We start from the raw sequence: 71590 nt of genomic DNA on the forward strand, positions 1-71590 counted from the left end.
AAGCGTGAGATAACTCATGCGGTGGCCCTTGGACCAGTCCAAACTGGACTAGATGTTAAAAATGTGCTCTACACCGCAGCCGGAGATAATGGACTTACCTGGAGCCTCTGGCAGAAAGCACCAGGAGAAACCCGAGGTCAACCCTTAGGTTTTTGGAGTCGAGGATACAAAGGATCTGAGGCCAACTATACTCCAACTGAAAAGGAAATACTAGCAGCATATGAAGGAGTTCGAGCTGCTTCAGAAGTGATCGGCACCGAAAACGCTCCGCAACGACAGCAACGCCAAAACCAGAGATGGCATCAATCGAAACACCCTGCAGGGAGGCAGTGATGAGGCAAGGAGCCTCTTCTGCAACCCCAGGAAAAAGGACCCCAACGTCACGGCCCCTTATGAGATGGCGGCACTGGCGCGCACACACCCACAGAGCAGACGGCGGCACTGGCGCGCACACACCCACAGAGCAGACGGCGGCACTGGCGCGCACACACCCACAGAGCAGACGGCGGCACAACCTAAGAACTTCTTCCCAGCATCTTGAAGTGTCAGTCCCTAGGACTGGAGGGGTAGAGAGCAGAGCTGCTGATGCAGCCCAGAATGACACCATAAATCACAACTGACCAGGAACATCCAAAATGCAAGAACCGTCCACGCTTTTGGCTGATGATACAATAATCCAGCACCCGATTGGCATTACGCCAATTAACACCGGCATTCTGGATCCCGGGATGGCACCTGAGAGGCCCATTGGGCCCCCGGAGGACAGCGAGACCCCGGGATCATCTGACAGATGCAAGGCAGGCTTCCCGAGCTACACGACAACGCAGACGCAGGCTGGAGCTGCCCTGCCCGGCACATGCTGGCATCGCACTGTAAAGTTCCCTGGGCCCTTTACCCACCCAAAGGGGACTTGTCCTGGACAGCCCTTTCCCTTATCAGAACTTTACCCCCATCCCTGCGATTCCCGGCCCCTTCCCAGCCCCCGTGCCTCCACTTATCTTTCAGAAGGCCGAGGGACCAAATCCACCTTCGACAGAGAAAACGCCACGTGCACTAACGGAGATGTTCCTGCATTGCCGGGGTCCTCTTCAACATCTACGGTAACACAGGAAAAGACACGCTCACTAAGCCGTGCCAGCATACAGTATAGCGGGGTAAACGCCGACTCCTCCCGCAACACCCACCTCCTCCTAAGTTCCTCGGCGTTCCGTTCGGCGCGTCGTGTCACGGGTGCGGTCACAAACCCTCATCGCTCGTAACACCTAAGACAGCGAGAAACAAAAGAACTGTAGGGCTTGGAGCGAGTCCCCAGCCCCACGCTCCTCCTCGCCCATACCCCGGCTCACCAGAAACGTTCCTCCAAGTCCAAAGGGCCCAAAAGGAGCCTGCAAAACAAGAAGGAAACGCTGAACCGAGTCACCGAGCGACACCGGGCTCCTCGACACCCACCGCCGCCTCACCTTCTCGGCTGCTGACCGGCGTGCGGCTTCGCCCCTCCGAGCTGGTCCACGGCACCTGCAAAAACAAAAGCACCTGCTCGGATGCTGCTCAAAAACAGCCCGCCCGTAGACGGGCCCATCTCCCCCTCCTTTACCTTGGCCGCTCTCCCACCTGCCTGCCCACCCTTGCTTTTGACTGCAACGCCCTTGACCACAGAGGTTCAGCTGCCGCCTGTAAAACACAACCCAATGACGCTCATACCTGCACTGGCAACACGGGACCTGAAACGAGCTGCTGCTTCGGCCCGACGCTCATTGTTCACCTTGCCCGAGGAGATGCGGTGCTAATACCCAGGTTTCCTCTTTGCTTCTATGAAAGAGACAAATGACCAAACTTACATAGAGCCACACGACACATCTTCCCGCTGGCATCACACACCGACCCACCTGCTTATGGCACGGTGCTCGCCTCTTCTGTTGCTCTTTCGTACCAAGTCATCCCTCTACCTCTGAAAATAAGGTATTCAACAAGTCACCCAGACGCTCATCAACAGCTTGACCATTCCACAGGTTTGCTTTCTATTCAGGAATCCCACCCGACACTCTAATTGAGTCCCTAAAACACTGCGGAACGGACTGCCAGCTCCCCTGCCCACAGCTACTGCATCCCAGATGATCGCCCAACCTTTGCCTACACAATTGAATCTGTCAACAGATTAACCCTGGACTCCTAGAGTTTGCTCTACCCGCCCCTGACTCCACACCACCGGGCAGAGCAGCTCCGAGCCGAACGTGCACGTGCGCAGACAAACGCGCCACAGAACGCTATGGACAACACAACCGCAACAGCACCAAAAACGCTCTGCAACGACAGTGACCCAAAACCAGAGACGGCATCAATCCAAATGCCCTGCAGGGAGGCAGTGATGAGGCAAGGAGCCTCTTCTGCAGCCCCAGGAAAAAGAAAAAGGAACCGAACATCACACCCTTACGAGACAGCGGCACTGCCACACACACACGCAGAAGAGATGGCGGCACGACCTAAGAACTTCTTCCCAGCATCTTGAAGTGCCAGTCCCTTAGACTGGAGGAGTAGAGCGCAGAGCTGCTGATGCAGCCCAGATTGACACCGTAAGTCACAGCTGACCAGAAACGTCCAAAATGCAAGCACCGTCCACGCTTTTGGCTGATGATACAAGAATCCAGCACCCGATTGGCTCTACGCCAATTAACACCGACATTTCGGATCCCAGGTGTCCCTGTCACCCGCAGAGTGCCCGCATCCTCACCACGGTAGCGGGCATTGTGACAAAGGTTCTATGTCAGCTGGGTGTGGCAGCCGAGCGCCCCCTAGGGGAGGGGGAGCCTGTCAGCCCCGGGCCTGTCACTGCCTGCTGTCCCCCCTGTCACCAGCGAGGCCTCGGAAAAGTTTCCAAAACATCCCCAGACTTGGGTCCAGCGTGGCCAAAAGTCTCCAAGAGACAAGTCGGAAAGAAGGATATGGAACAAAGGGAGAAAGCGAAGGGAGCAAGCCAAAGGGAGGGAAGAGGAAAATCTAGTGCCGGGCTGCAGGACTGAAATGGAGGAATGGAAAGACAAAAGCCAGGAAGCAGGAGAGTTTGAGAAAAGGAGAGAGGAAAGAAGAGACATGCAGCCAGACGAGGGGTTAGTGAGAGAGGCTGGCACAGAGAACAGGATGAGAAGGAAATAAGGCAAGGCAAGGCTGGGCCAAAGGACGTTTCCTTGCTTTATATTTCCTACCACATTCATCTGGAGACGAGGAGGAAAGCCATCAGACCTGATGGATTAGGCCCAATCAAAAACCCCGGCTACTTGAGACACTTAGACTAAGCCTAAAATGCAAAGATCTCTCCATAAGGATGGGTTTTATACTCTACTTCCACAATCTGCTGGCAGTACAAAAGAATAAGCGGCAGATCTCCTTAGGCTGAGTCACGGTGCTTTGCTCCTAAGACCATGCATACCATGGGAATATTTCAGCATTTCTGCTCTGGTTTTCAGTGTATTACACCAAAACACCTACCTTATGACGTCATTTCAAGAGCAACAGCAGCAATTTGCAGAATTCAGCTTCTTTGGGGAACTCAGAAATTGCTGAGCTGACACCAAGTCCTGCTGTGTCCCTGTCACCCGCAGAGTGCCCGCATCCTCACCACGGTAGCGGGCATTGTGACAAAGGTTCTATGTCAGCTGGGTGTGGCAGCCGAGCGCCCCCTAAGGGAGGGGGAGCCTGTCAGCCCCGGGTCTGTCACTGCCTGCTGTCCCCTCCTGTCACCAGCGAGGCCCCTGAAAAGTATCCAAAACATCCCCAGACTTGGGTCCAGCGTGGCCAAAAGTCTCCAAGAGACAAGTCGGAAAGAAGGATATGGAACAAAGCGAGAAAGCGAAGGGAGCAAGCCAAAGGGAGGGAAGAGGAAAATCTAGTGCCGGGCTGCAGGACTGAAATGGAGGAATGGAAAGACAAAAGCCAGGAAGCAGGAGAGTTTGAGAAAAGGAGAGAAGAAAGAAGAGACATGCAGCCAGACGAGCGCTTAGTGAGAGAGGCCGGCACAGAGAACAGGATGAGAAGGAAATAAGGCAAGGCAAAATACGCCAAAGGACGTTTCCTTGCTTTATATTTTCTACCACGTTCATCTGGAGACGAGGAGGAAAGCCATCAGACCTGATGGATTAGGCCCAATCAAAAACCCCGGCTACTTGAGACACTTAGACTAAGCCTAAAATGCAAAGATCTCTCCATAAGGATGGGTTTTATACTCTACTTCCACAATCTGCTGGCAGTACAAAAGAATAAGCGGCAGATATCCTTAGGCTGAGTCACGGTGCTTTGCTCCTAAGACCATGCATACCATGGGAATATTTCAGCATTTCTGCTCTGGTTTTCAGTGTATTACACCAAAACACCCACCTGATGACGTCATTTCAAGAGCAACAGCAGCAATTTGCAGAATTCAGCTTCTTTGGGGAACTCAGAAATTGCTGAGCTGACACCAGTCCTGCTGTGTCCCTGTCACCCGCAGAGTGCCCGCATCCTCACCACGGTAGCGGGCATTGTGACAAAGGTTCTATGTCAGCTGGGTGTGGCAGATGAGCGCCCCCTAGGGGAGGGGGAGCCTGTCAGCCCCGGGCCTGTCACTGCCTGCTGTCTCCCCCCTTAGCAGCGAGGTCTCTGAAAAGTTTCCAAAACATCCCCAGACTTGGGTCCAGCGTGGCCAAAAGTCTCCAAGAGACAAGTCGGAAAGAAGGATATGGAACAAAGGGAGAAAGCAAAGGGAGCAAGGCAAAGGGAGGGAAGAGGAGTATCTAGTGCCGGGCTGCAGGACTGAAATGGAGGAATGGAAAGACAAAAGCCAGGAAGCAGGAGAGTTTGAGAAAAGGAGAGAGGAAAGAAGAGACATGCAGCCAGACGAGCGCTTAGTGAGAGAGGCTGGCACAGAGAACAGGATGAGAAGGAAATAAGGCAAGGCAAGGCTGGGCCAAAGGACGTTTCCTTGCTTTATATTTTCTACCACGTTCATCTGGAGACGAGGAGGAAAGCCATCAGACCTGATGGATTAGGCCCAATCAAAAACCCCGGCTACTTGAGACACTTAGACTAAGCCTAAAATGCAAAGATCTCTCCATAAGGATGGGTTTTATACTCTACTTCCACAATCTGCTGCCAGTACAAAAGAATGAGTGGCAGATCTACTTAGGCTGAGTCACGGTGCTTTGCTCCTAAGACCATGCATACCATGGGAATATTTCAGCATTTCTGCTCTGGTTTTCAGTGTATTACACCAAAACACCCACCTGATGACATCATTTCAAGAGCAAAAGCAGCAATCTGCAGAATTCAGCTTCTTTGGGGAACTGAGAAATTGCTGAGCTGACACAAAGTCCTGCTGTGTCCCTGTCACCCGCAGAGTGCCCGCATCCTCACCACAGTAGCGGGCATTGTGACAAAGGTTCTATGTCAGCTGGCTGTGGCAGCCGAGCGCCCCCTAGGGGAGGGGGAGCCTGTCAGCCCCGGGCCTGTCACTGCCTGCTGTCTCCCCCCTCAGCAGCGAGGCCTCTGAAAAGTTTCCAAAACATCCCCAGACTTGGGTCCAGCGTGGCCAAAAGTCTCCAAGAGACAAGTCGGAAAGAAGGATATGGAACAAAGGGAGAAAGCGAAGGCAGCAAGGCAAAGGGAGGGAAGAGGAAAATCTAGTGCGGGCTGCAGGACTGAAATGGAGGAATGGAAAGACAAAAGCCAGGAAGCAGGAGAGTTTGAGAAAAGGAGAGAGGAAAGAAGAGACATGCAGCCAGACGAGGGGTTAGTGAAAGAGGCTGGGACAGAGAACATGATGAGAAGGAAATAAGGCAAGACAAAATACGCCAAAGGAGGTTTCCTTGCTTTATATTTTCTACCACATTCATCTGGAGACGAGGAGGAAAGCCATCAGACCTGATGGATTAGGCCCAATCAAAAACCCCGGCTACTTGAGACACTTAGACTAAGCCTAAAATGCAAAGATCTCTCCATAAGGATGGGTTTTATACTCTACTTCCACAATCTGCTGGCAGTACAAAAGAATAAGCGGCAGATCTACCTAGGCTGAGTCACGGTGCTTTGCTCCTAAGACCATGCATACCATGGGAATATTTCAGCATTTCTGCTCTGGTTTTCAGTGTATTACACCAAAACACCCACCTGATGACGTCATTTCAAGAACAACAGCAGCAATTTGCAGAATTCAGCTTCTTTGGGGAACTGAGAAATTGCTGAGCTGACACCAAGTCCTGCTGTGTCCCTGTCACCCGCAGAGTGCCCGCATCCTCACCACGGTAGCGGGCATTGTGACAAAGGTTCTATGTCAGCTGGGTGTGGCAGCCGAGCGCCCCCTAGGGGAGGGGGAGCCTGTCAGCCCCGGGCCTGTCACTGCCTGCTGTCCCCCCTGTCACCAGCGAGGCCTCGGAAAAGTTTCCAAAACATCCCCAGACTTGGGTCCAGCGTGGCCAAAAGTCTCCAAGAGACAAGTCGGAAAGAAGGATATGGAACAAAGGGAGAAAGCGAAGAAAGCAAGCCAAAAAGAGGGAAGAGGAAAATCTAGTGCCGGGCTGCAAGACTGAAATGGAGGAATGGAAAGACAAAAGCCAGGAAGCAGGAGAGTTTGAGAAAAGGAGAGAGGAAAGAAGAGACATGCAGCCAGACGAGGGGTAAGTGAGACAGACTGGGACAGAGAACAGGATGAGAAGGAAATAAGGCAAGGCAAAAATACGCCAAAGGAGGTTTCCTTGCTTTATATTTTCTACCACATTCATCTGGAGACGAGGAGGAAAGCCATCAGACCTGATGGATTAGGCCCAATCAAAAACCCCGGCTACTTGAGACACTTAGACTAAGCCTAAAATGCAAAGATCTCTCCATAAGGATGGGTTTTATACTCTACTTCCACAATCTGCTGGCAGTACAAAAGAATAAGCGGCAGATCTACTTAGGCTGAGTCACGGTGCTTTGCTCCTAAGACCATGCATACTATGGGAATATTTCAGCATTTCTGCTCTGGTTTTCAGTGTATTACACCAAAACACCCACCTAATGACGTCATTTCAAGAGCAACAGCAGCAATTTGCACAATTAAGCTTCTTTGGGGAACTCAGAAATTGCTGAGCTGACACCAGTCCTGCTGTGTCCCTGTCACCCGCAGAGTGCCCGCATCCTCACCACGGTAGCGGGCATTGTGACAAAGGTTCTATGTCAGCTGGGTGTGGCAGCCGAGCGCCCCATAGGGGAGGGGGAGCCTGTCAGCCCCGGGCCTGTCACTGCCTGCTGTCTCCCCCCTCAGCAGCGAGGCCTCTGAAAAGTTTCCAAAACATCCCCAGACTTGGGTCCAGCGTTGCCAAAAGTCTCCAAGAGACAAGTCGGAAAGAAGGATATGGAACAAAGGGAGAAAGCGAAGGGAGCAAGCCAAAGGGAGGGAAGAGGAAAATCTAGTGCTGGGCTGCAGGACTGAAATGGAGAAATGGAAAGACAAAAGCCAGGAAGCAGGAGAGTTTGAGAAAAGGAGAGAGGAAAGAGGAGACATGCAGCCAGACGAGGGGTTAGTGAGAGAGACTGGGACAGAGAACAGGATGAGAAGGAAATAAGGCAAGGCAAGGCTGGGCCAAAGGACGTTTCCTTGCTTTATATTTTCTACCACATTGATCTGGAGACGAGGAGGAAAGCCATCAGACCTGATGGATTAGGCCCAATCAAAAACCCCGGCTACTTGAGACACTTAGACTAAGCCTAAAATGCAAAGATCTCTCCATAAGGATGGGTTTTATACTCTACTTCTACAATCTGCTGGCAGTACAAAAGAATAAGCGGCAGATCTCCTTAGGCTGAGTCACGGTGCTTTGCTCCTAAGACCATGCATACCATGGGAATATTTCAGCATTTCTGCTCTGGTTTTCAGTGTACTACACCAAAACTCCCACCTGATGACGTCATTTCAAGAGCAACAGCACCAATTTGCAGAATTCAGCTTCTTTGGGGAACTGAGAAATTGCTGAGCTGACACCAAGTCCTGCTCTGTCCCTGTCACCCGCAGAGTGCCCGCATCCTCACCACGATAGCGGGCATTGTGACAAAGGTTCTATGTCAGCTGGGTGTGGCAGCCGAGCGCCCCCTAGGGGAGGGGGAGCCTGTCAGCCCCGAGCCTGTCACAGCCTGCTGTCTCCCCACTCAGCAGCGAGGACCCTGAAAAGATTCCAAAACATCCCCAGACTTGGGTCCAGCGTGGCCAAAAGTCTCCAAGAGACAAGTCGGAAAGAAGGATATGGAACAAAGGAGAAAGCGAAGGGAGCAAGCCAAAGGGAGGGAAGAGGAAAATCTAGTGCCGGGCTGCAGGACTGAAATGGAGGAATGGAAAGACAAAAGCCAGGAAGCAGGAGAGTTTGAGAAAAGGAGAGAGGAAAGAAGAGAGATGCAGCCAGACGAGGGATTAGTGAGAGAGGCTGGCACAGAGAACAGGATGAGAAGGAAATAAGGCAAGACAAAATACGCCAAAGGAGGTTTCCTTGCTTTATATTTTCTACCACATTCATCTGGAGACGAGGAGGAAAGCCATCAGACCTGATGGATTAGGCCCAATCAAAAACCCTGGCTACTTTAGACACTTAGACTAAGCCTAAAATGCAAAGATCTCTCCATAAGGATGGGTTTTATACTCTACTTCCACAATCTGCTGGCAGTACAAAAGAATAAGCGGCAGATCTACTTACGCTGAGTCACGGTGCTTTGCTCCTAAGACCATGCATACCATGGGAATATTTCAGCATTTCTGCTCTGGTTTTCAGTGTATTACACCAAAACACCCACCTGATGACGTCATTTCAAGAGCAACAGCAGCAATTTGCAGAATTCAGCTTCTTTGGGGAACTGAGAAATTGCTGAGCTGACACCAAGTCCTGCTGTGTCCCTGTCACCCGCAGAGTGCCCGCATCCTCACCACGGTAGCGGGCATTGTGACAAAGGTTCTATGTCAGCTGTTGCTCTTGCGTCCGTCAAGAGAGCTACAACGAAGCATGCCGAACGGAGAAAATAGCAGCAGCTCATCTGTTCACACCTTGTTTCTGCCGTGTGCTCGAACGCCAAGACGTTCGTGCTGCTGTGAGATGAAAGACGTCCTTCTGAAGATGTGGTTGCTCACACCGGTGCACTTGTTAGTGTATCCATTCAGTGCTGGGCTGCGGGGCATTCAGAAGTGGCTCTGTGGAGACGTCTGCATAGAGGCAGCTGTCAGAACACGCACACTCGATTGTTCACCAAAACATATGCAGACGCATCCTTACCCTATAGATTTCGATGCACAGAGTTCCCTGTGTTCGCAAGAGACAAGGGAATCGAATCTGTACGCACAGAAGCAATACCGGACCGTTTCCCTCGGAGTGAACACGAAAGAGCCGTCTATACACTCGCAGACACGGGAACGTGCCTCAATGCTGTCACAGAGGCAGCAGCTTTTGCACAGATGCTCTGGTGATTCTGGCACTTTCCAGGCACACTCCTGAAAGTCGCGCACACTGCTGTTCACTCGCTAAACGACCTCTTCGGAAACACGTCTCCGGTCCATGTACCGCTCAGATTTCTTCTCGTGTAACTGTGAACTGTGCCAGCGCGGGGATTCCGTCTCTGTTGAGCAGATGTCAATCCTGCCTCGCTTTTGCTTTGTTGCCTCTACCAAGATGATTTCCTGTTTCTCTCTTCACTGGAGCAGGCAGACACAGCCAACACACAGCAAGTGTCAAGAGACACACTCTGCTGAGCTCAACGCTTGTGCAGATGCACATGTGCGACGAAGTCAACACACGTGCTTGTGGAGAGAAAGAAAGGGACTCACAGGCGTGTGGAGCGACGGATAGAAAGAGTGGGCGCTAAGGAACACAGAGTTTCAGGCAGACTGTCTCCACACAAACAGGCACCTGTCTGCAGGTATCCTAGATCTTGATTCTTGAACTTGAGGAAACATGCGTCTGAGCAAAACTCCCAAACGCTTCCAGGAAAGACACAGGCTCTCCCACAAGCATACAAGTGTTTGCCCTCAGCTATAGATCAGGGACAAGCTTGTGAAGAGATGCCCTGATATTCTTTCGCCTTATGGCATCATGTGTTTCATTTCTCTTGGAAATCGATTGCTAAGTGTCTTTCCTCGGGCGACTGTGAAGCATTTGCCACCGGAGGAGAAGTAGCACGGAGCAGCATTCAGTACTGTCTACGTCACTGTCCCTTATAAGACAGCGGCACTGGCGCACACACACACACAGGAGACGGCAGCACTGGCGCACACACACACACACAGGAGACGGCAGCACTACTTAAAAACTTCAAGACGCTGGGAAGAAGTGCCAGTCCCTTAGACTGGAGTGGTACAGAGCACAGCTGCCGATGCAGCCCAGAACTACACCATAAAACACAACTGCGCAGAAACATCCAAAATGCAAAAACCATCCACGCTTTCAGCTGCTGATACAAGAAAACCAGGACCCGATTGGCGCTACACCAACTGGCACCGGCGTTCCGGATCCCGGGATGGCGCCCGGGATGCCTGTCGGGTCCCTCAAGCGCGACGAGACCCCGGGACCGTCTGACAGGCACAATGCAAGCCTCCCCACCTGCAATACAACACTGACACTAGGCTGGAGCTGCCCTGCCCGGGACACGCTGGCATCGCACTGTGAAGTTCCCTGGACCCTTCGCCTGCCCAAAAGGGACTGTTCCTGGATCACCCTTGCCCCAAAGAGAACTTTACCCCCCTCCCTGCAGTTCCCAACCCCTTCCCAGCCCCCCAGCCTCCACTTCTCTTTCAGAGGGCCAAGAGACTGAATCCATCTTCAACAGAGGAAAACACCACATGTGCTGATAGAGATCGTCCTGCATCACCAAGTTCCTCCTTGTCCTGGTTTTGTTGAAAAACAAGTTTCTCTTTTAGTGATTTTTTGCCTGTCAGCTAAAGCCTTCATATTAGCTGCATTTTCCTGGAGAACCCGACACATGTTTTGGTTAAACCTAGCAAGGGAATGCAAACTTATTGATAAGCACGGACGGACATCTCGCGAGAGGGGCAACGAGAAACTGATGACTGAGAGACTGACCAACCGTGTATAACATTCCATTCACGTGAATACTTCATATAAAAGTGGGAGATCACGAGGATCTCGGCCCCTTTTTTCCCTTTTTCCTCATGGCTGACATTAGGAGAGGACCTTGCTGGTCGTCCCTGCGAACTGAGGCCTAGTGAGAGACTGAATCCAGCTCCGGTTGGCTACAGAGTCTAATCCAGGACTTTGGGTGCTGGCTCTGCAGTTGCTGAGACTTACAAGATTGGTTTTGTATATTTTGTATTGTTTTCCCTATTCTTATTAGTAGCATTAGTAAAACATCTTTAACTTTTCCAACTCTCTTCTCTCTGTCCTTCTTTCCCTCCCGATCGCCTGTCCTGAGTGGGAAGGGGGGAGAGGGAGGGGCAAAAGGGGGAAGTGGGGGGGAAAGGAGGTTAACAATACATCTGCCAGGGTTTGATTGTCACCCCGCAATATTAACCCTCGACAGATAATTGGCACCCAACGTGGGGCAAGAGAAAGGGGTAAATTTGGAGATTTTTGGCTTTTCTACTGTTCTGACGTACCTTTCAATTTTCTTGGCACAGTGCCAACTCAGAGTTGTGATACTCGCGCGTGGGTTTGCTTTGGATATTATTTAGTGGTATTAAGGCAAAGTGAATTACATCGATTTAAAGATGTTATGGCAAAAGTTGTATCAGTTATTTTCTACATTGTGCTCGCTGATCCCATATCTGTGTTGGTGTTTCTTTCTGAATCGAAGTATTCATTATATAACAACAAGAAACTGGACAGCGGTCATGATGATACTGTGTGGTATGGCACTGGTTTATTTCACTATACTGCAGCCGCTAATGAATTTCTACTCGCTTCTGCTTTACCTTGAAAAACCTCCAGGAGAGATTAAAGAGCAGAATGGCTCTATATTTGCTAATTGGTCAAGCGAATCTTTAGAAAGGCTGACTAACAATACTTCTGTGTTTTCGCTAGGACAGTTTGCAAATGTTTTAGAGAACTTTGAATATCCTTGGAGCTTTGTAGAACTGTGATGGTGTTATCTGGTTTGCTGAATGTGTGTCAGTTTGTGTTACTGTTAAGAGAAATGAGGTTCAATAGGAGGTTTGCGTCTCTTTTTAGTCCTGAGATTTGCAGTGCGTCTTCAGAAGCTTTAGCAAAAAGCACTCCTAGCCGCTCGAGAAAAGGCAAAACAGCCAAAGCTGCTGCTGCAGCCACTGCCCCCCAACCGCAGCTTCAGAGGCTGAAGCTACAGCTCCTCCGCAGAGCTCCTCTGCCAAGGTCGCTGCAGATAACGTTACTTCTCCAGCCTCAAAGGCTAACAAGGCAGCCCCCCCGCCTTCACACACTGGGCACTGTTGCTGCTGTAACCACAGCAATCACTGTGACAGTCATTCAGACTCTGAAAATGAATCAAATGATGGTGAACCCATATCAGCATCAGTTGCTGGTTGTAAGAAAGTCACTAGAAAGACTACCTGTGCAGCAGGTGATGGCACAGGGCCAACATCAACCCAAGAGGCATCATCATCAGGACAGGGTGGAGATGAAGTGACCACCACTCGGTCCTTTTCTCCAGGTGAGCTGAGAGATCTGCGAAAAGACTTCAGTTGTCGTGAAGGCGAGAATATTTTAACCTGGCTGCTGCGATGCTGGGACAATGAGGCAGAAACAATTGAATTGGAAGGTGGTGAAGCCAGGCAACTGGGATCTCTGTCAAAAGATTCCACCATTGATAGGGCAATTTCAAGAGAGTCTAATGCCTCTACTCTCTGGACCCGACTCCTGGCAGCTATGAAAGTCAGATTTCCCTACAAGGAAGATTGTATATCCAAGTTAGGGAAATGGAATACTATGGAGAGAGGTATCCAATTCCTGAGAGAATTAGCTGTGCGAGAGATCATCTATCTAGGACCAAACAGCCAAGAGGGGACAGACCCAGATAGAATCAATTGTACAAAATCTATGTGGTGCAGATTTGTACAAAGTGCACCACCTGCATATGCTAAGTCATTGGCAGGAATGGTCTGGTCAGCTAGAGGTATACAAGAAATTAATGAAGTGATTGAGCAGCTCCGGTACTTTGAGGACAGCCTTGCTGGTTCTCTACAGGCTTGTATATCCGCTGTGGAGAAACTGTGTGAAAAATCTGATGACCGGTTTGAAAAGCTGTTGCAAGAAATCAAAGAGCTCAGAGAAGACTCGTACCGTTCACAACCTGCACAAACCTATGTTTCAGCTGTTAAGAGAAGGCGTTTCCAATCTCGAGAGAGAGGGCAGAGACAGCCCACAAAAAGAGGTTCACTGTGGTTCTTCCTACATGAGCAGGGAGAAAACATCAATAAGTGGCATGGAAGGCCTACCTCAACTTCAAGAACGAGTACGTGAGATAAAAGGAAAAACTCCTAGGAAAGTGGCTGCTCCAGTTTACAAAAGGAGCAGAAGAGATTCTGATGCTCTTGAAGGAACCTCTAATTCACACCCAGAGACTGTGCAAAACAGGAATTAGAGGTGCCCTGCCTCCAACCAGGTGGAGGAAAGGGATAACAGAGTTTATTGGACTGTAGAAATACTATGGCCTGGTACAACACAACCCCAGGAGTACAAAGCTTTAGTGGACACTGGTGCTCAGTGCACAATAATTCCTTCTAATTATAAAGGAACGCAATCCATCAATATTGTTGGAGTGACTGGGGGATCCCAGGAACTGACTGTTGCAGAGGCTGAAATGAGCCTAACTGGAAAAAACTGGCAAAAGCATCCCATTGTGACTGGTCCAGATGCTCCGTGCATCCTTGGTATAGACTACCTCAGGAGAGGGTATTTTAAGGACCCAAAAGGGTATAGGTGGGCATTTGGTATAGCAGCTGTGGACACTGAGAAAATTGAACAGCTGTCTGATTTGCCTGGTCTTTCAGATGACCCTTCTGTTGTAGGACTGCTGATGGTTGACGATCAGCAGGTGCCAATTGCTACCACGACGGTGCATCGCTGGCAATATCACACCAATCGAGACTCTTGGATTCCTATCCAGAAGCTGATTCGTCAATTGGAAAGCCAGGGTGTGATCAGTAAGACTCGCTCACCTTTTAACAGCCCAATCTGGCCAGTGCGTAAGTCTAATGACGAGTGGAGACTAACTGTAGACTATCGTTGCCTGAATTAAGTTACACCACCACTGAGTGCTGCTGTGCCTGACATGCTAGAACTGCAATTTGAACTGGAGTCAAAGGCAGCCAAGTGGTATGCTACAATTGACATTGCTAATGCATTTTTCTCTATTCCTGTAGCAGCAGAGTGCAGGCCGCAGTTTGCTTTCACCTGGAGGGGCATCCAGTATACATGGAATCGCTTGCCCCAGGGGTGGAAACACAGTCCTACCATCTGCCATGGACTGATCCAGACCACGCTGGAGCAAGGTGAAGCTCCAGAACACTTGCAATATATTGATGACATCATCGTATGGGGCGACGCAGCGAAAGAAGTCTTCGAGAAATGTGAGAGAATAATTCCTATTCTTTTGGATGCTGGTTTTGCCATAAAACGAAGCAAGGTCAAGGGACCTGCACGAGAGATCCAGTTTTTAGGAATAAAATGGCAAGATGGCCGTCGTCAGATCCCAATGGATGTGATCAACAAAATTGCAGCAATGTCTCCACCTACTAATAAAAAGGAGACACAGACTTTCTTGGGCATTGTAGGTTTTTGGAGAATGCATATTCCTGACTACAGCCACATTGTGAGCCTCTCTATCGAGTGACTCGTAAAAAGAACCAATTTGAGTGGGGCCCTGAACAACGACAAGCCTTTGAACAAATTAAGCGTGAGATAACTCATGCGGTGGCCCTTGGACCAGTCCAAACTGGACTAGATGTTAAAAATGTGCTCTACACCGCAGCCGGAGATAATGGACTTACCTGGAGCCTCTGGCAGAAAGCACCAGGAGAAACCCGAGGTCAACCCTTAGGTTTTTGGAGTCGAGGATACAAAGGATCTGAGGCCAACTATACTCCAACTGAAAAGGAAATACTAGCAGCATATGAAGGAGTTCGAGCTGCTTCAGAAGTGATCGGCACCGAAAACGCTCCGCAACGACAGCAACGCCAAAACCAGAGATGGCATCAATCGAAACACCCTGCAGGGAGGCAGTGATGAGGCAAGGAGCCTCTTCTGCAACCCCAGGAAAAAGGACCCCAACGTCACGGCCCCTTACGAGACGGCGGCACTGGCGCGCACACGCCCACAGAGCAGACGGCGGCACTGGCGCGCACACGCCCACAGAGCAGACGGCGGCACTGGCGCGCACACGCCCACAGAGCAGACGGCGGCACTGGCGCGCACACGCCCACAGAGCAGACGGCGGCACTGGCGCGCACACGCCCACAGAGCAGACGGCGGCACTGGCGCGCACACGCCCACAGAGCAGACGGCGGCACTGGCGCGCACACGCCCACAGAGCAGACGGCGGCACTGGCGCGCACACGCCCACAGAGCAGACGGCGGCACTGGCGCGCACACGCCCACAGAGCAGACGGCGGCACTGGCGCGCACACGCCCACAGAGCAGACGGCGGCACTGGCGCGCACACGCCCACAGAGCAGACGGCGGCACTGGCGCGCACACGCCCACAGAGCAGACGGCGGCACTGGCGCGCACACGCCCACAGAGCAGACGGCGGCACTGGCGCGCACACGCCCACAGAGCAGACGGCGGCACTGGCGCGCACACGCCCACAGAGCAGACGGCGGCACTGGCGCGCACACGCCCACAGAGCAGACGGCGGCACTGGCGCGCACACGCCCACAGAGCAGACGGCGGCACTGGCGCGCACACGCCCACAGAGCAGACGGCGGCACTGGCGCGCACACGCCCACAGAGCAGACGGCGGCACTGGCGCGCACACGCCCACAGAGCAGACGGCGGCACAACCTAAGAACTTCTTCCCAGCATCTTGAAGTGTCAGTCCCTAGGACTGGAGGGATAGAGAGCAGAGCTGATGATGCAGCCCAGAATGACACCATAAATCACAACTGACCAGGAACATCCAAAATGCAAGAACCGTCCACGCTTTTGGCTGATGATACAATAATCCAGCACCCGATTGGCATTACGCCAATTAACACCGGCATTCTGGATCCCGGGATGGCACCTGAGAGGCCCGTTGGGCCCCCAGAGGACAGCGAGACCCCGGGATCATCTGACAGATGCAAGGCAGGCTTCCCGAGCTACACGACAACGCAGACGCAGGCTGGAGCTGCCCTGCCCGGCACATGCTGGCATCGCACTGTAAAGTTCCCTGGGCCCTTTACCCACCCAAAGGGGACTTGTCCTGGACAGCCCTTTCCCTTATCAGAACTTTACCCCCATCCCTGCGATTCCCGGCCCCTTCCCAGCCCCCGTGCCTCCACTTATCTTTCAGAAGGCCGAGGGACCAAATCCACCTTCGACAGAGAAAACGCCACGTGCACTAACGGAGATGTTCCTGCATTGCCGGGGTCCTCTTCAACATCTACGGTAACACAGGAAAAGACACGCTCACTAAGCCGTGCCAGCATACAGTATAGCGGGGTAAACGCCGACTCCTCCCGCAACACCCACCTCCTCCTAAGTTCCTCGGCGTTCCGTTCGGCGCGTCGTGTCACGGGTGCGGTCACAAACCCTCATCGCTCGTAACACCTAAGACAGCGAGAAACAAAAGAACTGTAGGGCTTGGAGCGAGTCCCCAGCCCCACGCTCCTCCTCGCCCATACCCCGGCTCACCAGAAACGTTCCTCCAAGTCCAAAGGGCCCAAAAGGAGCCTGCAAAACAAGAAGGAAACGCTGAACCGAGTCACCGAGCGACACCGGGCTCCTCGACACCCACCGCCGCCTCACCTTCTCGGCTGCTGACCGGCGTGCGGCTTCGCCCCTCCGAGCTGGTCCACGGCACCTGCAAAAACAAAAGCACCTGCTCGGACGCTGCTCAAAAACAGCCCGCCCGTAGACGGGCCCATCTCCCCCTCCTTTACCTTGGCCGCTCTCCCACCTGCCTGCCCACCCTTGCTTTTGACTGCAACGCCCTTGACCACAGAGGTTCAGCTGCCGCCTGTAAAACACAACCCAATGACGCTCATACCTGCACTGGCAACACGGGACCTGAAACGAGCTGCTGCTTCGGCCCGACGCTCATTGTTCACCTTGCCCGAGGAGATGCGGTGCTAATACCCAGGTTTCCTCTTTGCTTCTATGAAAGAGACAAATGACCAAACTTACATAGAGCCACACGACATCTTCCCGCTGGCATCACACACCGACCCACCTGCTTATGGCGCGCTGCTCGCCTCTTCTGTTGCTCTTTCGTACCAAGTCATCCCTCTACCTCTGAAAATAAGGTATTCAACAAGTCACCCAGACGCTCATCAACAGCTTGACCATTCCACAGGTTTGCTTTCTATTCAGGAATCCCACCCGACACTCTAATTGAGTCCCTAAAACACTGCGGAACGGACTGCCAGCTCCCCTGCCCACAGCTACTGCATCCCAGATGATCGCCCAACCTTTGCCTACACAATTGAATCTGTCAACAGATTAACCCTGGACTCCTAGAGTTTGCTCTACCCGCCCCTGACTCCACACCACCGGGCAGAGCAGCTCCGAGCCGAACGTGCACGTGCGCAGACAAACGCGCCACAGAACGCTATGGACAACACAACCGCAACAGCACCAAAAACGCTCTGCAACGACAGTGACCCAAAACCAGAGACGGCATCAATCCAAATGCCCTGCAGGGAGGCAGTGATGAGGCAAGGAGCCTCTTCTGCAGCCCCAGGAAAAAGAAAAAGGAACCGAACATCACACCCTTACGAGACAGCGGCACTGCCACACACACACGCAGAAGAGATGGCGGCACGACCTAAGAACTTCTTCCCAGCATCTTGAAGTGCCAGTCCCTTAGACTGGAGGAGTAGAGCGCAGAGCTGCTGATGCAGCCCAGATTGACACCGTAAGTCACAGCTGACCAGAAACGTCCAAAATGCAAGCACCGTCCACGCTTTTGGCTGATGATACAAGAATCCAGCACCCGATTGGCTCTACGCCAATTAACACCGACATTTCGGATCCCAGGATAGCACCTGAGAGGCCCGTTGGGCCCCCGGAGCACAGCGAGACCCCGGGATCGTCTGACAGGCACGAGGCGGGCTTCCCGAACTACACGACAACAGGCGCCGGCGGGAGCTGCCCTGCCCGGCAGATGCTGGCATCACACCGTAACGTTCCCTGACCCCTTATCTGCCCGAAGGGGACCGCTCCTAGACTGCGCTTTTCTGTCTGAGAACTTTAAACCCACCCTGCGATTCCCAGCCCCTTCCCAGCCCTCGTGCCTCCACTTATCTTTCAGAGGGCCGAGGGACCGAATCCACCTTCGACAGAGGAAAATGCCACCTGTGCTAACGGGGATCTTCCCGCAGTTGTCGCTTTCTCCATCGTCGCCTACAGTAAGGAAAGCAAGAACACGCACGCTATTGAGCCCCCAAATAATATTTATCCATAGTAGCCTACGGTTCGTTGCTCACATTGGCTGAGTTCTGGGAGGTACATTTGAATGATCCACCGGGGGCCACCGCACGCTGCAAAGGTTCTGGAGACAAGATGCTCTTCCAGGAGAAGAGATGACATTAACAACTATTAATACAGCAATACAAACCAAAAAACAACACTCCCTCTCCATTGTAGTCAGGAATCTTGGGAAAATGCAAAGCACCTGGAAATGAATCGACAAACGAAACATAATGATAAACAACTTTTCTACTACAGCTGTTGTTAAACCTTCGCTGTTCCTGAAGCTCTTACGTCAAACAGACACCTCTGCTTGTCCAAAGACATCTGCCTATTTGGATTAAACATCTCAAAAGCTGCTGAAGGAGCAGCAGAGAACCACCACCAAAGAGGCTCTGGAGCAGAATGAGCTCCCTGCCCGGGGACCGGGGCTCAAATACCCAGGGCTCCGCCCACCCCTTCCCACAAACCCCTGGGAAAGGGGCAGGGTCATTCACCCCAGACCCCCTCACCACCCTTATCAAATTACCTGGAATCTCCCTGAAAATGACAGCACCTGCACTTTATTGCTGCTATTGCAGCTACAATGAGACCGAGTATGGATTTCAACTTAGTTTTTCTAGGGAGCAGATAGAAAGTGAAATACAACTGCCAGCACTCCATCTCCATTGAAGTCAGGAATTTTGGGAAAATGCAAAGCACCTGGAACCAAATCAATGAATGAAACATAATGACAAACAACCTTTCTACTACAGCTGCTACTGAACCTTTGCTGCTCCTGAAGCTCGTACCTCGAACAGACACCTCCACTTCTCCAAAGACATCTGCCCATGTAGATTAAACGGCTCCAAAGCTGCCGAGGGGAGGGGTCGATCATCCCAGGCCCCGCCCACCACCCTTATAAAATCACCTGGACCCTAACTAGAAAAGACAGCACCTGTGGGAGATTTAAGGGATTTTCTTAAGGTTGTTGTGCAGATGGGTTTCTGTTAGATAGAGATTTATTTCTGAACTAGACAAAGCGACTCCAAGGCTGGCGCGAAGGCTGAAAAACAACATCTGTTATGAGAGTGAGGTAATTCTATAGTAACAAGACCCGAACGTGGACGATATCCGATCAGCCGACACGTGTTTGGAACGTGGACGCTTATCGGGAAATAACTGCGTATATAAGGAGGCTTGTCTCTGTAATAAATGGCTTCGCTTGAATTCGTGTTGAGTTGCGTGGAGTCCGTGAGTTTGCGCCCTCGCAAGCGGTGACCCCGACGTGATCCCTAAGGAGAATTTACAGAAGGCGCGCGACCGCTGCAGGGAGCGAGCCCGAGCTGGAACGGCTCGGCTGGACCGTGACCGGGACGCGGGCTGCGGGCTGCGTGACTCCCGATTGATGGCTACGGAGTGACAGAGGAGGGATAAAGGATCCGATATCGTCGCAACGGACGCCCAAAGAGGTGAGCAGCTGGGGGCGAGAGGAGATGGGGCAGAATATTTTTAAAGAAGAAGAAGAAATACTGCGGCTCCTCTTGCATATTCTCTCTAAGAGAGTGGTGAAGTATGAGGAGAGTAACCTCAAAAGATTGTTAATTTGGTGCAGAGGCAGTGGGTTTCCTGCTGACCTGTTAGGAGTTTTTCAAATAAAGACCTGGGAAAAAGTGGGAACTGTGTTGTGGAAGGCGATTAGTCGCAGTGAAAAATATATTCTCAGCCTTGTAACCACCTGTAAACTGGTACTTACTACAGTGAAGCAATTAAAACCTGGAAAGACTGTTATGAGCATTAGTGACTCAAAACTTAAACTTGAACTTTGGGATGATATGTAAAAACCTAACCCTAACCCTAAACCCTAACCCGCTGTGAAGTGGCCGGGGCAGAGGTGTGAAGTGAAGTGGCCAGGCAGGCCAGGAGTTCAGGAGGGGACCCGCCCAGGAGTTCAGGAGGGGACCCGCCCAGGAGTTCAGGGAGGGACTGAAGAATTCAGGAGGAGACCTAGGAGTTCAGGGGGTAACCCAAGAGTTCAGGAGCGGACCCAGGAGTGCCCCAAAGGACCCAGGAGTTCAGTAGGGGACCCAGGAGTGCCCCAAAGGACCCAGGAGTTCAGGGGGGAACCCAGAAGTTCTGAGGGGACCCAAGAGTTCAGGAGGGGACCCAAGAGTGCCCCAAAGGATTCAGAGTTCAGGACGGGACCCACCCAGGAGTTCAGGAGGAGAACCAGCAGTGCCCCAAAGGACCCAGGAGTTCAGGGGGGAACCCAGGCGTTCTGAGGGGACCCAGGAGTGCCCCAAAGTACCCAAGAGTTCGGGGGGGACCCACCCAAGAGTTCGGGAGGGGACCCAGAAGTGCCCCAAAGGACCCAGCAGTTCAGGGGGGAACCCAAGAGTACTGAGGAGACCCAGGAGTGCCCCAAAGGACCCAGGAGTTCTGAGGGGACCCAAGAGTTCCCCAAAGGACCCAAGAGCTTAGGAGGGAACCCAGGAGTGCCCCAAAGGATCCAGAGTTCAGGAGGGGACCCAAGAGTTCAGGAGGGGACCCAGGAGTGCCCCAAAGGACCCAGGAGTTCAGTGGGGGACCGAAGAGTTCAGGAGGGGGACCAGGAGTGCCCCAAAGGACCCAGGAGTTCTGAGGGGACCCAAGAGTGCCCCAAAGGACCCAGGAGTTCAGGAGGGGATGCACCCAGGACTTCAGGAGGGGACCCACCCAGGACTTCAGGAGGGGACCCACCCAGGACTTCAGGAGGGGACCCTGGAGTTCTGAGGTGACCCAGGAGTTCAGGAGGGACCCATTCAATAGTTCAGGAGGGGGACCAGGAGTGCCCCAAAGGACCCAGGAGTTCAGGGGTGAACCCAGGAGTTCTGAGGGGACCCAAGAGTTCCCCAAGGGACCCAAGAGCTTAGAGGGGGACCCAGCAGTGCCCCAAAGGACCCAAGAGTTCAGGAGGGGACCCAAGAGTTCAGGAGGGGACCCAGGAGTACCGCAAAGGACCCAGGAGTTCAGTGGGGAACCCAGGAGTTCTGAGGGGACCCAAGAGTGACCCAAAGGACCCAAGAGATCAGGAGGGGACCCACCCAGGAGTTCAGGAGGGGACCCACCCAGGAGTTCAGGAGGGGACCCAGCAGTGCCCCAAAGGACCCAGGAGTTCAGGGGGGAACCCAGGAGTGCCCCAAAGGATCCAGAGTTCAGGAGGGGACCCAGGAGTGCCCCAAAGGATCCAGAGTTCCGGAGGGGACCCAAGAATTCAGGAGGGACCCACCCAGGACTTCATGGCGGTACCCACCCAGGACTTCAGGAGGGGACCCAGGAGTTCAGGAGGGACCCATTCAGGAGTTCAGGAGGGGACCCAGAAGTGCCCCAAAGGACCCAGGAGTTCAGGGGTGAACCCAGGAGTTCTGAGGGGACCCAAGAGTTCCCCAAAGGACCCAAGAGCTTAGGAGGGGACCCAGGAGTGCCCCAAAGGATCCAGAGTTCAGGAGGGGACCCAAGAGTTCAGGAGGGGACCCAGGAGTGCCCCAAAGGACCCAGGAGTTCAGTGGGGGACCGAAGAGTTCAGGAGGGGGACCAGGAGTGCCCCAAAGGACCCAGGAGTTCAGTGGGGAACCCAGGAGTTCTGAGGGGACCCAAGAGTGCCCCAAAGGACCCAAGTGATCAGGAGGGCACCCAAGTGATCAGGAGGGACCCAACCAGGAGTTCAGGAGGGACCCAACCAGGAGTTCAGGAGGGGACCCAGCAGTGCCCCAAAGGACCCAGGAGTGCCCCAAAGGATCAAGAGTTCAGGAGGGGACCCAGGAGTGCCCCAAAGGATCCAGGGTTCAGGAGGGGACCCAAGAGTTCAGGAGGGACCCACCCAGGAGTTCAGGAGGGACCCACCCAGGACTTCAGGAGGGGGACCAGGAGTGCCCCAAAGGATCCAGAGTTCAGAAGGGGACCCAGGAATGCCCCAAAGGACCCAGGAGTTCAGGGGGGAACCCAGGCGTTCTGAGGGGACCCAGGAGTGCCCCAAAGGACCCAGGAGTTTAGTGGTGAAGCCAGGAGTTCTGAGGGGACCCAAGAGTTCCCCAAAGTACCCAAGAGCTTAGGAGGGGACCCAGGAGTGCCCCAAAGGATCCAGAGTTCAGGAGGGGACCCAAGAGTGCCCCAAAGGATCCAGAGTTCAGGAGGGGACCCAGGAGTGCCCCAAAGGATCCAGAGTTCAGGAGGGGACCCAGGAGTGCCCCAAAGGATCCAGAGTTCAGGAGGGGACCCAGGAGTGCCCCAAAGGATCCAGAGTTCAGGAGGGGACCCAGGAGTGCCCCAAAGGATCCAGAGTTCAGGAGGGGACCCAGGAGTTCTGAGGGGACCCATTCAGTAGTTCAGGAGGGGGACCAGGAGTGCCCCAAAGGACCCAGGAGTTCAGGAGGGGACCCAAGAGTGCCCCAAAGGATCCAGAGTTCAGGAGGGCACCCGCCCAGGAGTTCAGGAGGGGACCGGGAGTTCAGGGAGGGACTGAAGAGTTCAGGAGCGGACCCAGGAGTTCAGGAGCGGACCCAGGAGTTCAGTGGGGAACCCAGGAGTTCTGAGGAGACCCAAGAGTTCCCCAAAGTACCCAAGAGCTTAGGAGGGGACCCAGGAGTGCCCCAAAGGATCCAGAGTTCAGGAGGGGACCCAAGAGTGCCCCAAAGGATCCAGAGTTCAGGAGGGGACCCAGGAGTGCCCCAAAGGATCCAGAGTTCAGGAGGGGACCCAGGAGTACCCCAAAGGACCCAGGAGTTCAGTGGGGAACCCAGGAGTTCTGAGGGGAACCCAGGAGTGACCCAAAGGACCCAGGAGTTCAGGAGGGGACCCACCCAGGAGTTCAGGAGGGGACCCACCCAGGAGTTCAGGAGGGGACCCAGCAGTGCCCCAAAGAACCCAGGAGTTCAGGGGGGAACCCAGGAGTGCCCCAAAGGATCCAGAGTTCAGGAGGGGACCCAGGAGTGCCCCAAAGGATCCAGAGTTCCGGAGGGGACCCAAGAATTCAGGAGGGACCCACCCAGGACTTCATGGCGGTACCCACCCAGGACTTCAGGAGGGGACCCAGGAGTTCAGGAGGGACCCATTCAGGAGTTCAGGAGGGGACCCAGAAGTGCCCCAAAGGACCAAAGAGTTCAGGAGGGGACCCGCCCAGGAGTTCAGGAGGGGACCCGCCCAGGAGTTCAGGAGGGGACCCGCCCAGGAGTTCAGGAGGGACCCGCCCAGGAGTTCAGGAGGGACCCGCCCAGGAGTTCAGGAGGGACCCGCCCAGGAGTTCAGGAGGGACCCGCCCAGGAGTTCAGGGAGGGACTGAAGAATTCAGGAGGGGACCCAGGAGTTCAGGAGCGGACCCAGGAGTTCAGGAGGGGACCCAGGAGTGCCACAAAGGATCCAGAGTTCAGGAGAGGACCCAGGAATGCCCCAAAGGACCCCGGAGTTCAGGGGGGAACCCAGCCGTTCTGAGGGAACTCAGGAGAGCCCCAAAGTACCCAGGAGTTCGTGAGGGACCCACCCAGGAGTTCGTGAGGGGACCCACCCAGGAGTTCGTGAGGGGACCCACCCAGGAGTTCGTGAGGGGACCCACCCAGGAGTTCGTGAGGGGACCCACCCAGGAGTTCGGGAGGGCACCCACCCAGGAGTTCGGGAGGGCACCCACCCAGGAGTTCGGGAGGGCACCCACCCAGGAGTTCGGGAGGGCACCCAGCAGTGCCCCAAAGGGCCCAAGAGTTCAGGGGGGAACCCAAGAGTACTGAGGAGACCCAGAAGTGCCCCAAAGGACCCAGGAGTTCAGGGGTGAACCCAGGAGTTCTGAGGGGACCCAAGAGTTTCCCAAAGGACCCAAGAGCTTAGGAGGGGACCCAGGACTGCCCCAAAGGATCCAGAGTTCAGGAGGGGACCCAGGAGTGCCCCAAAGGACCCAGGAGTTCAGTGGGGGACCGAAGAGTTCAGGAGGGGGACCAGGAGTGCCCCAAAGGACCCAGGAGTTCAGTGGGGAACCCAGGAGTTCTGAGGGGACCCAAGAGTGCCCCAAAGGACCCAAGTGATCAGGAGGGACCCACCCAGGAGTTCAGGAGGGACCCACCCAGAAGTTCAGGAGGGACCCACCCAGGAGTTCAGGTGGGGACCCAGGAGTGCCCCAAAGGACCCAGGAGTGCCCCAAAGGACCCAGAGTTCAGGAGGGGACCCAGGAGTGCCCCAAAGGATCCAGGGTTCAGGAGGGGACCCAAGAGTTCAGGAGGGACCCACCCAGGACTTCATGGCGGGACCCATTCAGGAGTTCAGGAGGGGACCCATTCAGGAGTTCAGGAGGGGACCCATTCAGGAGTTCAGGAGGGGACCCATTCAGGAGTTCAGGAGGGAGACCAGGAGTGCCCCAAAGGACCCAGGAGTTTAGGGTGGGACCCAAAAGTTCAGGAGGGACCCACCCAGGACTTCAGGAGGGGACCCATGAGTTCTGAGGGGACCCATTCAGGAGTTCAGGAGGGGGACCAGGAGTGCCCCAAAGGATCCAGAGTTCAGGAGGGGACCCAGGAGTGCCCCAAAGGACCCAGGAGTTCAGGGGGGAACCCAGGCTTTCTGAGGGGACCCAGGAGTGCCCCAAACGACCCAGGAGTTTAGGGGTGAAGCCAGGAGTTCTGAGGGGACCCAAGAGTTCCCCAAAGGACCCAAGAGCTTAGGAGGGGACCCAGGAGTGCCCCAAAGGATCCAGAGTTCAGGAGGGGATCCAGGAGTGCCCCAAAGGATCCAGAGTTCAGGAGGGGACTCAAGAGTTCAGGAGGGACCCACCCAGGACTTCAGGAGGGGACCCAGGAGTTCAGGAGGGACCCATTCAGGAGTTCAGGAGGGGGACCAGGAGTGCCCCAAAGGACCCAGGAGTTCAGGGTGGGACCCAAAAGTTCAGGAGGGACCCACCAAGGAGTTCATGGCGGGACCCACCCAGGACTTGAGGTCCCCTGGGTCCCCTCCTGAACTCTGGATCCTTTGGGGCACTCCTGGGTCCTTTGGGGAACTCTTGGGTCCCCTCAGAACTCCTGGCTTCACCACTAAACTCCTGGGTCCTTTGGGGCACTTCTGGGTCTCCTCAGTACTCTTGGGTTCCCCCCTGAACTCTTGGGTCCTTTGGGGCACTCCTGGGTTACCTCAGAACGGCTGGGTTCCCCCCTGAACTCCTGGGTCCTTTGGGGCACTGCTGGGTCCCCTCCTGAACTCCTGGGTGGGTCCCCTCCTGAACTCCTGGGTGGGTCCCCTCCTGAACTCCTGGGTCCTTTGGGTCACTCTTGGGTCCCCTCAGAACTCCTGGGTTCCCCACTGAACTCCTGGGTCCTTTGCGGTACTCTTGGGTCCCCTCCTGAACTCTTGGGTCCCCTCCTGAACTCTTGGGTCCTTTGGGGCACTGCTGGGTCCCCCTCTAAGCTCTTGGGTCCCTTGGGGAACTCTTGGGTCCCCTCAGAACTCCTGGGTTCACCCCTGAACTCCTGGGTCCTTTGGGGCACTCCTGGTCCCCCTCCTGAACTATTGAATGGGTCCCTTCTGAACTCCTGAATGGGTCCCTCCTGAACTCCTGGGTCACCTCAGAACTCCAGGGTCCCCTCCTGAAGTCCTGGGTGGGTCCCCTCCTGAAGTCCTGGGTGGGTCCCCTCCTGAAGTCCTGGGTGGGTCCCCTCCTGAAGTCCTGGGTGGGTCCCCTCCTGAAGTCCTGGGTGGGTCCCCTCCTGAAGTCCTGGGTGCGTCCCCTCCTGAACTCCTGGGTGCATCCCCTCCTGAACTCCTGGGTCCTTTGGGGCACTCTTGGGTCCCCTCAGAACTCCTGGGTTCCCCACTGAACTCCTGGGTCCTTTGGGGCACTCCTGGTCCCCCTCCTGAACTCTTCGGTCCCCCACTGAACTCCTGGGTCCTTTGGGGCACTCCTGGGTCCCCTCCTGAACTCTGGATCCTTTGGGGCACTCCTGGGTTCCCTCCTAAGCTCCTGGGTCCTTTGGGGCACTCCTGGGTCTCCTCAGTACTCTTGGGTTCCCCCCTGAACTGCTGGGTCCTTTGGGGCACTTCTGGGTCCCCTCCCGAACTCCTGGGTGGGTCCCCCCCGAACTCTTGGGTACTTTGGGGCACTCCTGGGTCCCCTCAGAACGCCTGGGTTCCCCCCTGAACTCCTGGGTCCTTTGGGGCACTGCTGGTTCTCCTCCTGAACTCCTGGGTGGGTCCCGTCCTGAACTCTGAATCCTTTGGGGCACTCTTGGGTCCCCTCAGAACTTCTGGGTTCCCCCCTGAACTCCTGGGTCCTTTGGGGCACTCCTGGGTCCCCTACTGAACTCCTGGGTCCTTTGGGGCACTCCTGGGTCCGCTCCTGAACTCTTGGGTTACCCCCTGAACTCCTAGGTCTCCTCCTGAATTCTTCAGTCCCTCCCTGAACTCCTGGGCGGGTCCCCTCCTGAACTCCTGGCCTGCCTGGCCACTTCACTTCACACCTCTGCCCCAGCCACTTCACAGCGGGTTAGGGTTTAGGGTTAGGGTTAGGTTTTTACATATCATCCTAAAGTTCAAGTTTAAGTTTTGAGTCACTAATGCTCATAACAGTCTTTCCAGGTTTTAATTGCTTCACTGTAGTAAGTACCAGTTTACAGGTGGTTACAAGGCTGAGAATATATTTTTCACTGCGACTAATCGCCTTCCACAACACAGTTCCCACTTTTTCCCAGGTCTTTATTTGAAAAACTCCTAACAGGTCAGCAGGAAACCCACTGCCTCTGCACCAAATTAACAATCTTTTGAGGTTACTCTCCTCATACTTCACCACTCTCTTAGAGAGAATATGCAAGAGGAGCCGCAGTATTTCTTCTTCTTTAAAAATATTCTGCCCCATCTCCTCTCGCCCCCAGCTGCTCACCTCTTTGGGCGTCCGTTGCGACGATATCGGATCCTTTATCCCTCCTCTGTCACTCCGTAGCCATCAATCGGGAGTCACGCAGCCCGCAGCCCGCGTCCCGGTCACGGTCCAGCCGAGCCGTTCCAGCTCGGGCTCGCTCCCTGCAGCGGTCGCGCGCCTTCTGTAAATTCTCCTTAGGGATCACGTCGGGGTCACCGCTTGCGAGGGCGCAAACTCACGGACTCCACGCAACTCAACACGAATTCAAGCGAAGCCATTTATTACAGAGACAAGCCTCCTTATATACGCAGTTATTTCCTGATAAGCGTCCACGTTCCAAACACGTGTCGGCTGATCGGATATCGTCCACGTTCGGGTCTTGTTACTATAGAATTACCTCACTCTCATAACAGATGTTGTTTTTCAGCCTTCGCGCCAGCCTTGGAGTCGCTTTGTCTAGTTCAGAAATAAATCTCTATCTAACAGAAACCCATCTGCACAACAACCTTAAGAAAATCCCTTAAATCTCCCACAGGTGCTGTCTTTTCTAGTTAGGGTCCAGGTGATTTTATAAGGGTGGTGGGCGGGGCCTGGGATGATCGACCCCTCCCCTCGGCAGCTTTGGAGCCGTTTAATCTACATGGGCAGATGTCTTTGGAGAAGTGGAGGTGTCTGTTCGAGGTACGAGCTTCAGGAGCAGCAAAGGTTCAGTAGCAGCTGTAGTAGAAAGGTTGTTTGTCATTATGTTTCATTCATTGATTTGGTTCCAGGTGCTTTGCATTTTCCCAAAATTCCTGACTTCAATGGAGATGGAGTGCTGGCAGTTGTATTTCACTTTCTATCTGCTCCCTAGAAAAACTAAGTTGAAATCCATACTCGGTCTCATTGTAGCTGCAATAGCAGCAATAAAGTGCAGGTGCTGTCATTTTCAGGGAGATTCCAGGTAATTTGATAAGGGTGGTGAGGGGGTCTGGGGTGAATGACCCTGCCCCTTTCCCAGGGGTTTGTGGGAAGGGGTGGGCGGAGCCCTGGGTATTTGAGCCCCGGTCCCCGGGCAGGGAGCTCATTCTGCTCCAGAGCCTCTTTGGTGGTGGTTCTCTGTTGCTCCTTCAGCAGCTTTTGAGATGTTTAATCCAAATAGGCAGATGTCTTTGGACAAGCAGAGGTGTCTGTTTGACGTAAGAGCTTCAGGAACAGCGAAGGTTTAACAACAGCTGTAGTAGAAAAGTTGTTTATCATTATGTTTCATTTGTCGATTCATTTCCAGGTGCTTTGCATTTTCCCAAGATTCCTGACTACAATGGAGAGGGAGTGTTGTTTTTTGGTTTGTATTGCTGTATTAATAGTTGTTAATGTCATCTCTTCTCCTGGAAGAGCATCTTGTCTCCAGAACCTTTGCAGCGTGCGGCGGCCCCCGGTGGATCATTCAAATGTACCTCCCAGAACTCAGCCAATGTGAGCAACGAACCGTAGGCTACTATGGATAAATATTATTTGGGGGCTCAATAGCGTGCGTGTTCTTGCTTTCCTTACTGTAGGCGACGATGGAGAAAGCGACAACTGCGGGAAGATCCCCGTTAGCACAGGTGGCATTTTCCTCTGTCGAAGGTGGATTCGGTCCCTCGGCCCTCTGAAAGATAAGTGGAGGCACGAGGGCTGGGAAGGGGCTGGGAATCGCAGGGTGGGTTTAAAGTTCTCAGACAGAAAAGCGCAGTCTAGGAGCGGTCCCCTTCGGGCAGATAAGGGGTCAGGGAACGTTACGGTGTGATGCCAGCATCTGCCGGGCAGGGCAGCTCCCGCCGGCGCCTGTTGTCGTGTAGTTCGGGAAGCCCGCCTCGTGCCTGTCAGACGATCCCGGGGTCTCGCTGTGCTCCGGGGGCCCAACGGGCCTCTCAGGTGCTATCCTGGGATCCGAAATGTCGGTGTTAATTGGCGTAGAGCCAATCGGGTGCTGGATTCTTGTATCATCAGCCAAAAGCGTGGACGGTGCTTGCATTTTGGACGTTTCTGGTCAGCTGTGACTTACGGTGTCAATCTGGGCTGCATCAGCAGCTCTGCGCTCTACTCCTCCAGTCTAAGGGACTGGCACTTCAAGATGCTGGGAAGAAGTTCTTAGGTCGTGCCGCCATCTCTTCTGCGTGTGTGTGTGGCAGTGCCGCTGTCTCGTAAGGGTGTGATGTTCGGTTCCTTTTTCTTTTTCCTGGGGCTGCAGAAGAGGCTCCTTGCCTCATCACTGCCTCCCTGCAGGGCATTTGGATTGATGCCGTCTCTGGTTTTGGGTCACTGTCGTTGCAGAGCGTTTTTGGTGCTGTTGCGGTTGTGTTGTCCATAGCGTTCTGTGGCGCGTTTGTCTGCGCACGTGCACGTTCGGCTCGGAGCTGCTCTGCCCGGTGGTGTGGAGTCAGGGGCGGGTAGAGCAAACTCTAGGAGTCCAGGGTTAATCTGTTGACAGATTCAATTGTGTAGGCAAAGGTTGGGTGATCATCTGGGATGCAGTAGCTGTGGGCAGGGGAGCTGGCAGTCCGTTCCGCAGTGTTTTAGGGACTCAATTAGAGTGTCGGGTGGGATTCCTGAATAGAAAGCAAACCTGTGGAATGGTCAAGCTGTTGATGAGCGTCTGGGTGACTTGTTGAATACCTTATTTTCAGAGGTAGAGGGATGACTTGGTACGAAAGAGCAACAGAAGAGGCGAGCACCGTGCCATAAGCAGGTGGGTCGGTGTGTGATGCCAGCGGGAAGATGTGTCGTGTGGCTCTATGTAAGTTTGGTCATTTGTCTCTTTCATAGAAGCAAAGAGGAAACCTGGGTATTAGCACCGCATCTCCTCGGGCAAGGTGAACAATGAGCGTCGGGCCGAAGCAGCAGCTCGTTTCAGGTCCCGTGTTGCCAGTGCAGGTATGAGCGTCATTGGGTTGTGTTTTACAGGCGGCAGCTGAACCTCTGTGGTCAAGGGCGTTGCAGTCAAAAGCAAGGGTGGGCAGGCAGGTGGGAGAGCGGCCAAGGTAAAGGAGGGGGAGATGGGCCCGTCTACGGGCGGGCTGTTTTTGAGCAGCGTCCGAGCAGGTGCTTTTGTTTTTGCAGGTGCCGTGGACCAGCTCGGAGGGGCGAAGCCGCACGCCGGTCAGCAGCCGAGAAGGTGAGGCGGCGGTGGGTGTCGAGGAGCCCGGTGTCGCTCGGTGACTCGGTTCAGCGTTTCCTTCTTGTTTTGCAGGCTCCTTTTGGGCCCTTTGGACTTGGAGGAACGTTTCTGGTGAGCCGGGGTATGGGCGAGGAGGAGCGTGGGGCTGGGGACTCGCTCCAAGCCCTACAGTTCTTTTGTTTCTCGCTGTCTTAGGTGTTACGAGCGATGAGGGTTTGTGACCGCACCCGTGACACGACGCGCCGAACGGAACGCCGAGGAACTTAGGAGGAGGTGGGTGTTGCGGGAGGAGTCGGCGTTTACCCCGCTATACTGTATGCTGGCACGGCTTAGTGAGCGTGTCTTTTCCTGTGTTACCGTAGATGTTGAAGAGGACCCCGGCAATGCAGGAACATCTCCGTTAGTGCACGTGGCGTTTTCTCTGTCGAAGGTGGATTTGGTCCCTCGGCCTTCTGAAAGATAAGTGGAGGCACGGGGGCTGGGAAGGGGCCGGGAATCGCAGGGATGGGGGTAAAGTTCTGATAAGGGAAAGGGCTGTCCAGGACAAGTCCCCTTTGGGTGGGTAAAGGGCCCAGGGAACTTTACAGTGCGATGCCAGCATGTGCCGGGCAGGGCAGCTCCAGCCTGCGTCTGCGTTGTCGTGTAGCTCGGGAAGCCTGCCTTGCATCTGTCAGATGATCCCGGGGTCTCGCTGTCCTCCGGGGGCCCAATGGGCCTCTCAGGTGCCATCCCGGGATCCAGAATGCCGGTGTTAATTGGCGTAATGCCAATCGGGTGCTGGATTATTGTATCATCAGCCAAAAGCGTGGACGGTTCTTGCATTTTGGATGTTCCTGGTCAGTTGTGATTTATGGTGTCATTCTGGGCTGCATCAGCAGCTCTGCTCTCTACCCCTCCAGTCCTAGGGACTGACACTTCAAGATGCTGGGAAGAAGTTCTTAGGTTGTGCCGCCGTCTGCTCTGTGGGTGTGTGCGCGCCAGTGCCGCCGTCTGCTCTGTGGGTGTGTGCGCGCCAGTGCCGCCGTCTGCTCTGTGGGTGTGTGCGCGCCAGTGCCGCCATCTCATAAGGGGCCGTGACGTTGGGGTCCTTTTTCCTGGGGTTGCAGAAGAGGCTCCTTGCCTCATCACTGCCTCCCTGCAGGGTGTTTCGATTGATGCCATCTCTGGTTTTGGCGTTGCTGTCGTTGCGGAGCGTTTTCGGTGCCGATCACTTCTGAAGCAGCTCGAACTCCTTCATATGCTGCTAGTATTTCCTTTTCAGTTGGAGTATAGTTGGCCTCAGATCCTTTGTATCCTCGACTCCAAAAACCTAAGGGTTGACCTCGGGTTTCTCCTGGTGCTTTCTGCCAGAGGCTCCAGGTAAGTCCATTATCTCCGGCTGCGGTGTAGAGCACATTTTTAACATCTAGTCCAGTTTGGACTGGTCCAAGGGCCACCGCATGAGTTATCTCACGCTTAATTTGTTCAAAGGCTTGTCGTTGTTCAGGGCCCCACTCAAATTGGTTCTTTTTACGAGTCACTCGATAGAGAGGCTCACAATGTGGCTGTAGTCAGGAATATGCATTCTCCAAAAACCTACAATGCCCAAGAAAGTCTGTGTCTCCTTTTTATTAGTAGGTGGAGACATTGCTGCAATTTTGTTGATCACATCCATTGGGATCTGACGACGGCCATCTTGCCATTTTATTCCTAAAAACTGGATCTCTCGTGCAGGTCCCTTGACCTTGCTTCGTTTTATGGCAAAACCAGCATCCAAAAGAATAGGAATTATTCTCTCACATTTCTCGAAGACTTCTTTCGCTGCGTCGCCCCATACGATGATGTCATCAATATATTGCAAGTGTTCTGGAGCTTCACCTTGCTCCAGCGTGGTCTGGATCAGTCCATGGCAGATGGTAGGACTGTGTTTCCACCCCTGGGGCAAGCGATTCCATGTATACTGGATGCCCCTCCAGGTGAAAGCAAACTGCGGCCTGCACTCTGCTGCTACAGGAATAGAGAAAAATGCATTAGCAATGTCAATTGTAGCATACCACTTGGCTGCCTTTGACTCCAGTTCAAATTGCAGTTCTAGCATGTCAGGCACAGCAGCACTCAGTGGTGGTGTAACTTAATTCAGGCAACGATAGTCTACAGTTAGTCTCCACTCGTCATTAGACTTACGCACTGGCCAGATTGGGCTGTTAAAAGGTGAGCGAGTCTTACTGATCACACCCTGGCTTTCCAATTGACGAATCAGCTTCTGGATAGGAATCCAAGTGTCTCGATTGGTGTGATATTGCCAGCGATGCACCGTCGTGGTAGCAATTGGCACCTGCTGATCGTCAACCATCAGCAGTCCTACAACAGAAGGGTCATCTGAAAGACCAGGCAAATCAGACAGCTGTTCAATTTTCTCAGTGTCCACAGCTGCTATACCAAATGCCCACCTATACCCTTTTGGGTCCTTAAAATACCCTCTCCTGAGGTAGTCTATACCAAGGATGCACGGAGCATCTGGACCAGTCACAATGGGATGCTTTTGCCAGTTTTTTCCAGTTAGGCTCATTTCAGCCTCTGCAACAGTCAGTTCCTGGGATCCCCCAGTCACTCCAACAATATTGATGGATTGCGTTCCTTTATAATTAGAAGGAATTATTGTGCACTGAGCACCAGTGTCCACTAAAGCTTTGTACTCCTGGGGTTGTGTTGTACCAGGCCATAGTATTTCTACAGTCCAATAAACTCTGTTATCCCTTTCCTCCACCTGGTTGGAGGCAGGGCACCTCTAATTCCTGTTTTGCACAGTCTCTGGGTGTGAATTAGAGGTTCCTTCAAGAGCATCAGAATCTCTTCTGCTCCTTTTGTAAACTGGAGCAGCCACTTTCCTAGGAGTTTTTCCTTTTATCTCACGTACTCGTTCTTGAAGTTGAGGTAGGCCTTCCATGCCACTTATTGATGTTTTCTCCCTGCTCATGTAGGAAGAACCACAGTGAACCTCTTTTTGTGGGCTGTCTCTGCCCTCTCTCTCGAGATTGGAAACGCCTTCTCTTAACAGCTGAAACATAGGTTTGTGCAGGTTGTGAACGGTACGAGTCTTCTCTGAGCTCTTTGATTTCTTGCAACAGCTTTTCAAACCGGTCATCAGATTTTTCACACAGTTTCTCCACAGCGGATATACAAGCCTGTAGAGAACCAGCAAGGCTGTCCTCAAAGTACCGGAGCTGCTCAATCACTTCATTAATTTCTTGTATACCTCTAGCTGACCAGACCATTCCTGCCAATGACTTAGCATATGCAGGTGGTGCACTTTGTACAAATCTGCACCACATAGATTTTGTACAATTGATTCTATCTGGGTCTGTCCCCTCTTGGCTGTTTGGTCCTAGATAGATGATCTCTCGCACAGCTAATTCTCTCAGGAATTGGATACCTCTCTCCATAGTATTCCATTTCCCTAACTTGGATATACAATCTTCCTTGTAGGGAAATCTGACTTTCATAGCTGCCAGGAGTCGGGTCCAGAGAGTAGAGGCATTAGACTCTCTTGAAATTGCCCTATCAATGGTGGAATCTTTTGACAGAGATCCCAGTTGCCTGGCTTCACCACCTTCCAATTCAATTGTTTCTGCCTCATTGTCCCAGCATCGCAGCAGCCAGGTTAAAATATTCTCGCCTTCACGACAACTGAAGTCTTTTCGCAGATCTCTCAGCTCACCTGGAGAAAAGGACCGAGTGGTGGTCACTTCATCTCCACCCTGTCCTGATGATGATGCCTCTTGGGTTGATGTTGGCCCTGTGCCATCACCTGCTGCACAGGTAGTCTTTCTAGTGACTTTCTTACAACCAGCAACTGATGCTGATATGGGTTCACCATCATTTGATTCATTTTCAGAGTCTGAATGACTGTCACAGTGATTGCTGTGGTTACAGCAGCAACAGTGCCCAGTGTGTGAAGGCGGGGGGGCTGCCTTGTTAGCCTTTGAGGCTGGAGAAGTAACGTTATCTGCAGCGACCTTGGCAGAGGAGCTCTGCGGAGGAGCTGTAGCTTCAGCCTCTGAAGCTGCGGTTGGGGGGCAGTGGCTGCAGCAGCAGCTTTGGCTGTTTTGCCTTTTCTCGAGCGGCTAGGAGTGCTTTTTGCTAAAGCTTCTGAAGACGCACTGCAAATCTCAGGACTAAAAAGAGACGCAAACCTCCTATTGAACCTCATTTCTCTTAACAGTAACACAAACTGACACACATTCAGCAAACCAGATAACACCATCACAGTTCTACAAAGCTCCAAGGATATTCAAAGTTCTCTAAAACATTTGCAAACTGTCCTAGCGAAAACACAGAAGTATTGTTAGTCAGCCTTTCTAAAGATTCGCTTGACCAATTAGCAAATATAGAGCCATTCTGCTCTTTAATCTCTCCTGGAGGTTTTTCAAGGTAAAGCAGAAGCGAGTAGAAATTCATTAGCGGCTGCAGTATAGTGAAATAAACCAGTGCCATACCACACAGTATCATCATGACCGCTGTCCAGTTTCTTGTTGTTATATAATGAATACTTCGATTCAGAAAGAAACACCAACACAGATATGGGATCAGCGAGCACAATGTAGAAAATAACTGATACAACTTTTGCCATAACATCTTTAAATCGATGTAATTCACTTTGCCTTAATACCACTAAATAATATCCAAAGCAAACCCACGCGCGAGTATCACAACTCTGAGTTGGCACTGTGCCAAGAAAATTGAAAGGTACGTCAGAACAGTAGAAAAGCCAAAAATCTCCAAATTTACCCCTTTCTCTTGCCCCACGTTGGGTGCCAATTATCTGTCGAGGGTTAATATTGCGGGGTGACAATCAAACCCTGGCAGATGTATTGTTAACCTCCTTTCCCCCCCACTTCCCCCTTTTGCCCCTCCCTCTCCCCCCTTCCCACTCAGGACAGGCGATCGGGAGGGAAAGAAGGACAGAGAGAAGAGAGTTGGAAAAGTTAAAGATGTTTTACTAATGCTACTAATAAGAATAGGGAAAATAATACAAAATATACAAAACCAATCTTGTAAGTCTCAGCAACTGCAGAGCCAGCACCCAAAGTCCTGGATTAGACTCTGTAGCCAACCGGAGCTGGATTCAGTCTCTCACTAGGCCTCAGTTCGCAGGGACGACCAGCAAGGTCCTCTCCTAATGTCAGCCATGAGGAAAAAGGGAAAAAAGGGGCCGAGATCCTCGTGATCTCCCACTTTTATATGAAGTATTCACGTGAATGGAATGTTATACACGGTTGGTCAGTCTCTCAGTCATCAGTTTCTCGTTGCCCCTCTCGCGAGATGTCCGTCCGTGCTTATCAATAAGTTTGCATTCCCTTGCTAGGTTTAACCAAAACATGTGTCGGGTTCTCCAGGAAAATGCAGCTAATATGAAGGCTTTAGCTGACAGGCAAAAAATCACTAAAAGAGAAACTTGTTTTTCAACAAAACCAGGACAAGGAGGAACTTGGTGATGCAGGACGATCTCTATCAGCACATGTGGTGTTTTCCTCTGTTGAAGATGGATTCAGTCTCTTGGCCCTCTGAAAGAGAAGTGGAGGCTGGGGGGCTGGGAAGGGGTTGGGAACTGCAGGGAGGGGGGTAAAGTTCTCTTTGGGGCAAGGGTGATCCAGGAACAGTCCCTTTTGGGCAGGCGAAGGGTCCAGGGAACTTCACAGTGCGATGCCAGCGTGTCCCGGGCAGGGCAGCTCCAGCCTAGTGTCAGTGTTGTATTGCAGGTGGGGAGGCTTGCATTGTGCCTGTCAGACGGTCCCGGGGTCTCGTCGCGCTTGAGGGACCCGACAGGCATCCCGGGCGCCATCCCGGGATCCGGAACGCCGGTGCCAGTTGGTGTAGCGCCAATCGGGTCCTGGTTTTCTTGTATCAGCAGCTGAAAGCGTGGATGGTTTTTGCATTTTGGATGTTTCTGCGCAGTTGTGTTTTATGGTGTAGTTCTGGGCTGCATCGGCAGCTGTGCTCTGTACCCCTCCAGTCTAAGGGACTGGCACTTCTTCCCAGCGTCTTGAAGTTTTTAAGTAGTGCTGCCGTCTCCTGTGTGTGTGTGTGTGCGCCAGTGCTGCCGTCTCCTGTGTGTGTGTGTGCGCCAGTGCCGCTGTCTTATAAGGGACAGTGACGTAGACAGTACTGAATGCTGCTCCGTGCTACTTCTCCTCCGGTGGCAAATGCTTCACAGTCGCCCGAGGAAAGACACTTAGCAATCGATTTCCAAGAGAAATGAAACACATGATGCCATAAGGCGAAAGAATATCAGGGCATCTCTTCACAAGCTTGTCCCTGATCTATAGCTGAGGGCAAACACTTGTATGCTTGTGGGAGAGCCTGTGTCTTTCCTGGAAGCGTTTGGGAGTTTTGCTCAGACGCATGTTTCCTCAAGTTCAAGAATCAAGATCTAGGATACCTGCAGACAGGTGCCTGTTTGTGTGGAGACAGTCTGCCTGAAACTCTGTGTTCCTTAGCGCCCACTCTTTCTATCCGTCGCTCCACACGCCTGTGAGTCCCTTTCTTTCTCTCCACAAGCACGTGTGTTGACTTTGTCGCACACGTGCATCTGCACAAGCGTTGAGCTCAGCGGACGGAGTGTGTCTCTTGACACTTGCTGTGTGTTGGCTGTGTCTGCCTGCTCCAGTGAAGAGAGAAACAGGAAATCATCTTGGTAGAGGCAACAAAGCAAAAGCGAGGCAGGATTGACATCTGCTCAACAGAGACGGAATCCCCGCGCTGGCACAGTTCACAGTTACACGAGAAGAAATCTGAGCGGTACATGGACCGGAGACGTGTTTCCGAAGAGGTCGTTTAGCGAGTGAACAGCAGTGTGCGCGACTTTCAGGAGTGTGCCTGGAAAGTGCCAGAATCACCAGAGCATCTGTGCAAAAGCTGCTGCCTCTGTGACAGCATTGAGGCACGTTCCCGTGTCTGCGAGTGTATAGACGGCTCTTTCGTGTTCACTCCGAGGGAAACGGTCCGGTATTGCTTCTGTGCGTACAGATTCGATTCCCTTGTCTCTTGCGAACACAGGGAACTCTGTGCATCGAAATCTATAGGGTAAGGACGCGTCTGCATATGTTTTGGTGAACAATCGAGTGTGCGTGTTCTGACAGCTGCCTCTATGCAGACGTCTCCACAGAGCCACTTCTGAATGCCCCGCAGCCCAGCACTGAATGGATACACTAACAAGTGGACCGGTGTGAGCAACCACATCTTCAGAAGGATGTCTTTCATCTCACAGCAGCACGAACGTCTTGGCGTTCGAGCACACGGCAGAAACAAGGTGTGAACAGATGAGCTGCTGCTATTTTCTCCGTTCGGCATGCTTCGTTGTAGCTCTCTTGACGGACGCAAGAGCAACAGCTGACATAGAACCTTTGTCACAATGCCCGCTACCGTGGTGAGGATGCGGGCACTCTGCGGGTGACAGGGACACAGCAGGACTTGGTGTCAGCTCAGCAAGTTCTCAGTTCCCCAAAGAAGCTGAATTCTGCAAATCGCTACTGTTGCTCTTGAAATGTTGTCATCAGGTGGGTGTTTTGGTGTAATACACTGAAAACCAGAGCAGAAATGCTGAAATATTCCCATGGTATGCATGGTCTTAGGAGCAAAGCACCGTGACTCAGCCTAAGTAGATCTGCCGCTTATTCATTTGTACTGCCAGCAGATTGTGGAAGTAGAGTATAAAACCCATCCTTATGGAGAGATCTTTGCATTTTAGGTTTAGTCTAAGTGTCTCAAGTAGCCGGGGTTTTTGATTGGGCCTAATCCATCAGGTCTGATTGCTTTCCTCCTCGTCTCCAGATGAATGTGGTAGAAAATATAAAGACAGGAAACGTCCTTTGGCCTAGCCTTGCCTTGCCTTATTTCCTTCTCATCCTGTTCTCTGTCCCAGCCTCTCTCACTAACCCCTCGTCTGGCTGCATGTCTCTTCTTTCCTCTCTCCTTTTCTCAAACTCTCCTGCTTCCTGGCTTTTGTCTTTCCATTCCTCCATTTCAGTCCTGCAGCCCGGCACTAGATATTCCTCTTCCCTCCCTTTGGCTTGCTCCCTTCGCTTTCTCCCTTTGTTCCATATCCTTCTTTCCCACTTGTCTCTTGGAGATTTTGGCCACGCTGGACCCCAGTCTGGATATGTTTTGGAGACATTTCAGAGGCCTCGCTGCTGAGGGGGGAGACAGCAGGCAGTGACAGGCCCGGGGCTGACAGGCTCCCCCTCCCCTAGGGGGCGCTCGGCTGCCACACCCAGCTGACATAGAACCTTTGTCACAATGCCCGCTACCGTGGTGAGGATGCGGGCACTCTGCGGGTGACAGGGACACAGCAGGACTTGGTGTCAGCTCAGCAATTTCTGAGTTCCCCAAAGAAGCTGAATTCTGCAAATTGCTGCTGTTGCTCTTGAAATGACGTCATCAGGTGGGTGTTTTGGTGTAATACACTGAAAACCAGAGCAGAAATGCTGAAATATTCCCATGGTATGCATGGTCTTAGGAGCAAAGCACCGTAACTCAGCCTAAGGAGATCAGCCACTTATTCTTTTGTACTGCCAGCAGATTGTGGAAGTATAAAACCCATCCTTATGGAGAGATCTTTGCATTTTAGGCTTAGTCTAAGTGTCTCAAGTAGCCGGGGTTTTTGATTGGGCCTAATCCATCAGGTCTGATGGCTTTCCTCCTCGTCACCATATGAATGTGGTAGAAAATATAAAGCAAGGAAACCTCCTTTGACGTATTTTGTCTTGCCTTATTTCCTTCTCATCCTGTTCTCTGTCCCAGCCTCTCTCACTAACCCCTCGTCTGGCTGCATGTCTCTTCTGTCCTCTCTCCTTTTCTCAAACTCTCCTGCTTCCTGGCTTTTGTCTTTCCATTCCTCCATTTTAGTCCTGCAGCCTGGCACTAGATTTTCCTCTTCCCTCCCTTTGGCTTGCTCCCTTCGCTTTCTCCCTTTGTTCCATATCCTTCTTTCCGACTTGTCTCTTGGAGACTTTTGGCCACGCTGGACCCAAGTCTGGAGATGTTTTGGAAACTTTTCAGAGGCCTCGCTGGTGACAGGGGGGACAGCAGGCAGTGACAGGCCCGGGGCTGACAGGCTCCCCCTCCCCTAGGGGGCGCTCGGCTGCCACACCCATTTGACATAGAACCTTTGTCACAATGCCCGCCACCGTGGTGAGGATGCGGGCACTCTGCGGGTGACAGGGACACAGCAGGACTTGGTGTCAGCTCAGCAATTTCTGAGTTCCCCAAAGAAGCTGAATTCTGCAAATTGCTGCTGTTGCTCTTGAAATGACGTCATCAGGTGGGTGTTTTGGTGTAATACACTGAAAACCAGAGCAGAAATGCTGAAATATTCCCATGGTATGCATGGTCTTAGGAGCAAAGCACCGTGACTCAGCCTAAGGAGATCTGCCGCTTATTCTTTTGTACTGCCAGCAGATTGTGGAAGTAGAGTATAAAACCCATCCTTATGGAGAGATCTTTGCATTTTAGGCTTAGTCTAAGTGTCTCAAGTAGCCGGGGTTTTTGATTGGGCCTAATCCATCAGGTCTGATGGCTTTCCTCCTCGTCTCCAGATGAATGTGGTAGAAAATATAAAGCAAGGAAACGTCCTTTGGCCCAGCCTTGCCTTGCCTTATTTCCTTCTCATCCTGTTCTCTGTGCCAGCCTCTCTCACTAACCCCTCGTCTGGCTGCATGTCTCTTCTTTCCTCTCTCCTTTTCTCAAACTCTCCTGCTTCCTGGCTTTTGTCTTTCCATTCCTCCATTTCAGTCCTGCAGCCCGGCACTAGATTTTCCTCTTCCCTCCCTTTGGCTTGCTCCCTTCGCTTTCTCCCTTTGTTCCATATCCTTCTTTCCGACTTGTCTCTTGGAGACTTTTGGCCACGCTGGACCCAAGTCTGGGGATGTTTTGGAAACTTTTCAGAGGCCTCGCTGCTGAGGGGGGAGACAGCAGGCAGTGACAGGCCCGGGGCTGACAGGTTCCCACTCCCCTAGGGGGCGCTCGGCTGCCACACCCAGCTGACATAGAACCTTTGTCACAATGCCCGCTACCGTGGTGAGGATGCGGGCACTCTGCGGGTGACAGGGACACAGCAGGACTTGGTGTCAGCTCAGCAATTTCTCAGTTCCCCAAAGAAGCTGAATTCTGCAAATTGCTGCTGTTGCTCTTGAAATGACGTCATCAGTTGGGTGTTTTGGTGTAATACACTGAAAACCAGAGCAGAAATGCTGAAATATTCCCATGATATGCATGGTCTTAGGAGCAAAGCACCGTGACTCAGCCTAAGTAGATCTGCCGCTTATTCTTTTGTACTGCCAGCAGATTGTGGAAGTAGAGTATAAAACCCATCTTTATGGAGAGATCTTTGCAGTTTAGGCTTAGTCTAAGTGTCTCAAGTAGCCGGGGTTTTTGATTGGGCCTAATCCATCAGGTCTGATGGCTTTCCTCCTCGTCTCCAGATGAATGTGGTAGAAAATATAAAGCAAGGAAACGTCCTTTGGCGTATTTTGTCTTGCCTTATTTCCTTCTCATCCTGTTCTCTGTCCCAGCCTCTCTCACTAACCCCTCGTCTGGCTGCATGTCTCTTCTGTCCTCTCTCCTTTTCTCAAACTCTCCTGCTTCCTGGCTTTTGTCTTTCCATTCCTCCATTTTAGTCCTGCAGCCTGGCACTAGATTTTCCTCTTCCCTCCCTTTGGCTTGCTCCCTTCACTTTCTCCCTTTGTTCCATATCCTTCTTTCCGACTTGTCTCTTGGAGACTTTTGGCCACGCTGGACCCAAGTCTGGAGATGTTTTGGAAACTTTTCAGAGGCCTCGCTGGTGACAGGGGGGACAGCAGGCAGTGACAGGCCCGGGGCTGACAGGCTCCCCCTCCCCTAGGGGGCGCTCGGCTGCCACACCCATTTGACATAGAACCTTTGTCACAATGCCCGCCACCGTGGTGAGGATGCGGGCACTCTGCGGGTGACAGGGACACAGCAGGACTTGGTGTCAGCTCAGCAATTTCTGAGTTCCCCAAAGAAGCTGAATTCTGCAAATTGCTGCTGTTGCTCTTGAAATGACGTCATCAGGTGGGTGTTTTGGTGTAATACACTGAAAACCAGAGCAGAAATGCTGAAATATTCCCATGATATACATGGTCTTAGGAGCAAAGCACCGTGACTCAGCCTAAGGAGATCTGCCGCTTATTCTTTTGTACTGCCAGCAGATTGTGGAAGTAGAGTATAAAACCCATCCTTATGGAGAGATCTTTGCATTTTAGGCTTAGTCTAAGTGTCTCAAGTAGCCGGGGTTTTTGATTGGGCCTAATCCATCAGGTCTGATGGCTTTCCTCCTCGTCTCCAGATGAATGTGGTAGAAAATATAAAGCAAGGTAACGTCCTTTGGCCCAGCCTTGCCTTGCCTTATTTCCTTCTCATCCTGTTCTCTGTGCCAGCCTCTCTCACTAACCCCTCGTCTGGCTGCATGTCTCTTCTTTCCTCTCTCCTTTTCTCAAACTCTCCTGCTTCCTGGCTTTTGTCTTTCCATTCCTCCATTTCAGTCCTGCAGCCCGGCACTAGATTTTCCTCTTCCCTCCCTTTGGCTTGCTCCCTTCGCTTTCTCCCTTTGTTCCATATCCTTCTTTCCGACTTGTCTCTTGGAGACTTTTGGCCACGCTGGACCCAAGTCTGGGGATGTTTTGGAAACTTTTCAGAGGCCTCGCTGCTGAGGGGGGAGACAGCAGGCAGTGACAGGCCCGGGGCTGACAGGTTCCCACTCCCCTAGGGGGCGCTCGGCTGCCACACCCAGCTGACATAGAACCTTTGTCACAATGCCCGCTACCGTGGTGAGGATGCGGGCACTCTGCGGGTGACAGGGACACAGCAGGACTTGGTGTCAGCTCAGCAATTTCTCAGTTCCCCAAAGAAGCTGAATTCTGCAAATTGCTGCTGTTGCTCTTGAAATGACGTCATCAGTTGGGTGTTTTGGTGTAATACACTGAAAACCAGAGCAGAAATGCTGAAATATTCCCATGATATGCATGGTCTTAGGAGCAAAGCACCGTGACTCAGCCTAAGTAGATCTGCCGCTTATTCTTTTGTACTGCCAGCAGATTGTGGAAGTAGAGTATAAAACCCATCTTTATGGAGAGATCTTTGCAGTTTAGGCTTAGTCTAAGTGTCTCAAGTAGCCGGGGTTTTTGATTGGGCCTAATCCATCAGGTCTGATGGCTTTCCTCCTCGTCTCCAGATGAATGTGGTAGAAAATATAAAGCAAGGAAACGTCCTTTGGCGTATTTTGTCTTGCCTTATTTCCTTCTCATCCTGTTCTCTGTCCCAGCCTCTCTCGCTAAGCCCTCGTCTGGCTGCATGTCTCTTCTTTCCTCTCTCCTTTTCTCAAACTCTCCTGCTTCCTGGCTTTTGTCTTTCCATTCCTCCATTTCAGTCCTGCAGCCCGGCACTAGATTTTCCTCTTCCCTCCCTTTGGCTTGCTCCCTTCGCTTTCTCCCTTTGTTCCATATCCTTCTTTCCGACTTGTCTCTTGGAGACTTTTGGCCACGCTGGACCCAAGTCTGGGGATGTTTTGGAAACTTTTCAGAGGCCTCGCTGGTGACAGGGTGGACAGCAGGCAGTGACAGGCCCGGGGCTGACAGGCTCCCCCTCCCCTAGGGGGCGCTCGGCTGCCACAGCCAGCTGACATAGAACCTTTGTCATAATGCCCGCTACCGTGGTGAGGATGCGGGCACTCTGCAGGTGACAGGGACACAGCAGGACTTGGTGTCAGCTCAGCAATTTCTCAGTTCCCCAAAGAAGCTGAATTCTGCAAATTGCTGCTGTTGCTCTTGAAATGATGTCATCAGGTGGGTGTTTTGGTGTAATACACTGAAAACCAGAGCAGAAATGCTGAAATATTCCCATGGTATGCATGGTCTTATGAGCAAAGCACCGTGACTCAGCCTAAGTAGATCTGCCGCTTATTATTTTGTACTGCCAGCTGATTGTGGAAGTAGAGTATAAAACCCATCCTTATGGAGAGATCTTTGCATTTTAGGCTTAGTCTAAGTGTCTCAAGTAGCCGGGGTTTTTGATTGGTCCTGATCCATCAGGTCTGATGGCTTTCCTCCTTGTCTCCAGATGTATGTGGTAGGAAATATAAAGCAAGGAAAAGTCCTTTGGCCCAGCCTTGCCTTGCCTTATTTCCTTCTCATCCTGTTCTCTGTCCCAGCCTCTCTCACTAACCCCTCCTCTGGCTGCCTGTCTCTTCTTTCCTCTCTCCTTTTCTCAAACTCTCCTGCTTCCTGGCTTTTGTCTTTCCATTCCTCCATTTCAGTCCTGCAGCCCGGCACTAGATATTCCTCTTCCCTCCCTTTGGCTTGCTCCCTTCGCTTTCTCCCTTTGTTCCATATCCTTCTTTCCGACTTGTCTCTTGGAGACTTTTGGCCACGCTGGACCCAAGTCTCGGGATGTTTTGGAAACTTTTCAGAGGCCTCGCTGCTGAGGGGGGAGACAGCAGGCAGTGACAGGCCCGGGGCTGACAGGCTCCCCCTCCCCTAGGGGGCGCTTGGCTGCCACACCCAGCTGACATAGAACCTTTGTCACAATGCCCGCTACCGTGGTGAGGATGCGGGCACTCCGTGGGTGACAGAGACACAGCAGGACTTGGTGTCAGCTCAGCAATTTCTCAGTTCCCCAAAGAAGCTGAATTCTGCAAATTGCTGCTGTTGCTCTTGAAATAATGTCATCAGGTGGGTGTTTTGGTGTAATACACTGAAAACCAGAGCAGAAATGCTGAAATATTCCCATGGTATGCATGGTCTTAGGAGCAAAGCACCGTGACTCAGCCTAAGTAGATCTGCCGCTTATTCTTTTGTACTGGCAGCAGATTGTGGAAGTAGAGTATAAAAACCATCCTTATGGAGAGATCTTTGCATTTTAGGCTTAGTCTAAGTGTCTCAAGTAGCCGGGGTTTTGATTGGTCCTGATCCATCATGTCTGATGGCTTTTCTCCTTGTCTCCAGATGAATGTGGTAGGAAATATAAAGCAAGGAAACGTCCTTTGGCCCAGCCTTGCCTTGCCTTATTTCCTTCTCATCCTGTTCTCTGTGCCAGCCTCTCTCACTAAGCCCTCGTCTGGCTGCATGTCTCTTCTTTCCTCTCTCCTTTTCTCAAACTCTCCTGCTTCCTGGCTTTTGTCTTTCCATTCCTCCATTTCAGTCCTGCAGCTCAGCACTAGATTTTCCTCTTCCCTCCCTTTGGCTTGCTCCCTTCCCTTTCTCTCTTTGTTCCATATCCTTCTTTCCGACTTGTTTCTTGGAGACTTTTGGCCACGCTGGACCCAAGTCTGGTGATGTTTTGGAAACTTTTCAGAGGCCTCGCTGCTGAGGGGGGAGACAGCAGGCAGTGCCAGGCCTGGGGCTGATAGGCTCCCCCTCGCCTAGGGGGCGCTCGGCTGCCACACCCAGCTGACATAGAACCTTTGTCACAATGCCCGCTACCGTGGTGAGGATGCGGGCACTCTGCGGGTGACAGGGACACAGCAGGACTTGGTGTCAGCTCAGCAATTTCTCAGTTCCCCAAAGAAGCTGAATTCTGCAAATTGCTGCTGTTGCTCTTGAAATGACGTCATCAGGTGGGTGTTTTGGTGTAATACACTGAAAACCAGAGCAGAAATGCTGAAATATTCCCATGATATGCATGGTCTTAGGAGCAAAGCACCGTGACTCAGCCTAAGGATATCTGCCGCTTATTCTTTTGTACTGCCAGCAGATTGTGGAAGTAGAGTATAAAACCCATCCTTATGGAGAGATCTTTGCATTTTAGGCTTAGTCTAAGTGTCTCAAGTAGCCGGGGTTTTTGATTGGGCCTAATCCATCAGGTCTGATGGCTTTCCTCCTCGTCTCCAGATGAATGTGGTAGAAAATATAAGGCAAGGAAACGTCCTTTGGCGTATTTTGTCTTGCCTTATTTCCTTCTCATCCTGTTCTCTGTGCCAGCCTCTCTCACTAAGCCCTCGTCTGGCTGCATGTCTCTTCTTTCCTCTCTCCTTTTCTCAAACTCTCCTGCTTCCTGGCTTTTGTCTTTCCATTCCTCCATTTCAGTCCTGCAGCCCGGCACTAGATATTCCTCTTCCCTCCCTTTGGCTTGCTCCCTTCGCTTTCTCCCTTTGTTCCATATCCTTCTTTCCGACTTGTCTCTTGGAGACTTTTAGCCACGCTGGACCCAAGTCTGGGGATGTTTTGGAAACTTTTCCGAGGCCTCGCTGCTGAGGGGGGAGACAGCAGGCAGTGACAGGCCCGGGGCTGACAGGCTCCCCCTCCCCTAGCGGGCGCTCGGCTGCCACACCCAGCTGACATAGAACCTTTGTCACAATGCCCGCTACCGTGGTGAGGATGCGGGCACTCCGTGGGTGACAGAGACACAGCAGGACTTGGTGTCAGCTCAGCAATTTCTCAGTTCCCCAAAGAAGCTAAATTCTGCAAATTGCTGCTGTTGCTCTTGAAATGATGTCATCAGGTGGGTGTTTTGGTGTAATACACTGAAAACCAGAGCAGAAATGCTGAAATATTCCCATGATATGCATGGTCTTAGGAGCAAAGCACCGTGACTCAGCCTAAGGAGATCTGCTGCTTATTCTTTTGTACTGCCAGCAGATTGTGGAAGTAGAGTATAAAACCCATCCTTATGGAGAAATCTTTGCATTTTAGGCTTAGTCTAAGTGTCTCAAGTAGCCGGGGTTTTTGATTGGGCCTAATCCATCAGGTCTGATGGCTTTCCTCCTCGTCTCCAGATGAATGTGGTAGAAAATATAAAGCAAGGAAACCTCCTTTGGCGTATTTTGTCTTGCCTTATTTCCTTCTCATCCTGTTCTCTGTGCCAGCCTCTCTCACTAAGCCCTCGTCTGGCTGCATGTCTCTTCTTTCCTCTCTCCTTTTCTCAAACTCTCCTCCTTCCTGGCACAGCAGGACTTGGTGTCAGCTCAGCAATTTCTGAGTTCCCCAAAGAAGCTGAATTCTGCAAATTGCTGCTGTTGCTCTTGAAATGATGTCATCAGGTGGGTGGTTTTTTAAGACTCCAGTCCGGACAGTGTTACGCTGGAAAGGCTTATCTCGCAGAGGCAAAAGGATGCTGGGGCAGGAATTAGCTGGGCTCATTTGGAGAGCTTTAAACTAGGCTCGAAGGGGGATGGGTTTGTAGTTGGGCTTGCCCCAGTGGGGCAGCATTCTAAAACAGATGAGGACCGGGTGGCCTCCTGTGCCCCTAGGGAGAAATTGGTGTGCTCTGCTCCCTCCCTGAAATGCCTGTACACCAATGCGCGCAGCATGGGGAATAAGCAGGAGGAGTTAGAATCCTATGTTCGGTCGGGAGATTATGATCTGGTGGCAATTACAGAAACGTGGTGGGACAGTTCACATGACTGGAATGTGGTCATGGATGGCTACGCCCTTTTCAGGAAAGACAGGCCAGCCAGGCGTGGTGGTGGAGTTGTTCTCTATGTGAGAGAGCAACTGCAATGTACTAAATTCTGCCCAGGAGCGGATGAGGAACGAGTTGAGAGTGTATGGGTCAGGATCAAGGGACAGGCTGGCAGGGGTGATACTGTTGTAGGTGTCTATTACAGGCCACCAGATCAGACTGAGGAAGTTGATGAGGCCTTCTATGTGCAGCTGAGAGTGGCCTCACAGTCACAGGCCCTGGTTGTTGTGGGTGATTTTAACTTCCCTGATGTTTGCTGGAAGGACCATTCAGCCAGCCAGCCACAGTCCAGGAGGTTCCTCCAGTGCATTGATGATAACTTCCTCATGCAGATGGTGGAGGAGCCCACCAGGAGAGGTACACTGCTGGATCTCATCCTCACTAACAAAGAGGGTCTGGTCGAAGCAGTAAAGGTCGAGGGCTGCCTGGGTTGCAGTGACCACGAGATGGTGGAGTTCAGCATCTCGTGTGGCAGGAACAGAATAGCAAGTAGAATTGCAACCCTGGACTTTGGCAGGGCTAATTTCGGCCTTTTCAAGCAATTGCTGGGGGAAATCCCATGGGCAAGACTGCTTGAAGGAAAAGGGGCCCAAGAGAGCTGGATTGCATTCAGAGATTGCTTCTTCCATGCTCAGGATCAGAGCATCCCCACACGTAGGAAGTCGAGGAAGGGAGTCAGAAGGCCTGCGTGGTTGAATAGGGATCTGTTGGGTATGCTCAAGCAGAAGAGGCGAGTTTACAGGTCATGGAAGCAGGGACTGGCCACTTGGGAGGAATATAAGGCTGCTGATAGAGGATGCAGGAAGGCAGCTAGGGTAGCCAAGGCCTCCTTAGAATTACAGCTGGCGAGAGGGGTCAAGGACAGCAAGAAGAACTTTTTCAAATACATAGCAGATAAAAGTAATACCAGAGGCAATGTAGGCCCACTGATGAATGAGGTGGGTGCCCTGGTGGCAGAAGACACAGAGAAGGCAGAATTGCTGAATGCCGCCTTTGTCTCTGTCTACTCTGCTGGAGGCTGTCCTGGGGAACCCTGTACCCCTGAGACCCCGGATGAAGCCAGGTTAATGGAGGAGTTTGCTTTAGTCGATGAGGACTGGGTTAGGGAACAATTAAGTAGTCTGGACATCCATAAATCCATGGGTCCAGATGGGATGCATCCGCGGGTGCTGAGGGAGCTGGCTGAAGTCATTGCTAGACCGCTATCCATCATTTTTGCCAAGTCTTGGGAAACGGGAGAGGTGCCCGAGGATTGGAGGAAAGCAAATGTCACTCCAGTCTTTAAAAAGGGCAAGAAGGAGGACCTGGGTAATTATAGACCGGTCAGCCTCACCTCTGTCCCTGGGAAAGTAATGGAACAGCTTATCCTTGGTGCCATCTCAAGGCACATCAGGGATAAGAGGGTCATTAGGGGCAGTCAGCATGGCTTTACCAAGGGTAAGTCATGCTTGACCAACCTCATAGCCTTTTATGAGAATGTACCAAGGTGGATGGATGATGGCAGAGCGGTGGATGTGGTCTACCTTGACTTCAGTAAAGCCTTTGACACAGTCCCTCACAGCATCCTCACAGCTAAATTGAGGAGGTGTGGTCTCGACAATAGAGTAGTGAGGTGGGTTGCAAACTGGCTTAATGAGAGAAGCCAGAGAGTGGTGGTCAATGGTGCGGAGTCCAGTTGGAGGCCAGTATCTAGTGGAGTGCCTCAGGGGTCAGTACTGGGGCCAATGTTATTCAATATATCCATTAACGATTTAGAGGAGGGAATTGAGTGTACTATCAGCAAGTTTGCTGATGACACTAAGCTGGGAGGAGTGGCTGACACACCAGAAGGCTGTGCCGCCATCCAGCGGGACCTGGACAGGCTGGAGAGTTGGGCGGGGGATAACCTGATGGAATTTAACAAGGGAAAGTGTAGAGTCCTGCATCTGGGCAGGAACAATCCCAAGTTCCAGTATAGGTTGGGGCATGACCTATTAGAGAGCAGTGTAGGGGAAAGGGACCTGGGGGTCCTGGTGGACAACAGGATGACCATGAGCCAGCACTGGGCCCTTGTGGCCAGGAAGGCCAATGGCATCCTTGGGTGTATTACAAGGGGGGTGGTCAGCAGATCGAGAGAGGTCCTCCTTCCCCTCTACTCCACCCTGGCGAGACCCCATCTGGAATATTGTGTCCAGTTCTGGGCCCCTCAGTTCCAGAAAGACAGGGAACTGCTGGAGAGGGTCCAGCGTAGGGCAACAAAGATGATTAAGGGAGTGGAGCATCTCCCTTATGAAAAAAGGCTGAGGGAGCTGGGGCTCTTTAGTTTGGAGAAGAGGAGACTGAGGGGTGACCTTATTAATGTTTATAAATATATAAAGGGTGAGTGCCACGAGGACGGAGTCAGGCTCTTCTCAGTGGCAAACAATGATAGGACAAGGGGCAATGGGATCAAGCTGGAACACAAGAGGTTCCACTTAAATTTGAGAAATAACTTCTTCTCAGTGAGGGTAACAGAGCACTGGAACAGGCTGCCCAGGGGGGTTGTGGAGTCTCCTTCCCTGGAGACATTCAAACCCGCCTGGACACATTCCTGTGTGACCTCACCTAGGCGTTCCTGCTCCAGCAGGGGGATTGGACTAGATGATCTTTTGAGGTCCCTTCCAATCCCAAACATACTGTGATACTGTGATACAACTTTTGCCATAACATCTTTAAATCAATGTAATTCACTTTGCCTTAATACCACTAAATAATATCCAAAGCAAACCCACGCGCGAGTATCACAACTCTATGAGTTGGCACCGTGCCAAGAAAATTGGAAGGTACGTCAGAGCAGTAGAAAAGCCAAAAATCTCCAAATTTACCCCCTTCTCTTGCCCCACGTTGGGCGCCAATTATCTGTCGAGGGTTAGGATTGCGGGGTGACAATCAAACCCTGGCAGATGTATTGTTAACCTCCTCTCCCCCCCACTTCCCCCTTTTGCCCCTCCCTCTCCCCCCTTCCCACTCAGGACAGGCGATCGGGAGGGAAAGAAGGACAGAGAGAAGAGAGTTGGAAAAGTTAAAGATGTTTTACTAATGCTACTAATAAGAATAGAGAAAATAATACAAAATATACAAAACCAATCTTGTAAGTCTCAGCAACTGCAGAGCCAGCACCCAAAGTCCTGGATTAGACTCTGTAGCCAACCGGAGCTGGATTCAGTCTCTCACTAGGCCTCAGTTCGCAGGGACGACCAGCAAGGTCCTCTCCTAATATCAGCCATGAGGAAAAAAGGGAAAAAGGGCAAAGGGCTGAGATCCTCGTGATCTCCCACTTTTATATGAAGTATTCACGTGAATGGAATGTTATACACCGTTGGTCAGTCTCTCGATCACCAGTTTCTCGTTGCCCCTCTCGCGAGATGTCCATCCGTGCTTATCAATAAGTTTGCATTCCCTTGCTAGGTTTAACCAAAACATGTGTCGGGTTCTCCAGGAAAATGCAGCTAATATGAAGGCTTTAGCTGACAGGCAAATTCACTAAAAGAGAAACTTGTTTTTAACAAAACCAGGACATTCCACCCCTTATAATATGACATTCACTGAATACTTAAACCTTATCAATACAATCTATCAATACAATCTAATTAATCACTACTACTATATATATATATATATACATATGTACATATGTACATATATACACAGGAGTAATTAATCAGTGGACCATCCTTTGAAAAGTTCATTAAGTTCATTTTGTCACCACAGTCTCCCAGGGCAGGGAAAATGGTCCAAGTGCATCTCATGACCCCTGTTGGTGGGTTAAGGACACCAACTTCCAAGAAGGTGTCGGGCGCCACTCGAAGAAGCCAGCGCTGGTTTCATCACCATTGTCTTGATCTGAAAGACACTTATTAAACATTGTTAGTGCGGCAATTCACATCATGCAGTTCAGTATTGAGTATTTTCACCTAAAATCAAATCCCCTTGAGGTACACACCGAACTTCTCCATCCTTAAGCATCACCCACCAGGTGCTGCCAGGTCCCTGGGCAAAAACAATCCCACGAATGGGCTTTGCCTGTGCCCGATGCAGGAGGAACCCAGACTGCCTATCCTAACATATTTTTCATGTGTACTACAGGGACTTTATCTCCTTCTACAGTCCATAGAATTTCTGATTGGGCAGGCCCGGCTCGATTGGTTGATCCCCTAGTGTTGCCCAACCAAGTGGCTTTTGCTAAATGTGAATCCCAGTTTTTAAAGGTTCCACCACCCAGTGCCTTTAGTGTAGTTTTTAACAAACCATTGCACCTTTCAATTTTCCCAGAGGCTGGTGCATGATATGGAATATGATACACCCACTCAATACCATGTTCTTTGGCCCAATTATCTATAATACTGTTTTTGAAATGAGTACCATAGTCTGATTCAATTCTTTCTGGCGTACCGTGCCGCCAAAGCACTTGCTTCTCAAGGCCCAAGATGGTATTTCGGGCTGTAGCATGAGGTACGGCAGATGTTTCCAACCATCCAGTGGTTGCTTCCACCATTGTAAGTACATAACGCTTACCTTGACGTGTTTGTGGAAGTGTAATATAATCAATCTGCCAAGCTTCTCCATACTTACACTTTAACCATCACCCCCCACATAAGGACCCCCCATCTAAGGACCCCCCAGTTGTGCCCAGGGCCCATTGTGCCGTCCCAGAACCCCTCATTGTCCCCAGGGCCCATTGTGACATCCTGGCAACCTCCCTTTGTCCCCAGGGCCCATAGTGACATCCCAGGACCCCCAATTGTCCCCAAGGCCCATTGTGACACCATGGGGAACCCCCTTGTCACTGGGGATGCATTGTGACACAATGGGGACGCCCCCTTTGTCTCAGGTGCCCATTGTGACATCCTGGAGACCCCCCTTGTCCCCAGGGTCTATTGTGACATCCTGGGGACCTCCTTTATCCCCAGGACCCATTGTGACGTCCCAGGACCCCTCATAGTCCCCAGAGGCCATTGTGACATCCTGGGGACCCCTCTTTCCCCCAGGGCCTAATGTGACATCCTGGGGACTCCTCTTTGTCCCCTGGGCCCATTATGACATCCTGGGCACCCCGTTTGTCCCCAGGGCCCATTGTGACATCCCAGGACCCCAGTTTGTCCCCAGGGCCCATTACTACAGGGTGGGACCCCCCTTGTCCCCAGGGACCATTGTGACATTCAGGGGACCCCTCTTTGTTCCCAGGGCCCATTGTGGCACCATGGGGACCCTCTTTGTCACTGGGGCCCATTGTGACATCCCAGGACCCCACTTTGTCTTAGAAGGTCACTATTCGGACCCCCGGAGCCCCCCGGCCCCACACCCGCCCCGCAGCCCCACAGCGCGCGGTCTCGGGCCCCGCGGCCGGAGGAGCCGCTGCTTGTCCGCCCCCCCACGTCCCCCCGATCGCTGCTGCTGTCGCTGCCTGAGGAGCCGCAGGAGCCGCCGCTTGTCCGCCCCCCCACGTCCCCCCGATCGCTGCTGCTGTCGCTGCCTGAGGAGCCGCAGGAGCCGCCGCTTGTCCGCCCCCCCACGTCCCCCCGATCGCTGCTGCTGTCGCTGCCTGAGGAGCCGCAGCAGCCGCCGCTTTTCCGCCCCCCCACGTCCCCCCGATCGCTGCTGCTGTCGCTGCCTGAGGAGCCGCAGCAGCCGCCGCTTGTCCGCCCCCCCACGTCCCCCCGATCGCTGCTGCTGTCGCTGCCTGAGGAGCCGCAGCAGCCGCCGCTTGTCCGCCCCCCCACGTCCCCCCGATCGCTGCTGCTGTCGCTGCCTGAGGAGCCGCAGCAGCCGCCGCTTTTCCGCCCCCCCACGTCCCCCCGATCGCTGCTGCTGTCGCTGCCTGAGGAGCCGCAGGAGCCGCCGCTTGTCCGCCCAGCCCCGACTGCCCCCCCCCAATCGCCGCCGCTGCCGCCGGATGAGCCGCCGCTGCCGCCCCCGCCACCCCCCTTCTCCCGCCATCCCGGTGTCACAACGGGGACTTTGAGCGCGGCTGTGGAGGCAGCAGTTGTTCTGATAGCGAAGCCAAATCGGACCGGGAAACAGGACCGGGAACCAGGAACCGTGGGAGGGAAGTTTTCCCTTGGAGCAAACAAACCCCAGGTGTTCTTCAATGTTTATTGAGAAAGCAGAGTCAGGATGTACCAGTAGTCCGATTAGTGACCTTCTAAGACAAAGTGGGGTCCTGGGATGTCACAATGGGCCCCAGTGACAAAGAGGGTCCCCATGGTGCCACAATGGGCCCTGGGGACAAAGGGAGTCACCAGGATGTCACAATGGGCCCTGGGGACAATGGGGGGTGCCCAGGATGTGAGAATGAGTCCTGAGGACAAGGGGGGTCCCCATGGTGTCACAGTGCGTCCCCAGTGACAAGGAGGGGTCCCCATGGTGTCACAATAGGCCCTGGGGACAACGTGGGGTCCTAGAATGTCACAATGGGCCCTGGGGACAATGGGGGGTCCTGGGATGTCACAATGAGCCCTGCGGACAAGGGTGGTACCCACAGTGTCACAGTGGGCTCTGGGCACAAGGCGGGGTCCCCATAGTATCACAATGGGTCCTGGGGACAAGTGGGGTCCCCAGGATGTCACAAGGGGCCCTGGGGACAATGTGGGGTCCTGGAATTTCACTATGGGCCCCAGTGACAAAGGGGTCCCCTGAATGTCACAATGGGTCCTGGGGACAATGGGGGGTCCTGGGACGTCACAATGGGCCCTGGGGACAAGGAGGGATCCCCAGGATGTCACAATGGGTACTGGAGACAAAGGGGGGGTCCCCATGGTGTCACAATGGGCCCAAGTGACAAGGAGGGTCCCCACGGTGCCACGATGGGTCCTGGGGACAAGGGCGTCCCCCAGATGTCACAATGGGCCCTGGGGACAATGGGGTTGCCCAGGATGTCACAATGGACCCTGGGGACAATGGGAGTCCCCAAGGTGTCAGAACGAGCCCTGGGGACAAAGTGGAATCCTGGAATGTCACAATGGCCCCCAGTGACAAAGGGGTTCCCCATGGTGCCACAATGGGCCCTGGGGACAAAAGGGGTCCCCAGGATTTCACAATAGCACTGGGGATAAAGGCGGGTCATGGGATGTCACAATGGGCCCCAGTGACAAAGGGGGTCCCCATGGTGCCACAATGGGCCCTGGGGACAAAGGGGGTCTTCTGGATGTCACAATGGGCCCTGGGGACAAGGAGGGTCCCCAGGATGTCACAATGGGCCCTGGGGACAAAGGGGGGTGTCGATGGTGTCAAAATGGGCCCTGGGGACAAAGGGCGTCCCCAGGATGTCACAATGGGCCCTGGGGACAAAGGCGGTCCCCACCATATCAGAATGGGCCCTGGGGACAAAGGGGGGTCCCGTGAATGTCACAATGGGCCCTAGAGACAAGGGGGTGCCGATGAGGTCACAATGGGCCCTGGGGACAAAGGGGGGTCCCGTGAATGTCACAATGGGCCCTAGAGACAAGAGGGTGCCGATGAGGTCACAATGGGCCCTGGGGACAATGGGGGGTCCTGGGACGTCACAATGGGCCCTGGGGACAAGAGGGGATCCCTAGGATGTCACAATGGGCCCTGGGGACTAATGAGGTCCCCACGGTGTCACAATATGTCCTGGAGACAAAGGGGGGTCCCCAGGATGTCACAATGGGCCCTTGGCACAATGGGGTTCCTGGGATGTAACAATGGGTCCCCACTGACAAAGGGGGTCCCCAGGATGTCTCAATGGGCCCTGAGGACAATGGGAGGTCCCCATGGTGTCACAATGGGTCCCCAGTGACAAGGGAGGTCTCCACAGTGCCAGGATGGGTCTCCAGTGACAAGGGGGTCCCCAAGGTGTCACAATGGGCCCTGGGGACAATGGGGGGTCCTGGGACGTGACAATAGGCCCTGGAGACAAGGGGGTTCCCCACAGTGTCACAATGGGCCCTGAGGACAAGGGGGGGTCCCCATGGTGTCACAATGGGTCCCCAGTGACAAGGAGGGTCCCCATGGTGTCACGATGGGTCCTGGGGACAAGGGGGTCCCCAGGATGTAACAATGGACCCTGGGGACAATGGGGGGTCCTGGGACGTCACAATGGGCCCTGGAGACAAAGGGGGTCTCCAGGATGTCACAATGGGCTCTGGGGACAATGCGGGGTCCTGGGACGTCACAATGGGCCCCAGTGACAAAGGGGGTCCCCAGGATGTCACAATGGGCCCTGGGGACAATGTGGGGTCCTGGGATGTCACAATGGGCCCCAGTGACAAAGGGGGTCCCCTGAATGTCACAATGGGCCCTGGGGACAATGGGGGGTCCTGGGATGTCACAATGGGCCCTGGGGACAAGGAGGGATCCCCAGGATGTTACAATGGGCCCTGGGGACAATGGGGGGTCCTGGGACGTCACAATGGGCCCTGGGGACAAGAGGGGGTCCCCAGGATGTCACAATGGGCCCTGGGGACAAAGAGGGGTCCCCTGAATGTCACAATGGGCCCTGGGGACAAGGGGGTGCCGAGGATGTCACAATGGGCCCTGGGGACAATGGGGGGTCCTGGGACGTCACAATGGGCCCTGGGGACAAGGGGGGGTCCCCAGGATGTCACAATGGGCCCTGGGGACAAAGAGGGGTCTCTAAAGTGTCACAATGGGCCCTGGGGACACAGAGGGGCCCTAGGACGCCACAATCAGCCCTGGGGACAAGGGGGGGTACCCTGAAAGTCACAATGAGCCCTGGGAACAGAGGGGGCTCCCCAGGACATCACAATGGGCCCTGGGAACAATGGGGGGTCCTGGGACGTCACAATGGGCCCTGGGGACAAGGGGGGGTCCCCAGGATGTCACAATGGGCCCTCGGTTCAATGTAAGGTCCTGGGATGTCACAATGGGCCCCAGTGACAAAGGGGGTCCCCTGAATGTCACAATGGGTCCTGAGGACAATGGGGGGTCCTGGGACGTCACAATGGGCCCTGGGGACAAGGAGGGATCCCCAGGATGTCACAATTGGCCCTGGGGACAAGGGGGGGTCCCCAGGATGTCACAATGTGCCCTGGGTACAAAGAGGCGTCCCCTGAATGTCACAATGGGCCCTGGGGACAATAGGGGGTCCTAAGACGTCACAATGGGCCCTGGGGCCAAGCAGGGATCCCCAGGATGTCACAATGTGCCCTGGGTACAAAGAGGCGTCCCCTGAATGTCACAATGGGCCCTGGGGACAATAGGGGGTCCTAAGACGTCACAATGGGCCCTGGGGCCAAGCAGGGATCCCCAGGATGTCACAATGGGCCCTGGGGACAATGGGGGGTCCTGGGACGTCACAATGGGCCCCAGTGACAAGGGGGCATCCCCAGGATGTCACAATGGTCCCTGGGGACCAGGGGGGTCCTGCGATGTCACAATGGGCCCTGGGGACAAAGGGGGTCCTCTGGATGTCACAATGGGCTCTGGGGACAAAGGGGATCCCCAGGGTATCAGAATGGGCCCTGGGGACAAAGGGGGGTCCTGGGATGTCACAATGAGCCCTGCGGACAAGGGTGGTACCCACGGTGTCACAATGGGCCCTGGGAACAAGGGGGGGTCCCCATAGTGTCACAATGGGTCCTGGGGACAAGTGGGGTCCCCAGGATGTCACAATGGGTCCTGTGGACAAGTGGGGTCCCCAGGATGTCACAATGGGCCCCAGTGACAAAGGGGCCCCCTGAATGTCACAATCGGTCCTGGGGACAATGTGGGGTCCTGGGACGTCACAATGGGCCCCAGTGACAAGGGGGGGTCCTCAGGATGTCACAATGGGCCCTGGGGACAAAGAGGGGTCCCCTGAATGTCACAATGGGCCCTGGGGACAAGGGGGTGCAGTGGATGTCACAATGGGCCCTGGGGACAATGGGGGGTCCTACAATGTCACAATGGGCCCTGGGGACAATAGGTTTCCCCAGGATGTCACAATGGGCCCTGGGGACAATAGGAGGTTCTGGGATGTCACAATGGGCCCTAGGGACAATGAGGGTCCCCAGGATGTCACAATGGGCCCTGGGGACAATGGGGGGTGCCCAGGATGTGAAGATGAGTCCTGAGGACAAGGGGGGGTCCCCATGGTGTCACAATGGGTCCCCAGTGACAAGGAGGGGTCCCCATGGTGTCACAATAGGCCCTGGGGACAAAGTGGGGTCCTAGAATGTCACAATGGGCCCTGGGGACAAAAGGGGTTGCCATGGTGCCGCAATAAGCCCTGGGGTCAAAGGGGCTCCCCATGGTGCTACAATGGGCCCTGGGGACAAAGGGGGGTCCTGGGATGTCACAATGGACCCTGGGGATAAAGGTGATGTCCCCATGGTGCCACAATGGGCCCTGGGAGCAAGGGGGTCCCCAGGATGTCACAATGGGTCCTGGGGACAATGGGAGGTGCCCAAGATGTCACAATGGACCCTGAGGACAAGCGGGGGTCTCCATGGTGTCACAATGGGTCCCCAGTGACAAGGGAGGGTCCCCATGGTGTCACAATGGGTCCTGGGGTCAATGGGAGGTGCCCAAGATGTCACAATGGACCCTGAGGACAAGCGGGGGTCTCCATGGTGTCACAATGGGTCTCCAGTGACAAGGGTGGTACCCATGGTGTCACAATGAGCCCTGGGGACAAACGTGGCTCCCCTCAATATTAAAATGGGTCCTGGGGACAAAGTGGGCTCCTCGGATGTCACAATGGACACTGGGGACAACGGGAGGTCCTGGGACGTCACAATGGGCCCTGGGGACAAAGTTGGTCCCCACGATGTCTCAATGAGCCCCAGTGACAAAGGGGGGTACCCAGGATGTCACAATGGGCCGTGGGGACAATGAGGGGTCCTGGGACATCACAATGGGTCCTGGGGACAAGGGGGGGACCCCTGAATGTCACAATGGGCCCTGGGGACAATGTGGGGTCCTGGGATGTCACAATGGGCCCCAGTGACTAAGGGGGTCCCCTGAATGTCACAATGGGCCCTGGGGACAATGGGGGGTCCTGGGACGTCACAATGGGCCCTGGGGACAAGGAGGGATCCCCAGGATGTCACAATGGGCCCTGGGGACAAGGAGGGATCCCCAGGATGTCACAAAGGGCCCTAGGGACAATGGGGGGTCCTGGGAGGTCACAATGGGCCCTGGGGACAAGGGGGGGTCCCCTGAATGTCACAATGGGCCCTGAGGACAATGAGAGGTCCCCATGGTGTCACAAAGGGTCCCCAGTGACAAGGGAGGTCCCCACGGTGCCAGGATGGGTCCTAGGGACAAGGAGGTCCCCAGGATGGGTCCTGGGGACAAGGAGGTCCCCAGGATGTCACAATGGGCCCTGGGGACAATGAGGGTCCCTAGAATGTCACAATGGGCCCTAGGGACAAAGAGGCTCCCCAGGATGTCACAATGGGACCTGGGGACAAGGGGGTCCCCAGGAAGTCACAATGGGCTCTGGGGACAATGGAGGTTCCCCAGGATGTTCACAATAGGCCCTGAGGACAAGGGGTGGTCCCCATGGTGTCACAATGGGTCCCCAGTGACAAGGGGGTCCCCAAGGTGTCACAATGGGCCCTGGGGACAATGGGGGGTCCTGGGACGTAACAATAGGCCCTGGGGACAAAGGGGGTCCCCACGGGGTTACAATGGTCCCGGGGGACAAAGGGGGATGCCCAGGATGTCACAATGGGCCCTGAGGACAAGGAGGGGTCCCCATGGTGTCACAATGGGTCCCCAGTGACAAGGAGGGTCCCCATGGTGTCACGATGGGTCCTGGGGACAAGGGGGTCCCCAGGATGTAACAATGAACCCTGGGGAGAATGGGGGGTCCTGGGACGTCACAATGGGTCCTGGGGAAAACGGGGGTCTCCAGGATGTCACAATGGGCTCTGGGGACAATGCGGGGTCCTGGGACGTCACACTGGGTCCTTAGGACAAAGAGGGGTCCCCAGGATGTCACAATGGGCCCTGGGGACAATGTGGGGTCCTGGGATGTCACAATGGGCCCCAGTGACAAAGGGGGTCCCCTGAATGTCACAATGGGCCCTGGGGACAATGGGGGGGTCCTGGGACGTCACAATGGGCCCTGGGGACAAGGAGGGATCCCCAGGATGTTACAATGGGCCCTGGGGACAATGGGGGGTCCTGGGACATCACAATGGGCCCTGGGGACAAGAGGGGGTCCCCAGGATGTCACAATGGGCCCTGGGGACAAAGAGGGGTCCCCTGAATGTCACAATGGGCCCTGGGGACAATGGGGGGTCCTGGGATGTCACAATGAGCCCTGCGGACAAGGGTGGTACCCACGGTGTGACAATGGGTCCTGGAAACAAGGCGGGGTCCCCATAGTGTCACAATGGGTCCTGGGGAGAAGTGGGGTCCCCAGGATGTCACAATGGGTCCTGGGGACAATGTGGGGTCCTGGGATGTCACAATGGGCCCCAGTGACAAAGGGGGTCCCCTGAATGTCACAATGGGTCCTGGGGTAAAATGTGGGGTCCTGGGACGTCACAATGGGCCCTGGGGACAAGGAAGGATCCCCAGGATGTCACAATGGGCCCTGGGGACAATGGGGGTCCTGGGACGTCACAATGGGCCCCAGTGACAAGGGGGGGTCCCCAAGATGTCACAATGTGCCCTGGGTACAAAGAGGCGTCCCCGGAATGTCACAATGGGCCCTGGGGACAAGGGGGTGCCCTGAATGTCACAATGGGCCCTGGGGACAATGGGGAGTCCTGGGACGTCACAATGGGCCCTGGGCACAAGGAGGGATCCCCAGGATGTCACAATGGGCCCTGGGGACAATGGGGGGTCCTGGGACGTCACCATGGGCCCCAGTGACAAGGGGGGGTCCCCAGGATGTCACAATGGGCCCTGGGGACAAAGAGGGGTCCCCTGAATGTCACAATGGGCCCTGCGGACAAGGGGGTGCCGAGGATGTCACAATGGGCCCTGGGGACAATGGGGGGTCCTGGAATGTCACAATGGGCCCTGGGGACTATGGGGGTCCCCAGGATGTCACAATGGGCCTTGGGGACAATAGGAGGTTCTGGGATGTCACAATGGGCCCTGGGGACAATGAGGGATCCCCAGGATGTCACAATGGGCCCTGGGGACAATGGGGGGTCTTGGGACGTCACCATGGGCCCCAGTGACAAGGGGGGGTCCCCAGGATGTCACAATGGGCCCTGGGGACAAAGAGGGGTCCCCTGAATGTCACAATGGGCCCTGCGGACAAGGGGGTGCCGAGGATGTCACAATGGGCCCTGGGGACAATGGGGGGTCCTGGAATGTCACAATGGGCCCTGGGGACTATGGGGGTCCCCAGGATGTCACAATGGGCCTTGGGGACAATAGGAGGTTCTGGGATGTCACAATGGGCCCTGGGGACAATGAGGGTCCCCAGGATGTCACAATGGGCCCTGGGGACTATGGGGGTCCCCAGGATGTCACAATGGGCCTTGGGGACAATAGGAGGTTCTGGGATGTCACAATGGGCCCTGGGGACAATGAGGGTCCCCAGGATGTCACAATGGGCCCTGGGGACAATGGGGGGTGCCCAGGATGTGAAAATGAGTCCTGAGGACAAGGGGGGGTCCCCATGGTGTCACAATGGGTCCCCAGTGACAAGGAGGGTTCCCCATGGTGTCACAATAGGCCCTGGGGACAAAGTGGGGTCCTAGAATGTCACAATGGGCCCTGGGGACAAAAGTGGTTGCCATGGTGCCACAATGGGCCCTGGGGTCAAACGCGGTCCCCATGGTGCTACAATGGGCCCTGGGGACAAAGGGGGTGTCCCCATGGTGCCACGATGGGCCCTGGGAGCAAGGGGGTGGCCAGGATGTCACAATGGGTCCTGGGGACAATGGGGGGTGCCCAGGATGTCACAATGGACCCTGAGAACAAGGGGGGGTCTCCATGGTGTCACAATGGGTCCCGAGTGACAAGGGGGGGTCTCCATGGAGCCACAATGAGCCCTGGGGACAAAGGGAGGTCCCTAGGATGTCACAATGGGCCCTGGGGACTAATGAGGTCCCCACGGTGTCACAATGCGTCCTGGAGACAAAGGGGGGTCCCCAGGATGTCACAATGGGCCCTTGGCACAATGGGGTTCCTGGGATGTCACAATGGGTCCCCAGTGACAAAGGGGGTCCCCAGGATGTCTCAATGGGCCCTGAGGACAATGGGAGGTCCCCATGGTGTCACAATGGGTCCCCAGTGACAAGGGAGGTCCCAACGGTGCCACGATGGGTCCTGTGGACAAGGAGGTCCCCAGGATGCCACAATGGGCCCTGGGGACAATGTGGGGTCCTGGGACGTCACAATGGGCCCTGGGAATACAGGGGGTCCCCAGGATGTCACAATGGGCCCTGAGGACAAGGGGCTCCACAGGATCTCACAATGGGCTCTGGGGACAATGGAGGTTCCCCAGGATGTTCACAATAGGCCCTGAGGACAAGGGGTGGTCCCCATGGTGTCACAATGGTTCCCCAGTGACAAGGGGCGTCCTCAAGTGTCACAATTGGCCCTGGGGACAGTGGGGGTCCTGGGACGTAACAATAGGCCCTTGGGACAAGGGGGGTCCCCACGGTGTTACAATGGTCTTGGGGGACAAAGGGGGGTGCCCAGGATGTCACAATGGGCCCTGAGGACAAGGGAGGCTCCCCATGGTGTCACGATGGGTCCTGGGGACAAGGGGGTCCCCAGGATGTAACAATGGACCCTGGGGACAATGGGGGGTCCTGGGACATCACAATGGGCCCTGGAGACTAAGGGGGTCTCCAGGATGTCACAATGGGCTCTGGGGACAATGGGGGGTCCTGGGACGTCACAATGGGTCCTGGGGACAAAGAGGGGTCCCCAGGATGTCACAATGGGCCCTGGGGACAATGGGGGGTCCTGGGATGTCACAATGGGCCCCAGTGACAAAGGGGGGTCCCCTGAATGTCACAATGGGCCCTGGGGACAACGGGAGGACCTGGGACGTCACAATGGGCCCTGGGGACAAAATTGGTCTCCACGATGACTCAATGAGCCCCAGTGACAAATGGGGGTCCCCATGATGTCACAATGGGCCCTGGGGACAAGGAGGGGTCCTGGGACGTTACAATGGGCCATGGGGACAAGGGGGGGTCCCCTGAATGTCACAATGGCCCCTGCGGAGAAAGGGGGTCCCCAGGATGTCAAAATGGGCCATGGGGACAAAGTGGGGTTCTGGGATATCACAATGTGCCACAGTGACAAAGGGGGTCCCCATGGTGCCACAATGAGCCCTGGGGACAAAGGGAGGTCCCTGGGATGTCACAATGGGCCCCGGGGACTAATGAGGTCCCCACGGTGTCACAATGCGTCCTGGAGACAAAGGGGGGTCCCCTGGATGTCACAATGGGCCCTTGGGACAATGGGGTTCCTGGGATGTCACAATGGGTCCCCAGTGACAAAGGGGGTCCCCAGGATGTCTCAATGGGCACTGAGGACAATGGGAGGTCCCCAGGATGTCACAATGGGCCCTGGGGACAATGGGGGGTCCTGGGACGTCACAATGGGCCCTGGGGACAATGTGGGGTCATGGGACATCACAATGGGCCCTGGGGACAAAGGGGGTCCCCAGGATGTCACAATGGGCCCTGGGGACAAAGAGGCTCCCCAGGATGTCACAATGGGCCCTGGGGACAATGTGGGGTCCTGGGACATCACAATGGGCCCTGGGGACAAAGGGGGTCCCCAGGATGTCACAATGGGGCCTGAGGACAAGGGGTGGTTCCCATGGTGTCACAATGGGTCCCCAGTGACAAGGGGGGTCCCCAAGGTGTCACAATGGGCCCTGGGGACAATGGGGGTCCCGGGACGGAATAATAGGCCCTGGGGACAAGGGGGGTCCCCACAGTGTCACAATGGGCCCTGGGGACAAAGGGGGTCCCCACGGTGTTACAATGGTCCCGGGGGACAAATGGGGGTGCCCATAATGTCACAATGGGCCCTGAGGACAAGGGGGGCTCCCCAGGGTGTCGGAATGGGTCCCCAGTGACAAGGAGGGTCCCCATGGTGTCACAATGGGCCCTGGGGACAATGTGGGGTCCTGGGACGTCACAATGGGCCCTGGGGACAATGTGGGGTCCTGGGACGTCACCATGGGCCCCAGTGACAAGGGGGGGTCCCCAGGATGTCACAATGGGCCCTGGGGACAAAGAGGGGTCCCCTGATTGTCACAATGGGCCCTGCGGACAAGGGGGTGCCGAGGATGTCACAATGGGCCCTGGGGACAATGGGGGGTCCTGGAATGTCACAATGGGCCCTGGGGACTATGGGGGTCCCCAGGATGTCACAATGGGCCTTGGGGACAATAGGAGGTTCTGGGATGTCACAATGGGCCCTGGGGACAATGAGGGATCCCCAGGATGTCACAATGGGCCCTGGGGACAATGGGGGGTCTTGGGACGTCACCATGGGCCCCAGTGACAAGGGGGGGTCCCCAGGATGTCACAATGGGCCCTGGGGACAAAGAGGGGTCCCCTGAATGTCACAATGGGCCCTGCGGACAAGGGGGTGCCGAGGATGTCACAATGGGCCCTGGGGACAATGGGGGGTCCTGGAATGTCACAATGGGCCCTGGGGACTATGGGGGTCCCCAGGATGTCACAATGGGCCTTGAGGACAATAGGAGGTTCTGGGATGTCACAATGGGCCCTGGGGACAATGAGGGTCCCCAGGATGTCACAATGGGCCCTGGGGACAATGGGGGGTGCCCAGGATGTGAAAATGAGTCCTGAGGACAAGGGGGGGTCCCCATGGTGTCACAATGGGTCCCCAGTGACAAGGAGGGGTCCCCATGGTGTCACAATAGGCCCTGGGGACAAAGTGGGGTCCTAGAATGTCACAATGGGCCCTGGGGACAAAAGTGGTTGCCATGGTGCCACAATGGGCCCTGGGGTCAAACGCGGTCCCCATGGTGCTACAATGGGCCCTGGGGACAAGGAGGGATCCCCAGGATGTCACAATGGGCCCTGGGGACAATGGGGGTCCTGGGACGTCACAATGGGCCCCAGTGACAAGGGGGGGTCCCCAAGATGTCACAATGTGCCCTGGGTACAAAGAGGCGTCCCCGGAATGTCACAATGGGCCCTGGGGACAATGGGGGGTCCTGGAATGTCACAATGGGCCCTGGGGACTATGGGGGTCCCCAGGATGTCACAATGGGCCTTGGGGACAATAGGAGGTTCTGGGATGTCACAATGGGCCCTGGGGACAATGGGGGGTGCCCAGGATGTGAAAATGAGTCCGGAGGACAAGGGGGGGTCCCCATGGTTTCACAATAGGCCCTGGGGACAAAGTGGGGTCCTAGAATGTCACAATGGGCCCTGGGGACAAAAGTGGTTGCCATGGTGCCACAATGGGCCCTGGGGACAAAGGGGGTGTCCCCATGGTGCCACGATGGGCCCTGGGAGCAAGGGGGTGGCCAGGATGTCACAATGGGTCCTGGGGACAATGGGGGGTGCCCAGGATGTCACAATGGACCCTGAGGACAAGGGGGGGTCTCCATGGTGTCACAATGGGTCCCCAGTGACAAGGGGGGGTCTCCATGGCGCCACAATGAGCCCTGGGGACAAAGGGAGGTCCCTAGGATGTCACAATGGGCCCTGGGGACTAATGAGGTCCCCACGGTGTCACAATGCGTCCTGGAGACAAAGGGGGGTCCCCAGGATGTCACAATGGGCCCTTGGCACAATGGGGTTCCTGGGATGTCACAATGGGTCCCCAGTGACAAAGGGGGTCCCCAGGATGTCTCAATGGGCCCTGAGGACAATGGGAGGTCCCCATGGTGTCACAATGGGTCCCCAGTGACAAGGGAGGTCCCCACGGTGCCACGATGGGTCCTGTGGACAAGGAGGTCCCCAGGATGCCACAATGGGCCCTGGGGACAATGTGGGGTCCTGGGACGTCACAATGGGCCCTGGGAATACAGGGGGTCCCCAGGATGTCACAATGGGACCTGGGGACAAGGGGCTCCACAGGATCTCACAATGGGCTCTGGGGACAATGGAGGTTCCCCAGGATGTTCACAATAGGCCCTGAGGACAAGGGGTGGTCCCCATGGTGTCACAATGGTTCCCCAGTGACAAGGGGCGTCCTCAAGTGTCACAATGGGCCCTGGGGACAGTGGGGGTCCTGGGACGTAACAATAGGCCCTTGGGACAAGGGGGGTCCCCACGGTGTTACAATGGTCTCGGGGGACAAAGGGGGGTGCCCAGGATGTCACAATGGGCCCTGAGGACAAGGGAGGCTCCCCATGGTGTCACGATGGGTCCTGGGGACAAGGGGGTCCCCAGGATGTAACAATGGACCCTGGGGACAATGGGGGGTCCTGGGACATCACAATGGGCCCTGGAGACTAAGGGGGTCTCCAGGATGTCACAATGGGCTCTGGGGACAATGGGGGGTCCTGGGATGTCACAATGGGCCCCAGTGACAAAGCGGGGTTCCCTGAATGTCACAATGGGCCCTGGGGACAATGGGGGGTCCTGGGATGTCACAATGGGCCCCAGTGACAAAGGGGGGTCCCCTGAATGTCACAATGGGCCCTGGGGACAACGGGAGGACCTGGGACGTCACAATGGGCCCTGGGGACAAAATTGGTCCCCACGATGTCTCAATGAGCCCCAGTGACAAATGGGGGTCCCCATGATGTCACAATGGGCCCTGGGGACAAAGGGGGTCCCCACGGTGTTACAATGGTCCCGGGGGACAAATGGGGGTGCCCATAATGTCACAATGGGCCCTGAGGACAAGGGGGGCTCCCCAGGGTGTCGGAATGGGTCCCCAGTGACAAGGAGGGTCCCCATGGTGTCACAATGGGCCCTGGGGACAATGTGGGGTCCTGGGACGTCACAATGGGCCCTGGGGACAATGGGGGGTCCTGGGACGTCACCATGGGCCCCAGTGACAAGGGGGGGTCCCCAGGATGTCACAATGGGCCCTGGGGACAAAGAGGGGTCCCCTGATTGTCACAATGGGCCCTGCGGACAAGGGGGTGCCGAGGATGTCACAATGGGCCCTGGGGACAATGGGGGGTCCTGGAATGTCACAATGGGCCCTGGGGACTATGGGGGTCCCCAGGATGTCACAATGGGCCTTGGGGACAATAGGAGGTTCTGGGATGTCACAATGGGCCCTGGGGACAATGAGGGATCCCCAGGATGTCACAATGGGCCCTGGGGACAATGGGGGGTCTTGGGACGTCACCATGGGCCCCAGTGACAAGGGGGGGTCCCCAGGATGTCACAATGGGCCCTGGGGACAAAGAGGGGTCCCCTGAATGTCACAATGGGCCCTGCGGACAAGGGGGTGCCGAGGATGTCACAATGGGCCCTGGGGACAATGGGGGGTCCTGGAATGTCACAATGGGCCCTGGGGACTATGGGGGTCCCCAGGATGTCACAATGGGCCTTGAGGACAATAGGAGGTTCTGGGATGTCACAATGGGCCCTGGGGACAATGAGGGTCCCCAGGATGTCACAATGGGCCCTGGGGACAATGGGGGGTGCCCAGGATGTGAAAATGAGTCCTGAGGACAAGGGGGGGTCCCCATGGTGTCACAATGGGTCCCCAGTGACAAGGAGGGGTCCCCATGGTGTCACAATAGGCCCTGGGGACAAAGTGGGGTCCTAGAATGTCACAATGGGCCCTGGGGACAAAAGTGGTTGCCATGGTGCCACAATGGGCCCTGGGGTCAAACGCGGTCCCCATGGTGCTACAATGGGCCCTGGGGACAAGGAGGGATCCCCAGGATGTCACAATGGGCCCTGGGGACAATGGGGGTCCTGGGACGTCACAATGGGCCCCAGTGACAAGGGGGGGTCCCCAAGATGTCACAATGTGCCCTGGGTACAAAGAGGCGTCCCCGGAATGTCACAATGGGCCCTGGGGACAATGGGGGGTCCTGGAATGTCACAATGGGCCCTGGGGACTATGGGGGTCCCCAGGATGTCACAATGGGCCTTGGGGACAATAGGAGGTTCTGGGATGTCACAATGGGCCCTGGGGACAATGAGGGTCCTCAGGATGTCACAATGGGCCCTGGGGACAATGGGGGGTGCCCAGGATGTGAAAATGAGTCCGGAGGACAAGGGGGGGTCCCCATGGTTTCACAATAGGCCCTGGGGACAAAGTGGGGTCCTAGAATGTCACAATGGGCCCTGGGGACAAAAGTGGTTGCCATGGTGCCACAATGGGCCCTGGGGACAAAGGGGGTGTCCCCATGGTGCCACGATGGGCCCTGGGAGCAAGGGGGTGGCCAGGATGTCACAATGGGTCCTGGGGACAATGGGGGGTGCCCAGGATGTCACAATGGACCCTGAGGACAAGGGGGGGTCTCCATGGTGTCACAATGGGTCCCCAGTGACAAGGGGGGGTCTCCATGGCGCCACAATGAGCCCTGGGGACAAAGGGAGGTCCCTAGGATGTCACAATGGGCCCTGGGGACTAATGAGGTCCCCACGGTGTCACAATGCGTCCTGGAGACAAAGGGGGGTCCCCAGGATGTCACAATGGGCCCTTGGCACAATGGGGTTCCTGGGATGTCACAATGGGTCCCCAGTGACAAAGGGGGTCCCCAGGATGTCTCAATGGGCCCTGAGGACAATGGGAGGTCCCCATGGTGTCACAATGGGTCCCCAGTGACAAGGGAGGTCCCCACGGTGCCACGATGGGTCCTGTGGACAAGGAGGTCCCCAGGATGCCACAATGGGCCCTGGGGACAATGTGGGGTCCTGGGACGTCACAATGGGCCCTGGGAATACAGGGGGTCCCCAGGATGTCACAATGGGACCTGGGGACAAGGGGCTCCACAGGATCTCACAATGGGCTCTGGGGACAATGGAGGTTCCCCAGGATGTTCACAATAGGCCCTGAGGACAAGGGGTGGTCCCCATGGTGTCACAATGGTTCCCCAGTGACAAGGGGCGTCCTCAAGTGTCACAATGGGCCCTGGGGACAGTGGGGGTCCTGGGACGTAACAATAGGCCCTTGGGACAAGGGGGGTCCCCACGGTGTTACAATGGTCTCGGGGGACAAAGGGGGGTGCCCAGGATGTCACAATGGGCCCTGAGGACAAGGGAGGCTCCCCATGGTGTCACGATGGGTCCTGGGGACAAGGGGGTCCCCAGGATGTAACAATGGACCCTGGGGACAATGGGGGGTCCTGGGACATCACAATGGGCCCTGGAGACTAAGGGGGTCTCCAGGATGTCACAATGGGCTCTGGGGACAATGGGGGGTCCTGGGATGTCACAATGGGCCCCAGTGACAAAGCGGGGTTCCCTGAATGTCACAATGGGCCCTGGGGACAATGGGGGGTCCTGGGATGTCACAATGGGCCCCAGTGACAAAGGGGGGTCCCCTGAATGTCACAATGGGCCCTGGGGACAACGGGAGGACCTGGGACGTCACAATGGGCCCTGGGGACAAAATTGGTCCCCACGATGTCTCAATGAGCCCCAGTGACAAATGGGGGTCCCCATGATGTCACAATGGGCCCTGGGGACAAGGAGGGGTCCTGGGACGTTACAATGGGCCATGGGGACAAGGGGGGGTCCCCTGAATGTCACAATGGCCCCTGGGGAGAAAGGGGGTCCCCAGGATGTCAAAATGGGCCATGGGGACAAAGTGGGGTTCTGGGATATCACAATGTGCCACAGTGACAAAGGGGGTCCCCATGGTGCCACAATGAGCCCTGGGGACAAAGGGAGGTCCCTAGGATGTCACAATGGGCCCCGGGGACTAATGAGGTCCCCACGGTGTCACAATGCGTCCTGGAGACAAAGGGGGGTCCCCTGGATGTCACAATGGGCCCTTGGGACAATGGGGTTCCTGGGATGTCACAATGGGTCCCCAGTGACAAAGGGGGTCCCCAGGATGTCTCAATGGGCACTGAGGACAATGGGAGGTCCCCAGGATGTCACAATGGGCCCTGGGGACAATGGGGGGTCCTGGGAGGTCACAGTGGGCCCTGGGGACAATGTGGGGTCCTGGGACGTCACCATGGGCCCCAGTGACAAGGGGGGGTCCCCAGGATGTCACAATGGGCCCTGGGGAAAAAGAGGCTCCCCAGGATGTCACAATGGGACCTGGGGACAAGGGGGTCCCCAGGATCTCTCAATGGACTCTGGGGAAAATAGAGGTTCCCCAGGATGTTCACAATAGGCCCTGAGGACAAGGGGTGGTCCCCATGGTGTCACAATGGGTCCCCAGTGACAAGGGGGGTCCCCAAGGTGTCACAATGGGCCCTGGGGAAAATGGGGGGTCCTGGAACGTAACAATAGGCCCTGGGGAGAAGAGGGGTCCCCACAGTGTCACAATGGGCCCTGGGGACAAAGGGGGTCCCCACGGTGTTACAATGGTCCCGGGGGACAAAGTGGGGTGCCCAGGATGTCACAGTGGGCCCTGAGGAAAAGGGGGGCTCCCCATGGTGTCACAATGGGTCCCCAGTGACAAGGAGGGTCCCCATGGTGTCACGATGGGCCCTGGGGACAAGGGGGTCCCCAGGATGTAACAATGGACCCTGGGGACAATGGGGGGTCCTGGGGCGTCACAATGGGTCCTGGGGACAAGGAGGGATCTCCAGGATGTCACAATGGGCCGTGGGGACTATGGGGGGTCCTGGGACGTCACAATGGGCCCTGGGGACAAGGGGGCGTCGCCAGGATGTCACAAGGGGCCCTGGGGACAAAGAGGGGTCCCTACAGTGTCACAATGGGTCCTGGGGACACAGAGGGGCCCTAGGACCTCACAATCGGCCCTGGGGACAAAGGGGGTGTCCCCTGAAAGTCACAATGAGCCCGGGGAACAGAGGGGGTCCCCAGGATCTCACAATGGGCCCTGGGGATAAAGGGGGCTCCCCAGGATATCACAATGTGGCCTGAGGACAAGGGGAGGTCCCCATGGTGTTACAATGGGTCCCCAGCGACAAGGGGGTCCCCCATGGTGTCACAATGAGCCCTGGGGACAATGGGGGGTCCTGGGATGTCACAATGGGCCCTGGGGACAAGGGGTTAGGGGGTTGTGTTAGGGGGTTGGAGGATTAGGTGGTGCAGGATTTGGGGGTGCAAGGCCAGGGGAGCAGGATTTTGCGGGGCCTGATTTGGGGCTACAGGGTCTGTGGTTGCAGGTTCCAGGGGTGCAGGATTTGGGGGTTCAGGGTTTAGGGGTGCAGTGGTTTGGAGTGCAGTGTTTTGGGGTGCAGGGTTTGGGGAAGGAGGATATAGGGGTGCAGGGTTTAGGGTGCAGGATCTTGGGGTGCAGGGGTTTGGGGTGGAGGGCTTGGTAGGGCAGGATTGGGGGTGGAAAGTTTCGGGGTAGGGCTGGGGGTGCAGGATTTGGGGGTGAAGGGGTTGTGGGGTGCAGGGTTCTGGGCTGCAGGGTTTGGGAGATCGTTACGTGGGGCTGGAGGATTTGGGGGTGCAGGGTTTGGAGCAGCAGGATCTGGGGGTGCAAGATTGGGGATAGCAGGGTTTTGGGGGAGCAGGGTTTAGGGGTCAGGCTTTAGGGGGACAGGGTTTGGGGGGCAGGGTTGGGAGGGATGATTTTGGGGTGCAGGGTTTAGGGCAGCACGATCTTGGGGTGAAAGGGTTTGGCGTGAAGGGTTGGGTAGGACAGGATTTGGGGTGCAGGTTTTTAGGGTGCAACTTGTGGGGGTCAGGATTTGGGGTACAGGGTTTGGGGGTGCAGGGTTTAGTGGTGCAGGGTTTGGGGGTGCAGGTCTTGGGGAGGCAGAATTGGGGGTGCAGGTTTTTGGAGTTCAGGGGTTTGGGGGTGCAGATTTTGGGTGTTCAGGACCTGGGGGTGCAGGATTTGGGGATGTAGGTTTGGGGTGCAGGGCTTAGGGCTTCAGTATCTTGGGTTGAAGAGGTTTGGGGTGAAGGGTTGTGTACGGCAGGATTTGGGGGTGCAGGGATTTGGGCTGAATGTTTGGGGGTGCAGGGTTTGCATGTTTAGGAACTGGGGGTGCAGGATTCGGGTTTGCAGGTTTGGGGAATTTTGCGGTAAAGGATTTGGGGTGCAGGGTTGGGGGACGCAGGATCTGAGGGTGCAGCGTTTGGGGTGCAGAGTTAGGGGCTGCAGGATCTGGGGTGCAGGGTTTGGGGGGCACTGTTTTGGGGGGAAGGATTTGCGAGATGCAGGGTTTAAGGGTTTAGAATTGGAGGTGTCGAATTTTGGGGTGCAGGAGGTGTGGGGTTTGGGGTTGCAGGATTGGGGGGAGAATGGTTTGGGGGTGCAAGACTTGAGGGTGCAGGGTTTGGGGGTTTGGGACATGGGGCTGGAGGATTTGGGGGTGCAGGATTTGGGGTGCAGTGTGTGGGGGTGCAAGATCTGGGGGTGTATGAGCGTTGGGTGTGGGATTTGAAGGACAATGATTTGGGGGTGCAGGGATTGGGGGTGTAGGGTTTTGGGGTTGCTGCGTTGGGAGATTCGGGATGTGGAGGTCAAGGATTTAGGGGTACAAGGGCTGGTTGCAGGATTTGGGGGTACAGGGTTTGGTTGCAGGATTTGGGGTGCAGGGTTTGAAGTGCAGGGCTAAAGGGGCCAGAATTTGGAGGTGCATGATTTGGTGGTCTGGGGTACTGG

The sequence above is a fragment of the Patagioenas fasciata genome, chromosome W, assembly GCF_037038585.1.
Source record: "Patagioenas fasciata isolate bPatFas1 chromosome W, bPatFas1.hap1, whole genome shotgun sequence".
Taxonomy (NCBI): domain Eukaryota; kingdom Metazoa; phylum Chordata; class Aves; order Columbiformes; family Columbidae; genus Patagioenas; species Patagioenas fasciata.